The sequence below is a fragment of the Pinus tabuliformis genome, chromosome 4_2 (genome assembly GCF_031772625.1).
Source record: "Pinus tabuliformis cultivar Carrire ecotype Pingquan chromosome 4_2, CPIR1, whole genome shotgun sequence".
NCBI lineage: Eukaryota > Viridiplantae > Streptophyta > Pinopsida > Pinales > Pinaceae > Pinus > Pinus tabuliformis.
Window position 1 is genome coordinate 234,321,171 of NC_142304.1, and position 72,089 is coordinate 234,393,259.

Below are 72,089 nucleotides of genomic sequence, written 5' to 3' on the forward strand. Positions count from 1 at the left end.
TTTCTGATGGACTCCCTACCAATCTGCATTAGTGAAGCCTTGGAGCTTCACTCCCTTTGTCCTCCTATACCATACCCCATACTCAGTTGTTCCTCTGAGGTACCTCAATACATGCTTTGTTGCCTTCCAATAAAGCTTGGTAAGCTTCACCATGGCTTGACTCAACTGATTAGTTGCATAGTGTATGTTGGGCCTTGTGTTCACTAGATACATCAAGGATCCCATAAGATGTCTGTACATGGTAGCATCTACTGCCTCTCCTGAAGAAGCACTCTCCTTCCTCCAGTTTGTAGCTAGAGGTGTGTCCATAGGCTTGTAGTTCTCCATGTAAAACCTCAGAAGTATTCAGAGGCATACTTCCCCTGACTCACAAACGTCTCACCATCACCCTACCATACTTCTAGCCCAAGGAAGTAATGTATTAATCCCATGTCCTTCATCTCAAATTATCTTGCAAGGTCCTCCTTGCAAGACCGAATCAACTGTGCATCTCCTCTGAGTATCAAATCATCAACATACAATACCAAGATAAGAAACTTTCCATATACTACAATGTGATAGAGGTTGGCATCTGCTTCACTTTTGGTGAATCCCAATCCATTGAGATATGTATAAATTCGAGTGTACCATGCTCAGGGTGCTTGTTTGAGACCATACAGGGCTCTTCTGAGTCTACACACATCTCCAAGTCATATGTCTCAAATCCCTCTCGCTTCTCTATGTAAATTTCTTCCTCAACAACACCATCGAGAAAGGTGGTTTTCACATCCATCTGGTGGATCTTCCACCCCATCTATGTAGCTAAAGCTAGAATGGTTATGATCGAGGAATATCTTTCCACTGGTGCAAATGTTCCTAAGAGGAGTCTTTGGCCACAAATCTAGCCTTGTACTTCTCGATGCTCCCATCAACTACATGCTTCACTTTGTAGATCCATCGGGAACCAACTACTGACTTGTTCTCTAGCCTTGACACCACCTCTCATACATTGTTCTTCATGTTGGAGTCGTACTCTTCCACCATGGCATCAACCCACACTGGTTTAGAAACTGCTTCGTCAAATGAAGAAGGCCCTGACTCAATGAGTTCTGTAATGAGAGTCATATACCAAATGTACCAATCTGGTGACCTGTTCTAGGTTGTGCTAAGATGAAGGAGCTCCCACATGCTCCCATTCATCTTGTACCAATATGCCAGCTTCTTTGGTTCTCTTCCTACCCTCTACAAAAGATTATTGTTGAGTGGGTGCCTCCACTCGACCTCTTATCTACTCCTCTGCATGTGGTTGCTCCAAAACCTCCTAAAGCTTTGCATGAGGCTCCTCCTTAGGAACTATAAGCTCCTCCTATGGTGGGATACTCAACTCTCACTCTAGAGAGCATCTCATAGCCTTCTCCTCATCAAATTTGACATCTCTCCTCATTACTATCACCCTGGGTGACGAAAAATACACCCTATAGTTATGTGGTGTCTCTATGTATCCTACAAAGAGTCCCATCTCAGTTGCAGGCTCAAGTTTCTTCCTACTATCCTTGGAGATGTGACAATACACAGTAGCTCCAAAACTTTTGAAATGAGATATAGTTGGCTTCCTCCCATAGAAAGCTTTGGGTGTGATCATGCCAAGTATTCTATGAGGACTCTGGTTTTGCAAATAAACTTTTTTTTTTGCATGCTTATGCCCATAGGTGTAATGACAGACCTTGATCATGCAACATGGCTCTTGCTACTCCCACTATTCTTTTGTTCTTCCTTTCAACCACCCCATTTTTTTGTGGGTTATGGGGTGTTATCAATTCTCTTCTAATACCCTCTTTAGCACAAAAGTCCTTAAAGGTGCTAGATACATATTCTCCTCCATTATCACTTCTCGGGGCTTTCAATTTTTGACCAGTTTCCTTTTAAACCAATGCTTTGAATTCAACAAATTTTGAAAAACCTTCATCCTTCTTCCTCATGAAGAAGATCCAACATTTTCTTGAAAATTCATGAAAAAAAATAATATAATACTTGTATTTTGTTGTAGAGGTTGTAGAAAATGGTCCACATACATTAGAGTGGACTCACTCCAAGATTATTCCAGCTTTGTTATCTTGGCCCTGGAAGGTATATTTGACATATTTCCCAAATGTGCATCCCTTGCAGACATCATGTTGGTCAAGGTTGCATTTTGGGAGACCAGTGGTAATATGTTGCATGATTTTTAAGGCCCCATGGTGTAAGTGTCCCATGTGTTTATGCCAGAGTTCTCCAACATCCCAACTTTGCACTTCTCCTACCTTGCTATTTAGTGCAATGCAAGCTTCCACCTCAAGTTTGTATAGGTTATTCACACAAACTCCAATCTATTTCACTTGCTCGGTAGCTACATGTCTCAGAAAGGATTTCCCCTTACTGAAAACAACATCATAGCCATGATCCTCCAATACAACTATAGAGAGAAAGTTCCTCTTCATCCCAAGTACATACATGACATCTTTTAGATGAAGATGGGAGCTTGACTCCCTCTTAAAGGTTATGATAACAGTTTAGTATTGTACCACCCATCATCCTCTAGGCTACTAAAGAATTCTTTACATCATGTCATATGGAACGAGGAATTTGAATATAGATACCATGCCCTCCCCATTATAGTGGTGTCCATACATGCAATTAGGGTGAAGCCTAATTTGAATTTTGAGGCAAGTGCTTCACCTCTTTCTCCTCTTGAAGGCTTCTTCTGATACTTCTTCTGTGAACACTTTCTTGCTATGCCTAAATTCATGGTAGCGAAAACATTTTATGTTTCTCAAGTCCTTCTTCTTGCCATTGTTATAACTAGTCTCTAGTTTTCTTTGGGCCTTCTTTCCCTTGCCCTTATTTCCATTTCCAACCAAGGCTAAATTCTCTTCCCCCTCAGATTTGGATGTTATTCCATCTCTAGTATTCTGTTGAATTGCTTCCTACATCAAATTGGATGGAAGTCTCTCCCAATTCGGTAATTTTTCCCTTCCATTTATAGAGTGCCAATAGCTATGTCCGGATTTTAAAATCCCTAGGAAGGCTAGGATCACTAGTTCTCTAGAAGGAATATTTTGTCCAACTCCTCCAAGATCATCTCAACACTGAATGAACCTGAAGAGTAATGTGAAATGATTTCTCTTTTTTGCAATCATATGATTTTGATATTGTCCCTCAATGCCAATCCTATTGGTGTGTTAGGATTCAAAGTAACTTTTCCTTCCCCTAATATTATTTTTTAACTTGAGGAGGTGGACAATTTTGATGATGGCACATTATGTTCTTCTAAGCAATGTGAGTAGGTCGTTTACTTAGATGTTCTAGGTAAATAAATTAGTTCATATGTTGTTAGATACGATCCTAGAGGAAGGTCTATAAGGTATAAATAATTGTGGTTGGAGAAATATATCATTTTTCATCCATATTTTAGAGCGGAATATTCAGAGGAATCAACTTTATGTGTCATTTTTACTACTTCTCCCACCTTGAAATTTCCAAAGAAAAGCTTTAGGATCCATCTTGAGGCCTTAAATAACAAAATTTTTTGGTCTCAACCATACTATGGACCTTGATTCCATAATTCACATACCTGTTGATAGCGAAAAATTCCTAACAATAGTTTGTGACTCTATGGTATGAGGTCCCAACTGAACCTCACAAAATTTGGTATGAGAGGACCATTCAAATTTTGGTTCAGCTCCCATGCTTAGTTGTGTGTAAGTACTATGAGATGTGTGTAATCATTATAATGATGGGTGCACCTATGGGGCTAGTAGTTATAATGAATGCAAGAATGCAAGAATTCTAACATATTTAAAGGGGGAAATTGATGAGAAATTTTGAGGTGATGAGTAGAAAATTACATATATCCACATTTAAGGATTGTTTATTATAAACCTGGAAGGCATTTCACACTTAGCTTATCAAAACAAGACATATAATAGTCATTGAACAAACCAATAAGTACCCAATGTAGAAGGAAACCAAACTAAAACCAAGTACAAGGGATGATACTTCCCAAGGATCAAATGTGAAATTCTTCTTCTCCAACAAGTCCTTATTAAGTACCTTTTGAATCTGAAATCCATTGCCGACGGTTGTCAAATTCCTCAGCTATTAATTGAGGAGAATGTTAGGAGTACCTAGTCTATCCATTGGTTCTCATAGTTTATTCTTTACCTCTTCAAACGTGACAATTTCCTACTAAAGTATAAAGAATAGCTCATATGTCTTTTGTTTCTTATTATGGTGTTATGACTACTCTACCTATTCTCTCATTTGGACATTTTTAGCAACAAGTTGATGAACTAGTTGTTGCATTGAGTCCAATCAATCCTCACTTTTGCTTAGGCAAGCTAGTTGTAGTTTATCCATAACTAAACTTATGCAACTAGTCTAGATAACTTCCTTTTCTTTGTTTTTTCATAGCATGATAATCTCCTTCCTCATTCTCTTCCACCTCATAGAAGATTCTCTACAGACAACATGAAATAGTTGAATTGCCTAAATATCCAATACATCTTTTGGATCATATGCTAGTTGAGTCAGTTTAAGTTATTGTGTTGAGGTAAAATTCCCCTTCATTTTCAGTGTATTTTCCTATATGTTCTTATGTTATCTTTTTTGAGTATACATATTTCAAATTTTGTTTAATTTATAAGTTTAAAAACATAACAAGTCCATATCATCGTACAATAAAAAAACATGGGAAGTATACTTTTTACTTAATTTTTATAGGATACAATGTATTGCCTTTGGGTAACAAATATCACATTGGGAAAAATATCATTTCTATGTATAATTTTATACAGGGAAGAAACACTCTCCTTTGAAGGGTATTGGTCATTGCATTAATTAAAATACATAATTTTTCAATATACTTAAAACAAAATATGATCTCTCAAAAATGTTTCTTATATCTATAAGACATAGATTAAGTTCAAATAGAAAATGAAGTCATAAATGAAGGAAAATGGGTAGTAATTAGAAATGGAAACCTATTATTAGAGATAAAGACCATAATGATACTAATGATTTGTAATTTAGGAAATTATCAACCCATTTTTAGAAGTGTCATGGATTTACGTCGCATAAAATTTGTTTTCTAAGTTTTCTCTCTATGGAGCAAACATTTTATGTTTTGTGAAAACATGAAGTACATATTATGACCTAGTGATATAGGCTTATATGTCATTGGGAAAGGTAGATATAACCTAGAATGTCAACCTTTTTAAAATATAAGAGGACATGTTTCCTCTTGTTGATATAAAAACCAAAACCTAAAAATTGGGCTACGTAGGCCAATGACAGACTAAGAATTACAAACAAAGATTATGAAGGAATAATATAAAAAGAGATTGGTAAGGGGAATTTTTATTTTTTAGATATGCTCCAACATTATTATTTGAGGGGAGAGTCTTCAAAGGGCTTCCATGAGGATAAGATTTTCAAATATGATGATACACTTACATGCTTATCTAATTTATCTATAATTTTATTTCGAGTTCTTCTAACGTGGGTTGGGATGATCATCAAAATGGAAGGAAGGAAAAATTCTACTCATATGAGTATGATTTCATGTATCAAAATACAATATATTCTTCTAGTTTAGGTGCATTCTAGGATTATTTTGATCATGTTTATAACAAGTTGAGAATCTCCCACCCCATAAGTTTGTTCTAGCCTTCAGTCTAGGAAATCAGTAGTACATCTTGCAAGGCTTTCAATTTTACTACGTTATTACTATTATATCCCACAAAACATAAATAAATGGAGATATGGGATCCCAAATTATCCATGAATATATGCCCATATCCCACCTTGCTTGGGTTACCTTTTCAAGTGTCATAAAAAATTGAGCACTACAAAATTAAGGGAAGGAGGGATCCAAGAGGAGGGAATGGAAATTGTTGCAGAGAAGAGAAGGGGGAAATATTAATTCCTAGAATAGATAACTAACTATGAAGTAGCAAGACCTCCTTACATAAGGCATGCTAGTCTTTATCTATTGAGGTCTGAATGACAATTGATTCATTTACATCGTTTTGAACTATGATCCAACGAGAGGTGTGAAGGAGGGAGGGATTCTTGAATATGTGATAATTCCCCTCTTTCCAAATATCCACAAGAGGACACTTAGAAGGGTATTTAAAATGAGGTTCAAGTTAGGGTTGTTAAAAGGATGACCCATCTAATTGTTAACAATCGAAGGGAGACTAGATAGATCACAATTTTATCTCTTCATGCTAGCTTGCAGATTTCTCAATAGATGATTGCAATAGGGAGAAATCTTATAAAAGTGCTCCACATTTTAGCTTCATGAAGGCACAAATAATAGCAAGAGATGTCCCTATGATTTCATTTCTGAATGTCATTCCAAGTTAAGGTTTTCCATTTAACTAGGGACCATAGGAGGATGGAAATTTTCAGCCATAGATTTATCTAATAGATGCTATTCAAAATGGCATATTTTAGAAAATATTTGAATCAAAGTTCCAAGATATAGGCCTCATGGATGGAAGGGAATCCACCTCGTTGGTAACCCCATTCTAGTTATCTACTAAGTTGGATATCAGGATGACTATTTACTATAACTTCCACCAAAAGTTTAACCAAGCCTCTTAAACCGTGACTTTATTCCATCCTTTACAACCATGCATGCAAATGCAACAACTACAACTAGAAATTCTATCATTTGATGTTGATGAAAAGGTTTTCATTGAATTGTTCCAACAGTTCTAAGGTCAATGTTTAGAAAATTTATAATTGTAGACACAGTTGCACCTCTGTCATTTGTACTTTTTCTAATAAAAAAATAGCTCCCTTCTTTACACCCATCATTGTAAGTGCCATTCCATTCTTCCTGAATGTAGTGACATTGAATTAAGTAGTACTTGTGAATCCTTTTTTTGGGCTCAAATTATATCAGCAAACAGTGAATAAGATGGTTGTATTATTTGAAGAGGCCTTCATTACATAGAAAAACAATAATAAAAAACATAGCACCAAAAATGTCAAAAGTTTGGTCTCATAGAACATGACCCTAGACCTTTAGAGACAATGAAATGTAGTTATAACATGTAAAAAAATTGATCAATTCAATTCTAGTACTTGTAATTCAATTCCAGTACTTGTAATTTTTTAGATAACACTTGTTATAACATAGTTTCAGATAACACTTGTTGCAGAATATGTTTGGTTCAATGCAAAAAGTATGCAAAGAAACAAGATTGAAATTAGTGAGGTCCATGAAGTTGCTTTCCTTCCCATGACCTTCAAGCCCACTTGACTAAATTTGTGACCCAACCAACTAGGAACAACCTTTCTGACATCCTAGCCCTAGGGAACCTCCACAAATTCCCTAACCCTCTGTGTCGAAGCCCTAATTTCCACCCATAATGTTTTCAAACCATGTGCTCAAATCATCAAGTTCCTATCACCTCTCTTAGCCTCCTTAGAGAACCCTTAGTATCCAAACTCTTTCAACTTTATTCCTCTCCTCTCTCCCCAAAACTTCAACAAACCCAAATATCACAAAATGACCAGAGTTCCTTCTCGCCATCCTCTCCTTCCAAGACTTATTCCCTCTCATTCCTGAAAATATTTATTACCCATTAATGGTTCACCTACCCATTCTTTAAGTCCCATAACTGACAATGTCTCTCCCATCCCCACCCACCAAATTATAAGAATTAATGCATGATAACTAATCAAACAATTTAGTTATTTAATCAAAGTCAAAGAGTCATGAGAGGACCAAAAATAATTAATATTAAATTATTCATAAATTTATACTTGAAATAATAATCAAGCTTAATCAATATTAACACTAATCACAAGCTTAATCATTAATCAATCATCTAGCATAATATACCATAGAATACTAGCGTATCCATGTGAGTTATGGGTATGTAGATAACATACACATACCTTGTATGTATAGTATTAATACCAACAATAAATTACCAAGCAATCAATCTTTTAGTAGGTAGGATAATAACTAATCATAACATAAAATGGTTGGGGAGTGGATGTTACAAATGGCTCCATTATATTTTATCATATATATCTTATATATAATTAATATTTGGCTATTACTTAGTAAATGAACTATTGTTCATTTCATTTTTTAATTTGTTTTTCCCTCACTAACCAATGTATTAAAAGTGCTAAGGGAGGCTAGTGGTACATTGTCAATCCCCATAGATTTACCCCCTTTCTTGGTCTTCAAATGGAGCACAATAGTAACCGGAAGTTAAAATACCAACTAGTAACCATAAGGGAATTAATAAGATTTTGTATCGAGAGCTCTATGAACTCTTTTGCAAGAGAATTTACCAATTGAACTAATCCTTATTGCTACTAGCTCTTAACTAAACCTTTGACACTTTATTATTAAAAACATTGAAATAAAAAACATGTATAATTAGTGGTTGATATATTCCAATTTATCAAATAATTTAACAATCACAATATCAATTAGTTAATAAGGGAAAATTTATCAATGGCACGAGGACAAATATTATTGAAGTAGCTTATTTCTATGGTGTGCATGGAAATTGTTTTATACCTCAATGCATTTTGTTTTTCCATTTAGTCCAATAGGTTCCTTTCTTGAGAAACATATCAAGAACTAACATTTATTAATGACTTCTAAATATATAAATCTCCATAGTGGAATGATATTTGTTCATATTGGAATTGCAGTCCACTAGTACTACCTATTAGGATTAGTAAAGGCACTTCAACAGATTTAATATATCAATTAAAATTACATAAGTGACACCATATGAAGAGAAAAAATTAAATTGAGGTTGTTTATGATCATATTTGCATTGAAATTATACATTTATCTTTTGGTTAAGTCGGGTTATTTTAGAGAAACAAATCTACTTTCACTACAGAAAGGGGTCAAACAAGAAGTTTTTTTTTTGCAAGGAAATTCCAAATACATTATCACATTAGTTTATTGGTTGTCATTTATTAATATGATCATGCAATTGAGGAATGGAAATGGCATCCAAACAAGAGACCATGAAATTAACAAACCTTGGACTTGGTGTGAGATCTCTGCCTTATACCCTCATTTTCTTAGGAGTTTCTCCTATGATATGGTGAAACATGTATCCCAACATAGACTAAATTAAATTAACACCCAATTTTTCACTATTTTAGATATTATATCTTGTACCAAATGGAAGTAGTCCATAGTTATGGCCCTCCATATCAACATTTTCTTCAATAAATATCTTAGGCCTGAAGGTAAATCGACTCTTCCATATAGTTAGGTCTTTAAAAATGACCTGCATATTTACATGTATATTAGATCCTTTAGATATATTATGGAAACCAATCATCAATATTTTATGTTTTTCTATGCAAAATCATTAGAGAAGTGGGTGGACATGCAAAGGGCCTTTTTTGTGATATATTACATGAACTATAGATGATGAAAATCAATGTCACTCATTGCTTTATCTAGTTTGTCTTGTGCTAAAAATATCAACATACCATTCCATAGGTGAAGATATTATTAAGATCCCCTAGAGGAACCATTAATGAAGATGATCCCAAATAATAAGCACAACACCCTTTGTCAAAAGTATCTTCATCCCAACATGATCTCTCACACTACTAATAGTAATGGATATAAAAAAATGCAACCGGAAAAAATCTAATTCTTCTAAATGAGAACCAATTGTAACTCTAACACCCTTTATATATTTTGCATGATCAAAATTTGTTTTGTTTCAAACTCTTTTTCAATTCGTCTAAATGTATTTTCCTATATTTGTTCAATAATTTGTGCGTATTATCTTAATATTAAATATTCATTAAACTTTTCCATAATAGTAATGGATATAAAAAATGCAACTAGAAAAAATCTAATTCTTCTAAATGAAAACCAATTGTAACTCTAACACCCTTCCTATATTTTGCATGATCAAAAGTTGTTTTGTTTCAAACTCTTTTTCAAGTCATCTAAATGTATTTTCCTATAGTTGTTCAATAATTTGTGCGTATTATCTTAATATTAAATATGCATTAACCTTTTCTATAATAATAATGGATATAAAAAATGCAATTGAAAAAAATCTAATTCTTCTAAATGAAAACCAATTGTAACTCTAACCCCCATTATATATTTTGCATGATCAAATTTTTTTTGTTTCAAACTCTTTTTCAAATCATCTAAATGTTTTTTCCTGTAGTTCTTCAATAATTTTTGTGTAATTTAATTCTTCTAAATAAAAACCAATTGTAACTCTAACCCTTTATATAAATGAGAACCAATTCTAACTCTAACCCCCTTTATATATTTTGCACGATAAGTTTTCAAATCATCTAAATGTCTTTTCCTATAGTAAAACTATAATTTTTTCAATACATACAAGTTTCCCATACCCCTTTAGATTTCCTATGATTTCTACTCGTGCAATTGATTCAATAGAGGGGACCCCATAACCATAGGGTGGATTTCCTATTCTTGCTACTCGCTCAATTGATTCAACAGAGTCACTCAATTGATTCAACAGAGGGGAGCCCATAACCAAAGGGGAAAATGGAGAGCAACGTGGAGATTGCCAGAAGCCGCAGAAGCCGTAGTAACTGTTGTCCCTCCTCATCTTGACACTGTTAGTGAGACCACAGGATTTTCTCTCAGCATCCATGGTGTGCAGAGTTTGGAATGAAGTGCTCACACAAAAATACCAAAAGCTCAGGTTCGTGCACTCCTCCTTTCTCTCATTTTTCCTCTTCAAACACGTAGTCAAGAACTTAAATATTTCTAAATGTATGGATCAATTACAGGACCAAGATGTCCAATTGGCCTCCAAATCCCTTAAAAAACTAGTTAGGGAACCCTAACCAACCACAAGAATGTATTTCAAATCTAGGGTTTGTAGGGTTTGTGAATAAATGTACTTTGTTGGAGGTTGTTTCCACTTCCATACCCAATTTGCAGGATTTAGGTATTAAGGCCTTGGTGGTGTTGAAGTAGCAATAAGCGGATCAACTTGAATAAGGCCCCTGCATAGGTGGGTAACTAGAATTATATATGATATTATGCAAGCCGAGCAGAAAAACTCGCAGCAAAACCATGGCTTCCAGCCCCCTAGGTAAGAATATTCCCACCCAAGGCTCTGTATCAATATAGATCAAGATTGAGTTGGAGTATATAGGGTTGAGGTATATTTTGAGGGTAGTGGTTCTGTCGAGGTCTGGGCTCAAGAGTGTATAAGTTTTGTAGTTCCATCGAATTATAGATAAATTTTTGGAAATTCCAACTTCTTTGTGCCTACCCTGACCATAATCTGAGGCGATTGAGAAATCAATATCGTCTGGTGGTTGTTAAGGGTATGTCAAGCCTTATTATAAGGTACTAGTTGTAGTCATTACATTAGAGTTGCATGGACTATAAGCCTTAAAGACTTTTTTATTTAGTCTGTAGCTCTAGCTCTAGTCATATATATATATATATATATATAATGATTACATTACTAGGGTTTGTAAAATCGTAGCCCTATTTCTAGTGGGAAAATACTCAAATTTTCCTACTTGTTCTCCTTCTCAGACCTTGACTACACTATGTAGTCTTGTACGTAGCTCCTCAATACTTTTGAATCACACTCTAACGGTAACGAATTCCACTAGTATGCCACCAATGAAAAACACTCTGCTTATGTTGTAGTAATCTGCAAGTTGCAATGGTGTTTTGGAACACAAGTAGAATACACCATTCACTTCATAACATTGTTTTCCATTGATGATGGGGGCTGAGTTTGAGAGGATTATTGTTCTAGTAATGTTGATTTTCCTGTAGTGGAAAGATCCTTGTGGATTGGGATGAGTTGCACTAGCTGTCAAGTTCCATATGTACAACAATAGCCATTCAAATTTTGAGAACTTGATTATATAGGATAGGTACAAACTCCTAGATATTTTAAAATTCAACTTTTTTTAGTTGAGATTCTTTGGGGATGCCTCCTTCTTGAACCTAACCTAAACAATACAAGCTAGAACATGCTTCGAGAAACTTGAACTTGGGTAGATGAGATGGCAGGCCACAATCCAAACTACTCAAACCGAAAAACCATTAAGCATTCTTCAAAATTTATTTTTAATATCTATGCCCAATTTCCATGATGATCTTTTATCTATATTTTCTAGTAATCGTAAAACAATAAAAATTATACAGATATACATTCATTTATCTATCTATCTATAAAATATATACGATTATCTCACACATACAATGTTCTAAAACCAAAGTAAGCATGGCAAGAACCAAACTTGATGGTTCTGTCTTGGTTCATAGGCCAATCAATATCGGTTATTAAACCCCCCAGAATTGGTCTAGAAACCTGCTTCTTGCAATTGTTGTAGCGAAAAATGCCATTATTAAAATAATAGGACTTTTGAAATGGGCAGATGCAACAATGTAATAGTCTTGAGGTGGCTAATCCGCAGTGACCAGAACAAAGTAATTGTGTATAAATAAACATTCATGACTCATTCTTAACATCATGTGATCTTCTTTATCTCTCTAATACAAGTGATTACACCTTATGGCATCAAATCGAGTGTTTTCTCTCTTATTTATGGGTTGCATTTTCTATTTCATTCATAGAAAAAAAGCACTGCACACACTAGGAGTAGGGAAGTTAGCCCAGAACAAGCTACCAACATATTAACAAAATATAGCGATGGCTAGCAGGTTAACAAAAGAGTCAACCATATATGCAATATGGCTACCTAGAAAAATGAAAAAAAATAACATAGCAATACTCAAACGTTATATCATCATCTAAGTGATATATCAGTAGCACTCATAAAGTGTGATGTTCAAATGGAGTCGGAAATAAGCCTCTCCCTCGAACGTATCAGTGAAAAGGGTGGTGATCCCTCTTGCCATGAAAAAATCACCGGTGCCTCCCACCACAGATAAATCCCTGTATTCAACAGTGGTTGGATCAGTCCTAGCCAATGTGATTGTGCCCTTATAATCAGTACAGTTGATCACAATCATGAATGAAAACCAAGCACTATAAGTGTTCTTCATGTCATAGAAGTATAATCCCTGAGCTCTGCCCACAGGAGGGGAGTGAAGATTATTGTCGAGTGTTAGAGGATCGTCGAAGACTACCATATCTCTGAATTTGTGATCGTGGCTACTAAAGAGAGCGGTAAGGTTTCCCCCCCGAGGAGCAGCCACAATGGCAGATGTTGCGTTGTGCTCGTTGGAGCCATTGTAAAGGATGTCATGATAATACAAAACCAGATTCATGCAAGGCTTCAATTGAAGCCTAGTGTTCTTATTCCCCCTTCTATTATTGGCTGCATACACCTTTTCCAGAAAAACTGGAGCCCACAACAGAATTGATAGAAACCACAAGTTCAAGAGTTTAGCACTTTTCACGCAGCTTGCCATGCTCGGATTCTATAGATAGGGCACTGGTGAAATTTATGCTCAGATCATAGGCATAGATGCAACTTATAAAAGAGAAAGGAAGTATGTGACTCAAACTATGTGAGTTCCATCTCTCTTTCTGATCTATTTATAGACGATTCTAGGAGTGCTGCTAGTCTCAAATAAAAGAGTATAAAAATAATTTTTTTCCCTAAGTCACAAATAAAAGAATACATACATATTCCATTAACACTAAGATAGCAGCCTACATAAGATTTATGAAAGGGATTAAAAGCATTGAAACTTCAAAGTCATCTAATAATTTTGCATAGCCGGGTAAGGATATCTTCACAGAGGAAATTGAATTGATTTTGATATTTTCCTGAACTTGCGGTAGGTTGGGAAGTATCATAACAGGAATTTTGAAATGGGTAGATGCAACAATGTAATAGTCCTAAGGTGGCTGATCCACACTGACCAGAACAGAGTAATTGTCTATAAATAAACATTCATGACTCATTCTTAACATCATGTGATCTTCTTTATCTCTCTAATACAAGTGATTACACCTTATGGCACCATATCGAGTGTTTTCTCTCTTATTTATGGGTTGCATTTTCTTCTCTCCAACATACTTATGGACTCTCTCTAGGGCACTTATGGATCAGCTATAGGGTGCACTTGTTAGAGTTTTACTCTGCTGCCCTAGTGCTCTTTTCTGCCCTTGTTGATAACATAAATTAGGGCTTGTAAGGTGGTTCCATTTGATCCCTTCACTCTCTTATGAATCTCAGCACAGTACAAGAGCAGGTGTCAACCTCCCTTATTCATTTTTCTATCACTTAGGATTTTATTCTTGTTGTTTGCATTGATATTTTTTGTGATCGGACTTTGTATGCAGAGAAGTGCCTAACATGAGGAGATTTTCTTGCTATTTTTCACGGTTTTACTAGCTAGAGAAGGCACCATTGTTTTATGTGCCTATTTGGAAATCTTGTGCATAGAGGTGGTGCACCTAATTTTGTAGACCCTAGTCTTCCCTTTTCATTTCTATAAAATAAATGCGAGGGTATGGGTCAACAATAGAGATTTGACATTCAACAATTTAATGGTTTTTCTGTAGCATATTTTCATGTGCAGAATTAATGACCATTAGTGACAAGTTTTGATAAGCATATGTTGAGTTATATTATTTGTTTTCTACAGTATGTGTTTATAAATTCATTACAAATAGTTGTTTTGAGAGGTTGTTTAGTTTAGGTTGTACATGGAGGTAGATTTGATGCTTGATGTTGGTACAAAACTATAGCCTTACTAGAAGAAATAAGCTTCAAATCTAATACAATTGATCTTACTGGCTCTGGCATAGAATCTACTAATCTAAAGAAAATTGCAACCCTTGCTCAATATGTTAAGCCATTAACAAAGTTCTTTGAAAATCTTGGTGATGAAGAGAATGTGATAATCTCTTCCAGTGCGTACTTCTTCCTTGAAAGAAAAAAAACATTGCACATGTTGCATAGTTTTTTTTTTGTAATGATTCACAAGTATGTCTCTCTAACCACACATTCACTTTGTTGTTTTTTCCTTGAAAGAACAAACAGTTTCGCATATATTGCATGGTTTTTTGTGATGATTCACAAGTATCTCTCTAACTGCGCATTCACTTTGAAAATAAATTTTACATGGGGGGGACATGGTGGGTGGTAGTGGGCACATCCCCCATGCTTCCCATGGTCCCAAGACAAGGGAATTCAGTGGGATATGTTTCCCCATGTCCCCTTTTTACCGAAATCTGGGGAAACATTGAAGGGGACATTTCCCTTTTCCAAGGGTTTCCTGGCACCCCCTCTAAAAACATGGGACCCCTAGTTGTTGCACCATAATTTTTTCCAATGAACTTAGAAGAAGTACATTTAAAAAATTACAAAAAATTCAAAACCCTAAAACAAATGTAAATATCTATTTCATGCTTTTATTATTCATGTTTTTGACTTGTCATTGTTTCTCATATAATTGAATTTTTATTTTTAGCATTTTGTATAGGGGTCCCTATGTTTGGAACCCCAATGATATTACCCTTGGTTTTCCTAAAATTTGGGGGCTGTCTTTACATGTCCCCAGAACATTTTTCCCCTTTCCTGCATACTGCTTTCACAAAAACTTGGTGGAACATTATTGAAAAATAATGAAGATGGAATTAAAGAAAGAGAGTGTTTATGGTTTTATATTAGAGACATATTAAAAAGAATAGAGAACATGGATTCCTATAATGATTGATCATTTCCTATCACAGGTTGATTTTGGAAATATATTTTTTCTGCCTAGAGTAAGCCCTACTCAAATTGCACTTATGTTGTTTTATCTTCTCTTTTACAATATGTAAAGATTTTTGGTTTTGTTTGGTGAGATATTGTATTAAACATAACATTTTAGTATCCTTGTTAATCACTTGAGTTGGTTGAAGTCTGTGGCAGATTGATGTGATAACTGCCACAAGTACATAATTGTTTAAGTAGCAAACCTTGCAAAAATATAATGTTTACAACATATTTTATGGCAGGAATAATTTAAATGCATCAAATAGTATTTCTGAAATTACTGGAGATAATTTGTTGAAAAGAATCCAATCAGAAGACTTGGATAACTGCCTAAAAAAGACAGGTGTGTTTTCAGTCATCCGGTGGGATTTGTTGAGGTAGAGCATTTTCGAGTGAAGTTATATGATGAGTCCTTATCATAGGTCTAGCCTGTTAGATTCGGTCTGGTTATCCCTCCGTCAGAGATCAAAACTCTTTTTTGCATTTCATGTTTAAGTGTCTCATCAGTTTCGATCAGTTGCATTTCGTTAGAAGCATGCCATAAATCTGACGACGAGGTTTGTGTCACTCATCCCCCTCGTGCTCTGCACTGCTGGCTCAGGTCTATTCTTAAAAATCAAGTCTTGAACAGTCATTTGCAGTCCTGTTTCAGTCTCTAGGTCATAATAGTTTTTTCGGTCATTAGGTCTAGGGTTGAGTCGATGGGTCTTTGACAAAGTGTAATAAAGCCAGCAGGCCAGAGGGAGGTCCTTGTTAGATTTTTATCTCAGAGATTTTTATCATTATATGGATAGATTATGACTTCTCTTCAAAACTCTGTTTTGAAGATAAGTCAATATTTCATTTTTGTAATAAATTTTCAAAAATTTCAGTTCTTGAAATGTCCTGGCGCAGCCTTGGTCTCCTTTGCCAGATCATATCATAGCTATCCCTGCAAAAAATTGTCAAAGAAAATCATTATTTAAACCAAATTTAAGGAGGAAACAAAAAGGTCAAAATTCTATTAATCCTGAAAAGGTGTCAATTACAAAACATAACAAAGTGGGTTATGAAATAGGAAAAAATCAAATTGGTATCTATATAAGGTTTTTTCAATGAAGTTTCAAGTCATTGTGCATCCCAAAGGAGGAGAAAACCATTGCAAGTCGTGTTTGAGCGTTTTGGAGCGGATTGGTCCTCATTTCACCTGTGCGGCGCATATAACAGTCTACGCAGCACACATAACTTGCGTGGCGCACACAGACATTCAGGCCAGTGCAAATTATAACTAGCGCGACGCACTGGGTAAGGACCGCGGTGCTTACAGTTTGGAGCCCGTAACTTGTTCGAAACCTCATCAAATCGCCTCCTCTTCACATCAATTTGTCAGGTAGGCTCGCCTCCATTGCCTTGGCTTTGTTTTTAATGGTGAATGTGATGGGTTCATGGATGATTGCCGTGGAGACCAGATTTTGAAAGCCTCCCTTTGTCAATATAAAAGTGTTGTAGGGTTTGAAAACAGTTTTGTTACCAAGGTTGTGTTTTTTCCCCATTTCCCTTTGTTCCTCATTCCCAAATCCACTCATCATACTTCCTCATTAATTCCCTCCATTAATTCCCTCATTAATCCTACACTACAATCCCTGAAATCCTAATCCCCCACCTCTATAAAAAACTCCTTAATCCTATTTAATATCCCAAACCCTAAAACCCTAATCTCATATTTACATTTCCCCTCCTATCCCTAAATACATTTTATTTCAAAGTTCCCTCAATCCCTGATATTTTCCCTTTCCTAATATCCCTTGTACATTGTTTCCCCTTGGTCACAACATTGTTTGAATCAAAAGAACAGTCCATATCAGCACACAACAGTTTCACTTATCAGCATTCATTTGAGGCAGTTTGTATATCAGCAGTGTTGTCATCTGTTCACTCATCGGAATATGAAGCAGAAACCCAAAGTGATTCTCCCGTAGGTTAACAAGAACTTCGGAGGCCTCGTAAAAGTGGCAAACATGTCAGGGAGGAACCAATCAACCTTAGAGAATTGCATGCTTGTCCTCTTGCTATGCAGTGCTTTGAGCATCAGTCATGCTATGAGTTTTGTCAAAAGGTAGCTGAGGTCCAATTTCATTATGAATTGGCTCGTCTTTTTGTCTTGCATTTGCACAGAGACCAAGCTACCTTGGCTGGGGTCACCTTTACACTTACACCAAAAACTGTTTCGCTAGCAACAGGTATACCAAATATTGGTGAACTATGGCATAAAAAACAACAGATTGATAAGCAGCATTATGAGCCATATATCAAACCCGGTTGCTTGAGGCAGCTCAAAAGAGTGTTCCCTTTCAGGTACCTGAAAGATGAGTATGCTCCTCTCATGAGATTGATCATGAAATATTTCAGTTGCGAGGGACGATTCTCTCGTCTTTATGCTTATCACATCAGGTTACTTATGCATTTCACCAGGGTGCGGATGATGAACATTCCATATTTCATATGTCGGAATATAGAGAGGATGACAACGTTTATACAACATAGAACCCCTCAGCAGCAACTCAACAGTGTATATCATTTTTCCCTTATAAAGATTTTGGTGATTCATCAGCCTGGTTCGCAGGGCATCACTTGGGATGACTTTATCACACGTGATTTCTTCAGAGCTTCACGAGAAGTATCAGAGGTGAAACATGAGGGTGAACCTTCTCAGCAGTATGAGAATCATGAGACCAGACCTATTTTCATTACATATCAGAGAGGCTATCCGAAAGGTACCAGACCTTTGTTTACAGCAGCAAAGCGAGTGTTATCTCCACCTGGCGTGGAAGGGGCCTCGCTTCCAACATCAACACCACAGGCACAGGTACAGGACAAAGGCAAGAAGCCCATGCATGAGAAAGGGCTTTCAGGTGAGTCATCAGGTTTTGTTATCATTCCTGATGTTGAGACAGCTACGTATTTAGAGAAGTCTAGATATAGAATGATGATTGAGGAGCAAGAAACAGACATTCAAGCCTTGGAAATCCAGTTGGAGATGGCCAAATGGAACATCAAGTATCTAGAACAGAGAAATAAGCAGCTTGAATATCAGCATGCGATCATGGAGCTACAGAACATCCGTGAGAATCGCCAAGCTACCCGACATAGGAGGATTCAGTTCACTTCTCTAGAGCGACAGGTCAATGAGGATCGAGAGTCTAATCTCGAAAGGGTCAACATTTACTTGGAGAAGCAGCTGAGCAAGGCCAATAGAGATAATGAATTTTTGAGACATATGGCTATTCACTACAGGGCACGGAACCAAGTTTGCAAGGCTCGGATAAGAAATCTAAAGGCAAAATTGAAGAAGGCAATTCGCAAGCAAAAGAAACAAAGGGAGCTCGATCGTCTTCAGATTTTGGTCGAGGCATCTTTAGCTCATCATCATACTTGATAAGGGAACTCCAGCCCAAATTTCAAGAGATTTGGGGCATTTTTGGTCATTTTGAAATTTTTGCATTTAAAAAACAAGTTTTTTCCCTATATGCACCGCGCACCTTGCGCGACCCATAGGATTGGGAGCTCCAAATCACAAATGGCTTGCAGTTTTGGATTTTTCATGGAGAATCATGAATTTTGGTACTTGGACAAGAAATTTGGGTGAGTTATGGGTCCCCAAAAGGTCAAAAAACATGCAAAAAATGACCTCACTGCCCCTATTTTGACACACAGGAAGCAGTCTTGGGAGAATTCACTTTTGGAGGGGCAAATGGACACCAATTTTGAAAATTCCACTTGGGTTGGATAGTAGACAGGCAGTGCTTTATAATAAGCCAACCTGAGCTCAATTTGGACTCCTGAAAGTACCTCAAAAACAGCAGCAAAGTAGCACGGCACATATAGATTTTTTTCCCTATTTTTCATCTTTCAGTTCAGAAACTCGCCTAGTTTGACCAGTTTTGATTTGTGATGTAATTTTTTACTTTTTCTTGATGTAATTGTTTGAAACATGATGTAATTTGACACTTAGTTACTTGGTCTAGTAGATTCATTCACCAAAGAGTGAAAATTTAATGAACGAATCAGTTTCCTACCTTATAGAGGCAAGTTGTTTTGACTGCCTAGATTGCAGTGCTTTGTTTAGAATTGGTTGAAACAACTCCTAGAATGATGAGCTCAACCCCTAGAGGCAAGGGAAGAGGTTGTCTTACCTATATTATGTAATTTCCAAGTCATTTTCAGGGTTGGACTCTTGGGAAAAGATTGACACTCTATTGTAAATTCACTTCTGCATTTTTTGGCAAAGGAAAGACCAGGGTTTTGCAGCACTGTTTGGGATCCATGTGGTTTTATGTGTTGATGGTGTGCTTATTTCAGTAATTGTAAGTTGTTATGTGTATCATTTTCCTTATCTCATCTTCTCCAATTGAACAAATGAAGTGTTAAGGTAGAATCCATAGATTGTTATGCTCTGCCTTTAAGTTTGTTTGATTTTCCATGTGTTGGTACCATCCCATGACCTCCTTTTTCCTCCTAAAACATATCATTTGCCTATTCCTTTTCATCATATATCTCTTAGAATCCTTGAAAATTGATTAGTTAATAGTTATATAGTTATTAAAATGCATTGAAATTGATTTAGGAGTTTTATGTTAAAGAATTAGAAGTTTTTGGTAAAATGGTTACAGGAAGTTCCAACATCCTGTAATTAGCTCATTGTTTGACATGTGGCACAACAGCTGGGCTAGAGCGAAAGGTATGGATGAAAAGTAGAATGTCCAAGCATGGACGAATACCTATCCTACAGCAGAATCGACCCTCCTGCATGCGCGGTCAACACAGGTCAAAGCATGGCACACTGGCGACAAAGGCAGCAACAGCAGAGCATTCTAATTTGATTTAGTTTTTGTTCTTTTTGAAATCAGTTTAGGATGGAAACATTTTAAAAATATCGATGTAGTAAAAGCGGCAACAGCCATATCATGTATGTAAATTCGTTTTTGAAACGTGTTGTAAAAAGACATATGTAAATACAGTTCGGTGTAATGAACAATGGTTAATCGTTGTATCATTTTGAAACAGAGTTTTTGAACTTAATATTAAGAATCCAGTTACAGTCACGACCCTTGTCTTGTGCGTTGATTTGATAACCGGTTGGATACAGTCCAGTATACCTCTAGAACGCGGACGGGCCCTGCGTTAAACTGGTATACTGTCCTTTTCATTTTATTCGCACTTAGGGTATTATATGGTTTGCACAGTAGTTAAGATTGGTTTCCGATTTCAATAGTTAGGATTGGTTATTGACTTTAATCGAATGCATATGGTTGTGTTTGTGATAATGCTTGAATAGCCCATCGCTGAGATCGTGAATCGTGTCCTGTAAGGGATTCGATCCCTGTGTTGTCTTTTAAAGCAATGTCATGAACTTTGTTTTCATTTCAAAATCTGTTTATGATCTCTGTATATTTTTATCTTGCATAAATATTAGTGAATGCTGGGTGTTTGTTGAACAAGGGTTTTATGTATAATGTGTCTGTAAGGAGATTGAAATCTTGGTTTGCAGTGATACACAGTGTTTAATTTCAGTGTTTAATTTGGTAAATGAATTTAATGACAGTATTGTAATCAGGTATATTAGCAGAGTGACCTGAGTGTTTGGATGATAGGTAACATACCCCAATCTTCCGTAAAGAAGTTCTATGACCTACATCATAACCACTTAGATAATAATCCTTTATGTCTATATACTTTAGACGCATGCCTCTAAGCTTACGCATCCTGGTCGATAATAAATATGGTCTAGTCTAGTACCGTGGATAGAACACTACATTTTGGCGCCATTGCCGGGGAGGCATACTTAAAGGATTCAAACAAAAAGAAAAAAAAATTCAATACACAAAAATAAACAAAAACACAGTTAGAAATCATGTTCATTTATGCCTAGATTTAGAGACAGTCAAGGTAGATTTGTAAAAACCCCCCACCATCTAAAAACTAACCCATCATCATCAGGAGCAGACTCTCTAGGGAATACAACACCAGCTGAGAAAGTTATCCAAGCATTGGAAGAAAAACAAAAGTCAGGACAGAGACTTACTCTTATTGAAAGGCAAACTTTATTTACACATAAATCTCAGAAGAAGCACTTTCCTAGACCTTCCACAGAAGGAGAAAGTAGTACAGTGACCGAACAATCTTTCTTTAATCTCCTTTTTCAAACAAGTGAAACTGACACAGAGAGACCTATTAGAATGGCTGAGGAAGGATCTGGATCAGTACCACGCCAAGGAGATGAAGAGGAGTCAACTTTTAAGTTTCCTATACATGAACCACAGGAAGATGATGAGATCAAAATGAAAAACATACCCCCATCCGTGCTACCAAACTTCTATGGTATGGCTTCGGAGGATCCAGAATCATTCTTGTTCGAGTTTGACATTGTATGTCAAACATATGGCTATACAGATGATGCCCATAGGCTTAGATTATTCCCAACGACATTAAAGGCATCAGCCTTAAGATGGTTCATGAGGCTTGGTGAGCATGCTATAGTTGATTGGGATGGCATGAGGAGAATATTTCTTAGGAAATATCAGCCTTATTGCAGATCCAAAGATTCTAAAGATGATATCTTTAGAATGAGCCAGCAAGAGGATGAAACCTTAGAGGAATATTTAGAATGGTTTGTCTATAACTTACAAAAATCTAAACACCGAACTATGCCTCTTGATCTGATCCACACAATATTCTTGAAAGGTATCCGAGAGGAATACATGGATGACCTCAACTTGATGGGAAAAGGTGACATTTCTGCCTTACCCTTTGAAGAAATCGCTGAGTTGTGCGAAAAGTATTCAAGGAGTAAAGCTAAAATGGGAAAGAGAACCCTGTCATCCAAAGTCACAAAATCTGCCTCTGCAAGTGTCACAAAGGCTGAAATAGGGAATCTTTTAGAAGAGTTTAAAACAGATCTGTTAAGCACCCTAGGGAACCAAATTGACACTTTAAAAGCCAAGAAGAAACAAGAAGATGAAGATCACATAATGGCTATCTTCTGCCCAAAATGCCGGAAGAAACATGCATTAAAAGACTACCCTCTAGAAAACATCCAAGTTTGTGCTTTCTGTACTGAACATCATGATATGTTTAACTGTCCTAAAGTTAAGGTTTTGCAGAACTGTAATATGGCAGCCAATGCAGAGATGAAAAACGTGTATTACATGGGTGCAAAGAGACCAAGGCAGCCAAGGCCAGCACCTCAAGGTATGTTTCCAAGTCAAAATTTGCAATTTCCTATGAATGATCAAATGTATGTACAAAACTCATGGAATGTACCCATGCCATGGCAGCACCAAAACCAATCACAACACCAATGGAGACCGTCTCAACAATAATCCCAATCTTATCATACATACCCTCAATCATACCCACCATACTCACAACCATATCAGCAATACCAACAGCCGTATTCATCACATTCTCAACCATATCAGCAGTATCCTCAGCAAGTTTCTTATCAGCCCCAACCTCCTCAACAAGCAATGCTTGCTCCTCCACCAATAAATCCACCACAACTGCAATTTCCAGCTAACTCACAACCTCCCAGACCCACTCAAATTCCTGCTCAAACTGTCCCAAATCCAAATAATAGAGCAGAGAGGCCAACCTACAATGTAGAAGAGGGAACCTCATATTCCACACTGCCTTTGCAAAATATTAACTTGAGGTCTGGTAGGGTACTCCACAAAGGTTCTCCAATAACAGATAAGCAAGAAGAAAACACAGAAAATGAAAATGAAATGACAAATCAAAGAACACCAAACAATGATACCAAAGATAAACATATGCAACCACTGCATCCACCTTTTCCAGACCGATTGGTCCAAATAAAACCTCCACTGTCTATACCGCAGTTTGATGTCTTAGATGAACTCAAGAATGTCTACATAAAAATTCCACTGCTGCAAGCTATAAAATACATTCCTATCTATACCAAAGCCATCAAAGACATGTGCCTCAAGAAGCCTGCTAGAAAAAGGATTGATCCTCAAACCATTCATGTTTTAGGAAATTTAGCAGGCCTTATGACCAATACCATCTCCATGGAGAAGTATGTTGATCCTGGCATCCCCAGAGTGACCACCATCATTAACAACATACGGATTCCAAACACTTTGATAGATCTCGGGGCCGCAATCAATGTCATGACTCTTGAAACCATGAGAACACTCCAGCTCATAAATTTGCAACATACAACAATTGTTCTAGAACTAGCTGATAGGTCTAAAGTGATTCCTGAAGGGATTTTGGAGGACATCATTGTCTCACTGGACTCTTGGGAGTATCCAGTGGATTTCTTAGTCCTTCAACCCAAATCCAATTTAGGAGGACACCCTATCATCCTTGGTAGACCATGGTTAGCGACTGCTGATGCATTTATAGGATGTCGATCGAGCAACATGATCATTTCAAGGGGGACCGAAAGAAAACAACTCACCCTTTATCCATCGGCACAATCACCAGCAGTAACACACAATTTGTGGCTTGATGATAAATTTAATGATAAAGAAGAAGTACAATCTATTTTTAGCATTGACCAAATCTATGATTTCCAAGAACAAGACAATAATGATTTGGTAGAATTATTCCTTTCTCAACCTGATATGTCCGAAAATTTGAGAAATGAACAATATCATGCTGCAGATGTACTTTTGGCCCAAAACTTTCAGGAAACATGCACCATTCAATCTTTGCAAACCACGTTCCATGACATTTTTCCAGTTCAATCCATCACCAACACACAGAGTCAGATCATAGAGATTAGTCCAGGGAAAACTCTGAACATAGGCAATCACCTAGACTCATCTCAGCAAGAGAGATTGATTCAACTCTTGAGAAAATACCAAAAAGCCTTTGCTTGGGACTACACCGATATGCATGGGATTCACCCCAACACATGCACTCACCATATCTATACAGATAGAACCATTAAACCAGTGAGGCAACCACAGAGAAGAATGAACCCCATGCTCCAAGATATTGTCAGAGAGGAATTGCAAAAACTTTTGAGAGTTAATTTTATATATCCTATTTCTGACAGTCAGTGGGTATCCCCATTGGTTATAGTGCCCAAGAAAAATGGTAAGTGGTGCATTTGTGTTGATTACAGACAGCTGAACAAATCAACGCTCAAAGATTATTTCCCACTACCATTTATTGACGAAGTGTTAGACACCCTAGCTGGCAAATCATCATTTTCTTTTCTTGATGGTTTCAGTGGCTACAACCAGATCAGGATCGCCTCAGAAGACCAGGACAAAACCACATTCACCTGTCCTTGGGGCACTTATGCTTACAATGTTTTGCCATTTGGACTTTGCAACGCTCCAGCTACATTTCAGAGAGCTGTGCTAGCTATTTTCGCTGATTTAATTCATGATTGTGTTGAAGTTTACATGGATGATTTTTCAGTATATGGAAATTCATTTGAACATGCATTAGAAAACCTTGAGAGAGTTTTGAAAAGATGTATTGAAGCTAACCTGTCCCTCAGCAATGAAAAGTGCTTTATGATGTTAAACGAAGGGATAGTGTTAGGCCACTATATTTCTTTTCAAGGCATCAAGGTTGACCCAGCAAAGATCCAGATCATTGCTGATTTGCCAATCCCACAGAATCAGAGAGAGGTAAGAAGTTTCCTTGGGTATGCAAGCTACTACAGAAGATTCATTGAACATTTTAGTAAAATAGCTTTACCTTTGTTTAAACTTCTAACCAAAGATGTACTTTTCAACTGGAATGAGAACTGTCAACAAGCATTTGAACAACTCAAAAAGAAGCTATCAACCGCACCAGTCTTGAGAGGGCCTAATTGGAGCCTACCATTTCATATCTTCACGGATGCATCTGACACTGCAGTGGATGCATCCTTAGGCCAAAAAGAGGAATCTTGTACTTATGCCATTTATTTCATTAGCAAAAATCTAACACCCGCAGAGTTAAACTACACAGTTACAGAAAAGGAAACACTTGCCATCATTTATGCTGTGAATAAATTCCGACATTATATAACTGGTTATGAGGTCTTTGTACATACTGATCATTTTTCCATTCGACATTTAATGAATAAACCAATAACTAGTGGCAGAGTTACCAGATGGTTATTATTGTTACAGGAATTTAACATCACAGTGTTAGATAGACCAGGCAAAGAGAACCAGGTGGCAGATTTTCTTTCTAGACTACAAAATCCAGGTGAGGTTGTTCCAGTTGAAGATTCTTTTCTAGATGAAAACTTATTTTCAATTTCCATAGTAACTCCTTGGTATGCTGATTTGGCCAGTTATTTGTCTACAGGAAGGACACCTCCACACTTTACTGCAAAGGAAAGGAAGAGACTAGTCAAACAAAGTGCTAGATATTCATGGCTTAATGGCGATTTATTTTACACTGGTTATGATATGATCATTAGAAGATGTGTAAGAAATGATGAGGTAATTGATATTTTAAAATCTTGCCATGATGAACCGTGTGGTGGGCATTTTGCAGCTAAGCGGACAGCATTCAAAGTTCTTACTCTTGGATACTACTGGCCATCCATTTTCAAGGATGCCAAGAAGTATGTAAAGAGTTGTGACAGCTGCCAAAGAATGGGCAGGCCAACAGCTACCGATGAGATGCCCCTTCAGCCCCAAGTTCACTTAGAGCCATTTTACAAATGGGCTCTAGACTTCATAGGTCCCATTAACCCAACGTCCAATGGTAAAAAGTACATCTTAGTATGTACTGATTACATCACAAAGTGGGCTGAAGCAAAAGCACTGGTTAGAGCCACCGAACACACAGTAGTAAATTTCCTTTTTGAAGAGATTTTTGTGAGGTATGGAGTACCAAGGGAAATTGTGACTGATCAAGGTACTCAATTCACCTCAAAGCTAGTGAAGGACATCACAGACAAATACCAAATCAATCATAGGAAAAGTACCCCTTACCATCCACAGGCCAATGGGCAGGTTGAATCCACAAACAAAACTTTGGAGGGGATCATTACTAAAACTGTGGCAATGAACAGGAAGAATTGGGAAGAGAAGCTCAAAGATGCACTCTGGGCTTACAGAATTACGTGGAAAGATACTACCGGATTTACACCATATCAATTGGTGTACGGCAAAGAGGTAATGCTTCCTATTGAGTTTCAAATACATACTTTTAAACTGGCTGCAGATTTGCAAATTGACTTGGACCAAGCACAAAAATAAAGAATTCAGTAGTTGAACCAGTTGGATGAAATGAGGCAGCAAGCAGAGGAGACCACAATCCTCATGCAAAAACAAAGGAAGCAGTGGCATGATGCACATATTAAGAAGAAGCAGTTCAAGGAAGGTGACTGGGCTTTACTTTTTGACTCTAAATTCAGAGATCATAAAGCCAAGTTCACCACCCATTGGATGGGCCCATATGAAATTATTCAGGCTTACGACAATGGTTCAGTCAATCTCAAAACTATTGATGGGGAAGGTCACTCCTTTACTGTCAATGGTCATCGCCTGAAACTATACACCAAGCCCATCAGCAAGCAAGATTTTCTCCATACAGTATCTCAGCAAAGAGAGGTTGAGGTATTGCAGCCCTCAGCTGCAGTATCACTGCCTTAGTTCATTTCCTTTCAATTTCAGAGTCAAAAAGAAATAAAAAATAATAATATAAAACTAAAAAAAAAACTAAAATATATATATATATATATATATATATATATATATATATATATATAGATATATATATATAAATTAATATATATATATATATATATATATATATATATATATATAAATAATGGGTTAGATGTGAAAACCAGCCTCTGGCACACTCTAACCCCGAATTCCTACTTGAAAACCAATTCGTTGGTGGGTATGAATTCTCTTTCTTTTGTTCACTGTTTGATTTATCAACTGAATCATGACTTGAGGACAAGTCAAAATTTTAGTCGGGGAGAGAGGCATCAACATTTTGTTCTTTTATCTCTCCATTGTAAATTCTTAAAGATTTCTTATCCTATCTCTTTTGTAAATTTCCAAAACAGCTTGTTCTAGCATTCCAGACTTCAATAAATAAGCTGGTTTGTCATTGTTTTATCTCAGAGGGACCTGGTTATAAAAATTATGCAGGGGGACCTGTTCTATCCAGACGACTATGCTACCAACACCAGCAGTAATGGGACCTGTTTAAGACACCTAGAAGGGACCTGTTAAAGGGATTGTCACCTTAGATGGCTACTTCAACAAAGTTTCATCAAGTTTCTACAAGGATTTGGGCACCAAGACTCCATCAAATGCCCAAGTTCAATGAACCTGTATACATATAAGGAGCTACATGAACATCTTCAAATTTTTCTCAAGGGACCTGTTGCATTTAATCTTTCACAAGGGACCTGATGCATTCAATCCTTCTCAGGGGACCTATTACAACAAGCAAAAGAACAGTCAAAAAGGGACTAGTCCTACTCAGCATGTCAATACAACAACAACCAACAAAAGAGTAATATGTTTCTTATTCTTAACATTTAATTTCTTAGATTAATTTTTAATGTAAATTTGATGACTGTGACTGTTATGATCGATTTCAAGGACACCTACATTTTCCATCATCCCTTATCCCACTGATTCTTATCATTTTTTTTCATACTTCAACCTATTCATACCTCTGAACCCATTACCAACACATCAACCTTGTCATGCTAAATGCATCCTACAGCCATACCAACATCTTCCATTTGACTGAATGCCAACTGAAACAGGACACATGGTGGATTGTGTTTTTAAATAAAAGGGGAAAGAAACAAATGTAAAGCGGCCTATTCATTGTATTCCACATGGCCAAATCATGACTCCACCACCCGACGTAGCCAAATGATTCAAGGGACTCCCCGAAATCATACCCAGCATTGCATATACGCCTTCAGCGCTCTTATGGTGACATCTATACAAGCGGTACAGCACTCCTCTGTTCTAAAAAATGAATACGCTATGAAGTAAGTACAGCTGGTTATCCCACCATCATTTTTGGTTATCTTATGTTGGGATTTGATTTCTCGTGACTTCCACAGTAAGAATCAGAAGCAGTGAGCGCCGAAGGAAATATTATCATATGGTTTTGACAAGAACCGGAAGCAGTGAGCGCCGAAGAAAATATTACCATTTGGGTTCGACTTACATAGTGAGGATTGGAAGCAGTGAGCGCCATAGAAAGGGAAACATAACCACTCGGTTTCTACTCCCACCAAAGTCATAAGACAGTCGACTGACTGAGCATCATATTAAGGGAGCGACACACCAGGTAACAAATTGAAATTTCTTTGTTAAAATTGCAAGACATAAACAGAGAAGGGTTAGAGCACGACCCTCTGCCACTATGACTAATAGGGTCGAGCCGAGTGTGTTCGACAGTTCTCAATATTATGAAGATTGCATTGCAATTCTTAGAGAGATACAGTGGTTACCATTTTTAGAAAAATTTCATGGAAGTAATGAAGAGGTTACCAAACAATTTTCTTTCACCTTCAATGGAGAAAAAGCCCTGATAGGTAACTTCTCATTCAGGGTTTCAGAGGTTACTATAGCTCAGTCAATAGGGATTAGTCCAGAAGGGGAGAAGTACTTTAAAACAAAGAAATTTAAAGAGAAATCGTGGACACAGTTTATGTCTAGATCCAGAGTCTCATCAGTTAACTGGAAGAAAGGTGTTCCAAGAAGTTGGTTGATGCATCCCTGGGATGAGATGGTCTATATCCTTCAAAAATTCATAACCTGCGAAGGCCGTTACAGTATTGTTTATCTATACCATATTAAACTACTGCTCCACTTGAAGAAACAATGTGTTATCAGTCTACCATATTTTCTATTACAAAGCTTAACCAAGATATCCAAGACCATCCAGAAGCAGAAGGGAAATGAAGACAAGAGCCTATATCACTTTGGCTTAATTAAAATTCTTATTGAGCATGAATTGTAGAGAAGAGGGAAACCGTGGAAAGAGTTCCTAGCTGCTAATCAAATTAGAGATGAGGAAGACAAAGAAGAAGTGCAGGAGGACTCAGGGTTCATGAAGGATATTGATGAAGAAATCCCAGTATCCAAAGCTAGCAAGGCACCTCTACCTGTGGGCAGCATAAGGACTAGGAACATGAGAAAGGAAGATGCTAAGAGGGCAGAACAAGATAAAATTTTCACCACTTACTCACGAAGAACAAGGAGGACACCAAAAGCCCAGTTACAAGAAGACCAGCTTGAATCCAATGCACCTGCACAAATGGATGTTGAGAGCGGTGACCACTCACCACCAGGGCTAGGAGTTGATATAGAGGTAGAAAGCAATAATAGGCAGGAAAAATGTTCACCACCTCCCATTAAGAGACAGAAGAAATTGGAAAAACAAATTGAAGAACTAAAGGAAGAGCTCATGGAGGCTAATATGCTACAAAAATTTATCAAGAGAGAAAATGAAATGCTCCGAGCGCAGAGTAAAGAAACTCAAAAGAAGAATGAAAAGTTAAGGGAGAGAATCAGTGAACTGGAGGCTGAGCAAACGGAGATTTCTAACTGGGCCACTAAGTGGTACAATCAGAAGAAGACCCTCAAAGAAAAATACAAAAGATTAAAGCAGGAGCTCAAGGGTCAGAAAGATACCCAGGTGAAAAAGAATGTGGACACATTGCTAAAGGCAACAGAGATCCAGGCAGGGACAGAGTTCAAGGGAAGCACTTCGGGGTTAGCATGAGGACATGCTAATTCCTTAAGTCGGGGAGAGATGTTGGTACCATCCCATGACCTCCTTTTTCCTCCTAAAACATATCATTTGCCTATTCCTTTTCATCATATATCTCTTAGAATCCTTGAAAATTGATTAGTTAATAGTTCTATAGTTATTAAAATGCATTGAAATTGATTTAGGAGTTTTATGTTAAAGAATTAGAAGTTTTTGGTAAAATGGTTACAGGAAGTTCCAACATCCTGTAATTAGCTCATTGTTTGACATGTGGCACAACAGCTGGGCTAGAGCGAAAGGTATGGATGAAAAGTAGAATGTCCAAGCATGGACGAATACCTATCCTACAGCAGAATCGACCCTCCTACATGCGCGGTCAACACAGGTCAAAGCATGGCACACTGGCGACAAAGGCAGCAACAGCAGAGCATTCTAATTTGATTTAGTTTTTTTTCTTTTTGAAATCAGTTTAGGATGGAAACATTTTAAAAATCTCGATGTAGTAAAAGCGGCAACAACCATATCATGTATGTACATTCGTTTTTGAAATGTGTTGTAAAAAGACATATGTAAATACAGTTCGGTGTAATGAACAATGGTTAATCGTTGTATCATTTTCGAAATAGAGTTTTTGAACTTAATATTAAGAATCCAGTTACAGTCACGACCCTTGTCTTGTGCGTTGATTTGATAACCGGTTGAATACCATCCAGTATACCTCTGGAACGCGGACGGGCCCTGCGTTAAACTGGTATACTGTCCTTTTCGTTTTATTCGCACTTAGGGTATTATATGGTTTGCACAATAGTTAAGATTGGTTTCCGATTTCAATAGTTAGGATTGGTTATTGACTTTAATCGAATGCATATGGTTGTGTTTGTGATAATGCTTGAATAGCCCATCGCTGAGATCGTGAATCGTGTCCTGTAAGGGATTCGATCCCTGTGTTGTCTTTTAAAGCAATGTCATGAACTTTGTTTTCATTTCAAAATCTGTTTATGATCTCTGTATATTTTTATCTTGCATAAATATTAGTGAATGCTGGGTGTTTGCTGAACAAGGGTTTTATGTATAATGTCTCTGTAAGGAGATTGAAATCTTGGTTTGCAGTGATACACAGTGTTTAATTTCAGTGTTTAATTTGGTAAATGAATTTAATGACAGTATTATAATCAGGTATATTAGCAGAGAGACCTGAGTGTTTGGATGATCGGTAACATACCCCAATCTTCCGTAAAGAAGTTCTGTGACCTACATCATAACCACTTAGCTAATAATCCTTTATGTCTATATACTTTAGACGCATGCCTCTAAGCTTACGCATCCTGGTCGATAATAAATATGGTCTAGTCTAGTACCCTAGATAGAACACTACACCATGTTTTCATCTGTTTAAGGAGAATCCTTGAAAGATTCTTGCTCTCCTTAGCTTCTCATCAGTCAGATCTAGCCATTCATTATCTTTAAAAGCATCAAGACAATTGCCTACCTTGCCCCAAGTAGACCTCTGCAAAAACTGTGTCTCATCCCCACACCCAAAATTGCCTTTTCGTTTGATTCAACAAAAACCCTAAAAATCAACCTCAAACTCCTTGTACTTCATACCTAGCCTAAGATCAACTGCAAATTTAGTCATCTCGAGCCTCATCATTTACCTTTTGCCGATATTGACCAGGAGAGAGCCCTCTCCTATCCTCGTAGGGCTAGCTACGAGGCTGAGCGTGGTTTGATGTGGACCTAGAACCTTGTCTTTTCAGCCTGAGACAAATCTAGGCTCTAACATAGCCTTGTGAGAAAGGTGAAGGTGCAGAGTAACAATTTTTCTTCCATCAAGATATTGTAAAATGCTCTAAATTTTCCATGTTGTCAAAACTCCATGAATTAGGAAAAAAAAATTATAGCCATTAGATAGCAATAAGAAGGATTTCAACAATCCTGTGCATCTCAATTTTTGATAGCTAGTAGCAATGACACTCTTAAATAATCACCTGCATTATAGAAGAACTTGTTGCTACTATATGAACAAGTCAATGTATTGGATGCCACTAGGTGTTTGTCAATGTCAAAGTAGAGAGAGAGCTTTGATATGCCTTTTGAATGCTTGATGTGATTAAATGGAGAATGCTTGTTATTCCCTGTAGTTGCTTGGCTTCTTTATACTTCCTAGCTTGGTTTCTTGTTATTCCTAGATTTATTCCCTATTTTCATAAGTCTGATAAAGATTGGGGACATCTTGATACTAAAGAATTATTGCCTCTTGTTTTGCATGTGACTTTGAAAGAGCTTTCTTAGTTTCCTTTTCTCCTCTTCCCAAGTGCCCAGTCCCCATCCTAACTTTCCCATCTTACATACTTACTGTTTTATTGTGTTTAGGTTTATATTTGGGGTTCAATATTCAGACCCTTTCACTAGATATTAACGCTGTTAGATTCAACCCCTTCAAATGGCTAGCCATTTTCACACAAATGATTCAATCTCTCACCAACGGTCCGACAATAATTGATTGTGATTCGCAAAAAGATTTCAAACCTTTCTATAGGAAATTCCTGTAGCTAGTGTCTACCGGAATCACAGTTGTAGAACCAATTACCAGAGCTACACACATACAAATTTTTGTGTGTATATTCACACTCAAATGTCATTCATCACACATAAATTGCTCTAGCATGTAAATTGTTAGCATCCATCTGATCAGATCTTATTCCATTTGCATAGGCTGCTAGAGGTATTGGATTGAGGGGCCCAATTGAAGTTTCAATACATCAATGTTCACATGCTATGGATTTGAAGGAATGTGCAAGATTAAGTAATTACTAATGTTCAATTGACAGAGCATAGCAACTAGAAATGTGTAAACTTCCTTAGTTGTCCTTGATGTGTGAAAATAATTGAGGCCTGTGAATTATTTTGTTTCAAACATTGGACTCCTATGTAGATATTACTTGGCAAGGAACAAAATGCTTCCAGCAGACCCCGAACTTGGCCAGTTGCAAATGGGACAAGTAATTTATTTATTTCTTACACCTTAGAAGTTTGATTTTGAAATTGCATGATTATATTTTTCAATAAACGTATTATAGTTATAGACAGTTATTTTTCCAGATGCCACTTATAAAGATGATAAATTCACTCTTCCAGATGGAACACATATTTTCACCATACAAAAACTTACCTGGGTTATAGAGAAAAATTTTCTCCTGGCAACAATGTTTTTCTACCTATTTTATTTTCTAGGTTACCAAGTTTCACATAGGGGTTCGGATATAGATCCATCAGGTTTTTGAAAAGCTAGGTTTTGGATTTCTCATGAATAAGGTTCTATAGGCTAAGATATTTTGGAGATTCTACTCAGTTAAGGATAAGCTTTGGAGAAACATTCTAAGAAGCATGTAGTTTATATGACAATATCACACTGGAGAGGTTTTATTGCTACCTGATTCATGTCTTGTCTATTATTTGAGATTCCTTGAAATCTTGTGATGGAACTATCCAACCTTAGAAATTTGACTCTTGGAAGACCCTAAATTCTTCTAGGAATGTTTAGTGTGAAACACAATCTCCTTTGTCTGTCCCTTCATGTGGATCATGTTTTTGACATACCTTGAATTAATTTAAATGAAACTGAGTATCTATATCCATTGTTAATTGGTATCAGAGAAGAACAAGAAAAATCAACATCTGACAAGATCAAGAGAAAGAGAATAAAATCAATCAAGCAATCCATAACGTATAATGTATGAAGCCAAAAAGAAAGGGCTTTACATGGAATTATTGATGAAACGCAAATACATTAAAGAGTTTTACCTGGATTTGCTAGATTTGGAGAAAGTGCTAGGGAAATATCAAATTTAGGAGAAAGTAGCTAGATCTATTAAATAGGGAGAAAACACCCACCTGTTTGATCAAGGCCTTACTCCCAACCTCCCTAGAAGATTATTTCCTACTACAGTTGTTTAAAATTAACATTATACATTCAAAGGAGTAATCATTTGACAAGGAATTAGAATGTAACAACGTAAACTTTGAAACGAGAACTGATATTGTTACCCATTTCGTAGAGATAGCAAAAAATTGACCTGATTTTGAAAAGAGGCGATACAGAACACACATATTTTTTAGAGCATAGTTTTTGGCACTTTAAATAACTGATATGATTACCCATTTCGTAGGGGTAGTAAAAACGTGACCCGATTTTCAAAAGTGGTTAAGCATAATACACTTCTTTTTGTTGGGAGCATATTTTTGACATTTTAAATTTTCTTATGTATCAAATATAAATGTTTGTTTTTAAATACTAGTGATTTTCACACTGATTTTGAAACGTGTAGATGCAACGTGTTGATACAGCATACCTTTTCTTTTAGAGGGCTTATTTTTCACACTTTAAAATTTATTATGTCAAATTTTTTTTTTTTAATTATGATTACTTAACGAATTTTCAAGTTGTTTTTTTTTTTTTTTTAAATGTTGACTAGTTAAAAAAAAAAAAACAAATATAACAAAAGACAAACAAACAAAAAAATATTAAAAAAAAAATTATCTCATAAACCATAAAAGAATTTGGAGAAAAAAAAAAAAAAAAACAAAAAAAAAAACCAAAAAAACAAACAAAACAAAACAAAATTAAAAATATATATATATATATATATATATATATATATATAAAGTTAAGCAAGTAAAAATAGCAAAAAAAAAAAAAAAAACATTAACAAAAACTAGGAAAAATTTTTAAAAACAAACTAGATTAAACAAAAATAGAAAATTAACCAAAAAAAAAAACTAGTAAAATTAATATTAAACACATTTAAAAAAAAACTAAAAAAAAAAAGAAGAAAAATTTAAAAATATATGTCTTTTCAAAAAAGAAAAGAAAAGAAGTTAATTAATTAAAAAACATTTTAAGCTTATAAAAAAAAGTGTTTTTGATTTAAAAATAAAATATAAAAAACAAAAATAAAAATTATTAAACTTTCATGGCTTATTTAAAAACAAAAAAATTAAAAAAAAATTGAATTTAAATTTTTTTTAAACAATTTTTTTTTTTTGTTTTTTAAATTTTGTTTTTATTTAAAAAAAAAAAAACGAAATTCTTAACGCCCATGGTTGCACCACCACATGGCGGCGGGCGGGCCGTAACGGCCCACCCACTGCCCGATGGTGGTGCAGTCGTGGGCGGAGGGCTGCGTGCTGTTGGGCGATTCTCAGAATCACCCAACGGCCCTCCCGCCGCCTAGTGGTGGTGCGGTTGTGGGCAGAGGGTTGCGTGCAGCCCGTCCGCCCATGGTCGTGCCACCACCGGCCAGCGGGTGAGCCATGAGGCGATTCTCGGAATCGCCCAACGACCTCACCGCCACCCAGTGGGGGCGCGGCCGTGGGCGGAGCGCTGCACGCATCCCCTCTACCCACGGCCATGCCACCACCGGGCGGCGGTCAAGCCGTTGGGCGACGCGGCCGTGGGCGAAGGGCTGCACGCATCCCCTCCATCCACGGCAATGCCACCACTGGGCGGCAGTCGGGCTGTTGGGCAATTCTCGGAATCGCCCCATGGCCCGGAGAATCGCCCAATGGCCTGCTCACCGCCTAGTGGTGGCGCGGACTGGGCATTAAGAATTTCTTTTTTGTAAATAAAAACAAATTTAAAAAAATGAAAATTTTTTAATAATTTTTTTTTTAAATAAAATACAAAATTTTGTTAAAAAAAAATAAATTTTAAAATTTTTTAAATATTTGTTTTTAAATAAACAATGAAAATTTAATAAAACAAAAAATAATTTTTTTTTTTTAATCAAAAACACATTTTTTTACAAGTTTAAAATGTTTTTTAATTATTTTTTTGTTTTTAATATGAAAAGACATATATTTTTAAAATTTTCATATATATATAATAATTTATTTATTTTTTTTAATTTGAGTTTATTTTTGTTGTTTTAATTTTAATTTTTTTTTTTTTTCTATTTTTACTTACTTAACTTTATATATATATATATATATATATTTGCTTTTTTTTTTCAAATTCTTTTATGGTTTATGAGATAAATTAAATTTTTTAACATTTTTGTTTTTTTATCTTTTTTATATATATTTTTATATTTGTTTTTTTAAGTAATCAACATTTTAATCTTAATTTCACTAGTTTTTTATTTTTTTTGTTAATTTTCCATTTTTTTAAAATCTAGTTTGTTTTTAGTTTTCAATTTTTTTATAGTTTTTTGTTAATGTTTTTTTAATTTTTCTATTTTTACCTACTTAATTTTATAGTTTTTTAAATGTTTTTTTTTCCTTTTTCTTTTCCCAAATTTTTTTATGGTTTACATATTTGTTTTTTTTTTCCCCAGTTTTTTTAATTTTTTTTTACTATTTTTTTGTTTATAATTTGTAATTTTTTTTTAGTTTTTAATTCTTATCTTTTATAGGTTAATTCTGTTTCTCTTTTTTTTTTTACATTTTTATGATTGATTATTTTTTATTTTTTATTTTTTAATGTTTTGTTTTAAGTATATATTTTAATTTGTTTTGTTACTTTTTTTTTACCCTTTTTTTGTTTTGTGTTCTTTCTTTTTTCTTTTTCTTTTCTATTCTTTTTTTTTGAAATTTTAATGTTTTTCAAGGTCATGATAAAATATTTTACGCCATTATTTCGAAATTTCGAAATTTTACCCTTGAAAAAAATGTTATCCCAGCATCAACACTTTTCGTTTTGAGGGTGTTTTTTTGACAAAATTTACCATTTAAAAAAAAGTGTTATTCGAACATCAACACTTCGTTTTGAGGGTGTTTTTTGGACAATTTTTGCACAAAAAATTGGTTTTCATCGCCATTTTTAAAACATGTTGAAAATTTACCCTAGGAACTTGGAAGAAAAACAAAAAAACAAAAAAAGAAGAAGAAGAAGAAAAAAAAAGAAGGGTATTATTCCAGCATCAACACTTTTCGTTTTTAGCACTGTTTTTGATGTTTTTACGGGGTTTTTTGGCAGAGTTCCTGTTTTGAGTTTATAATTCCCATTTCAAAGTTTACATTATTATGTTGAGGCCTTTGGGGTACAATTCAAAGAATTTTTGTTATTTCCTATCCTTGAGAAGATTCCAGAGTTTTCAAAGAACTTTTGTTACTGCCTATCCTTGAGAAGATTCCAGAGTTTAGATTAGGCAGGTTTCTGTTTGCAGGTCTTACCAGTAATTCCTAAGTTCACTATTGTATCCTTGGGGGAGTGATTCAGAATTTTGTGGTGTCAAATAATAAAATTCAGACATTGCAACATAGATTGACAGTGTGTTTTTAAGAACAGATTAATTTTTGTTCAGGTGTCTGGAGTCTGTACAGGTTCAAGGTGTAGAAGAATTGTCATATGGAAACCCAAGTTTGAAATCTGCTTAGGTCAGAACCCTAGTCAAAACTCTGTTTTTGGACAGAGTAGGACAAACTAAGTGTGGAGTGTTGTGGAGTGGACTGAGTTATTGGGATGAAGTGAGTCAAAAAAATTAGTGAGTCAGTGCTGATGGTGTGCAACAATGAGGAGATGAATGAGGATGATTTTTTTTTAGAAAATTTTCCAAACTTTTACTCTTTTTGTGAAGAAGATAGAGTGGTGTGAAGTCTGATGGATGAATTGGTGCTACAGAGTTTGTCGGGGTGTGAATGAATGGACTTGGACTCCTTTTGGTAACTGACCTAGGAAAAGATGAACATGGAAAGCTACATGCAATTCCTAATCAAACCTACCACACTATTCTCTGAATTTTTGAAAGAATAAAAGGAGTTTTTGGTTCGGACTATTCACTGTAGTTGAGACCATAACCTTCTCTTTTCTTATATGATTAATCCGAAACAAACTAGTTAAAATGACATTGATAGGATCATTATAGGCCCTTCTCTCTTGAAAATTTTCACCTTCACCATGTTGGCTCTGGAATAATTACTCGTAGAAAAGAACAACTTGGAATAATTTCTCAAATAAGACTCTGTAAAGTGGCTAAAGAAACATGGAGATCAATAGATATGCATAATAATGAGTAGTTTCCTGTGAGTATCCTAAATGGAAAGTGGTGCCAAATAAAGTATTCTCTAGGTACTCACAATGTTGTGAGCTATTTAACACAATATATATCCTCAAATATCTCATGTTGGATGGAAAGAACATTAGGGTCTTGAAAGATTGACATTTTCTTGTGTGGTGTTTACACTTCTTGCAATTTTTGCAATGGTACTTGTGTTTTCCATCAAGTTGTGAAAATAAGAACAAAAGGATTATTTTTATGAAATCAACATACTACATTTCAGGTATCGATTTCATTCTTGAATCTTTTGCAATGTCTGAAAGATTTTTTGTTTGTTTGGGCCATTTTAAGGATGTTATAAAGCACACATATGCCTGTATGATATTTAGATGTCTCTTTAAACAATCATCATACTACCTTTCAGGTATCTTCTTTTGCATTTCCCAAAGACTTTCTTTATTTGATTGGGGAGCGATTATTTATTCACTAATATCTTATTGTTATTAGGCCAAGGCAACTCATGAAGTATTTTTTATCAAAAGAATCACCAACAATTTCACCTTGGGATTTTTCTTACGCTGCAAAACCTTAATCGGTTTCTTGTAGGATGTTTGAGCCCTCGATTATCCTTTTATATTGTGGAGATTTTATCTTATCTTTATACATGCCATTATACTGTGCTTCTTGGAAGAGTTAGACCTTGTCATCTACAGAAGTATCATCAACATCAACTGCTTCAACGGTTCAGGTTTTCTGATCTTTTTTTTCAAGAATTAGTCAAATTGTGATGTTTTTGCACATCATTTTTGGTTTAAAGTTTTATTTCCTCTATTATAAAAACTAGCTATACTCCTTTTGAATGTATGCTACCCAAAAAATTACACCACCAACTCTAGCTTCAAACCCTGTAGAAGTTGCATCCCCAGTTGTGTCTCAGCCCCTAGCTGTGTGAGTCAGAGAATGCCCATGTTCTATTTGTTCTTAGTATTGGAGATCATACTTGTTCAATTATATTAGAGATGTTTGTTGTTGAGTAATGAAGTGATAGTATTCTTGTACATATGAAGTTGATGCACATGTACAATTGTAAATGTCTTGTGATATTTTTGATAAACAGGGTTCCTACAATTTTCGTGTCATCTGTCGAGACTACAACAATGCAACAAGTGCACTCGGAAATAATTTCTTAGTTATAAGAAGTTCATATTTACATATTCATTAGTCTCAACTTTTCAAACCTTGTTTCTCCTTCCATATACATTCTCTTGTCATGTTGATAAAGCTTCTTATATTTTCATTGTAATTTTGTCTTGTCACAGAGAAAATGTTGATCCATATTGTGAGGCAGCATCAATATTAGTAGCTGGTAGTATCCTTGAATAGACAATCCAATAGATTCTTGATATGGATGGGGGTAGCTGGGACAAAGACACATGTGTTCGTGCACTTAGAGTATATTATGATAATCCTGAGCGTGTTGTTGAGTATTTATACTTTGTAAGATTAACTACTTTGAAGTTTGGAAGATACTTTGGGCTGTAGTTTTTAGTATATCACAAAATTTGTGGTGATGCTAGTTCTATCCATTTACACAAAAAAATTTTATATCTTGTAGCGAATTCCCGAGAGAGCAGAAATTGTTATTCCTGTTGCTCGCTCCCCGCCCTCAAATCTAGGTGCTACTAATTAGGGTACAAATACTATCATAGCAGGTGAATCTGATTTGGCTAAGGAAAAACTCCATTTTGTGGACCTAATGCTGCTCCATTAACTATGTTTCCATAGGTGATAATTTTTCAAGATATTTAGTTAATATATGTTTCATCATATTTTGAAATTAGGCACTAGCTCATTTTTGAGTTAAATTTTTCTTCCATTTGTAGGGTCTTCTTGATTTAGGTTGACATCCATAATATTGTTCATCTTTCTCCACTCTACTTTGTAGGAAAGGCACTTGACTTGGCTTTGCACTGCACCACCAAAAATATCTTTGATAATGTTGTCATGCACACCCTTTGATGCCTTACCTCCATGATTGTTCCATGATATATACAACTTAACACATACATCATTGCAAGCCCCAATCAAGTAATGGAGAAATTCATGAGCATTTTCCTACCCCCTGAAATGTGTCGCAAACATCTCTTAAGAGCTTTGTATATTTATAGGAGCATCATGCAAAATGTCACATTTTAGAGACCTTGAGATCCACTTTTCCACCAATAAGAAGGGGCAATGGAAGTTTAAATATTTGCATACAAAGAAGCGTTAAATTATGAGGAAATAATGACCAAATGATTCATGAAAGTGAGACACTAAATCACACTGCCGAGATAGCATGCATTATCGAGATTTTTGAATCCCATGGGAAAGCTCCAAAAAAATGGTTGCTGCGACGTCATTTCCAACGCCATTTATGGCTCTCTTGAAACCCTAATTTCTGCATCTGCCATGCTATGTCTTATGATTATTGGATAGTTTCCATGGCTATTGTTTGTAGAATTTCCTGCAAATTCTCTACAAATCTACCTCTGAGATCTATGTAGAAAATATGACTGTAGATTAACTCTATAATGCAGTATACCAAAGAAAATAACTATAATCTACTTCTACTATCAAACTAGCGGAAGTTTAAAGATCAAGTTGAATCAAAGCTGAACACACATAACCATAAGAAGAAGAACCAATACACATGAAACACAGAAGAATACTCAAGGGAAAGCCTCAACTAAGAACCCCACTATCTATATTATCATACAAGGTGGAAATATCTCAGAATTACACAAAGCTTTAGTTCTCACAGCTAGCGAACTCTCAATACAATCCTCCTAGATGCTCACAGGTAATCAAAGCTTCTCACAAGCCTTCTCCTCTGCCCTCCAAGCCCCTATTTCCTCGCGCGGTTCCTCTAGGATGATCTCCTTCACCTAGTAGAACACTGCTCTAACACACTGTCAGAACTATGCAATCCTCAAGGAACCTTCCTCCTTCTACATGCATGAGTTTCCTTTATAGGAGAAAACATGCAACTGATAGTACATTGTCCCTGTCTTTAATCTCAACTAGGTCTTTCTCAGAATAGACATGCATGAGTTAATGATGAGAGAATCTTCAGTTATCTGGAGTACACTAGTTGGATGCATGCATGCATTAACTAACTGAACTCACAATTAGTTCCTTAAACAGTTTGGAACTAATCTAACTGGACTTAAGTTAGTAAACTTTAAGCTAACTAATTACAACTCAAATACAACTCAACCTTATCTCCTTAATTAAGGGATAATCTCCTTAATTTAAGGGATAACTGTTGCATGACTTCACAAAGACTTCTAACTTGAATTTCTCCAACTAATTAATCCATAATGAATTAATTAATTATTTCCAAGCAGCTGGTGAGACTAAATTTAAATTTTAATTCAAGGACAAATTAAAATTGGAATTTCTGGACTCTATTTTTATCATTTCTTGTTTTTATTTTCAACACTCCCTCCCAACAAGAAAGGAATTCAACTCAATCCCAATCTTGAACCTTTGGAATGTTCTGCATGCAAAAATTCTCTCTAGTGTTGTTGCTCTAGCAACTCCAGAAAGAAAAAGGAAAAAAAAAATCCAACTTGAATTAGAATGATGCCTCTGTCATCAAAGTCTCTGATTACTATTACCTCTATTGACTAAAAACTCTGCTCTTCTATTGACTTAGACTTTCTGCATTGTTGTCAATCCTTCTTTGTGCTCTTTAGTATCTGACTGCTCTAGCCTCTGTCACTTTAATCTCTGACTACATCAATCCCACTGATTGCTCCCGCTACTATGTACTTTTGGCTCCCGTAGTAAGGTATGATCCATGAGATGAAACCTCTCAATGGACCCTGCCCAATTTCAGAACCTTCTTGGGGCTATCACTTCACATCGCCCCACCTCACACCTAGAGGTATGGCTGCATGTGCTCCCTCTACCCACTTAGCTCGGAATTTCCCCCTACTGGACGTCTCTGCATGAGTGGATGCCTCCACTTAGTCTCCTCTCAGCATCTCCAATTTTGGCTCCTCCACAATTGTCTGAGACTTCTTCTGGGGCTGCATGTTGAGAGGTAATTTACTCTCCCTCTCAACCACCAAGTCTCTAACACTTGCCTTGCTCCTCAAGGCTTTTCATGCATCTTGAACGTCAAGAGCATACAGGTTCTTAACTCGTGAACCGATCTATTTCACCTATCCCATGGTGATGTGTCTAAGGAAAACCTTTCCCTTATTAAAAGCAACATTGTAGCGTTTTCCCTCCAGGATCACGATCGATACCAAATTATTCTTCATTCCAGGCACATACTTCACATCTATCAAGGTGATAAGAGCTCCAAGCTCCCTCTGAAAAGCAACCGTCCCACTCTTGAAACACTATACCTTTCATCATCACCCATCTCTATGCACATCTTGAGGTCTTTCTTCTCCATGGTACTGAATAAACTTTTATCGTCGGTCATGTGGAATGAGGCTCCACTGTCAAGATACTAACCACAACCCATCATCGATGACACCATGCATGCGATGAGGGTAAAGTCCATCTCAAACGAAGAGGCTAATACCTCACCTTCAAATCCTTCTGAGGATCCCTTCTTGGACTTCTTCGATGGGCAATTAGTTGCATAATGACCCAGTTCATGACAATTAAAGCATCTCACTTTAGACTTGTCAACCTTCTTCCCTCCATGAGAAGAATTCGATTTGGAATGAGAATACTTCTCCTTCCCTTTCCTTGCCTTACTTGTTAATGCTAGATTTTCTTCATCATCCTTGGATGAAGAACCATCTCGTGTGCTCCTCCTGATGTCCTCCTGCATGAGATCTGACCATAGTCGTTCCCAATCTAGAAATTTCTCCCTTCCATTCATAGAGTCTTGGTAGCTATTCCAGCTCTTTGGAAAGCCAAGGAGAGTGAGGCTCACCATATCATCATCAGTAGTAGTTATTCCCACACTGCTAAGCTCATTTCTGTAAGTGGTGAGCTTGTTTAGATATGTGGAAATAGTATCGCAGTTCTCCATCTTGATTCTTTGAAGCTTATCCTTGAGCGCCAATTTCCTCTAGTCACTACTTTTCTAGTAGAGGTCCTTCAATGTCTTTAACATTGAATATGGAGTATCCTTCCCATGGAGACTCGAGACAATATGGTCTCAAACTCCCTCGAGGATGATCTGTCTCGCCCTCGCCACACACTTCTTCCACTCAGCCAACTCTTGTGCATTAGTTGAAGCTGGCTTTTGGATTTCTTGATCAATGAAGTCCTTGGAGTTGTTGTCTTCTAATACATCCTCCATGCGATCTTTCCATGCTATGTAATTGGAGCTACCTTCCAAGGCATACTTGAGTCTCAAGCCATAGAATGCCATTGACCAACCTGAAGTATGAGATGAATTTGATTTGCACCTGCAACCTCGAACTTCAAACTTTGAATTCTCTTCTCAGTATATTTTTCACAACTCTGATAACCTTTTCTCTGATACCATGTAGAATTTCCTACAAATTCTCTACAAATCTACCTCTGATATCTATGCAGAAAATATGACTGTAGATTAACTCGATAATGCAATATACCAAAGCAAAATACTATAATCTACTTCTACTATCAAACTTGTGAAAGCTTAAAGATCGAGCTGAATCAGAGTTGAACACACATAACCATAAGAAGAAGAATCAATACACATGAAACACAGAAGAATACTCAGGGGAAATCCTCAGCTAAAAACCCCACTATCTATATTATCAAACAAGGTGGAAATATCTCATAATTACACAAAGCTTTAGCTCTCACAGCTAGCCAGCGCTTAGTACAATCCTCTTGGATGCTCACAGGAAATCAAGCTTCTCACAAGCCTTATCCTCTTCCCTCCAAACTCCTATTTCCTTGCGCAATTCCTCTAGGATGATCTCCTTCACCCAGTGGAACACTGCTCTCACACACTACTCTAGCACACTATCAGAACTGCACAATCCTCAAAGAACCTTTCTCCTTCTACATGCATGAGTTTCCTTTATAGGAGAAAACATGCAATTGATAGTACATTGTCCCTGTCTTTAATCTCAACTGGGTTTTTCTCAGAATAGACATGCATGAGTTAATGATGAGAGTATCTTCAGTTATCTGAAGTACACTAGTTGGATGCATGCATGCATTAACTGACTAAACTCACAATTAGTTCTTTAAACAGTTTGGAACTAATCTAACTCGACTTAACTCAGAAAACCAAGCTAACTAATTACAACTCAAATACAACTCAACCTTATCTCCTTAATTAAGGGATAATATCCTTAATTTAAGGGATAATTGTTGCATGACTTCACAAAGACTTCTAAATTGAATTTCTCCAACTAATTAATACATAATGAATTAATTAATTATTTCCAAGCAGCTGGTGAGACTAAATTCGAATTTTAATTCACAATTTTAATTCAAGGACAAATTATAATTGGAATTTTTGGATTCTATTTTTATCATTTCTTATTTCTATTTTCAACATTGTTAAGCGAACAATAATGAGCATAGCAAAAAAAGCTTCTTCAACTTCTTCTCCTACTAAAATAGTTTGAATTTTGATTCATGACTAGGTCATCGTAGGTTCCTATATAGATAATTTGAACTACGAGAGTGAAGCCTTCATGTAGAATCCAGTCAACAAATAGAAAACCTATCAAAGTTTGATGCAATGTTATGTAATCTTATTAAAATTATCCTTCCAACCATCATTTCATCATATGAACCATTCTCCATCGCCACACATGCACTACTCTCCATCACCAACATACCCAGTAGTCATAATTTCATGAAATATTATGTCATTCAGGAATTTTATCACACATTTCATAGAATAGCTTCCTAACCTCGTCCAACAATATTTCCTTGCAATGACTGTCAAGTAGAGCACTGTATGTAATAGAATTTAGCTTATAACCTTTTCTTAACATCTCATAAATAGTCTCTTGGCATCCTTGAGATTACCTATTATGCATGATTCATTAATTAGGGGCTTCCATGTGAATGTATTAGGCTCATGACCTTTCTACAACATAACAATGTTCTAAAGGTTATGACGTTTGGAACATTACCCATCTACATTTATTTCTTGAAATATTTTGAATGTATCTTGCATACTTTCAATTACTTAACCAACAATCAATACTACAACAAGCATCAACTTATTCATATACTTGAGGGGACGATTGAGTCAATTTTTGTTGTTTCCTCTCTTAATGGATCCTTGGTGGGCTTTCTGGAGGCCATAATAATGCATACAACTATCAATATACCTCTCCTCTTTGCCAAAACTATGGACAAAAGTTCCCTTGATGGTCTTTGGTTTTGTTCTACCCTTCTATTCTTGCTTTGTGTTTGTGTGGGAATTAGGATATTGAAATAAAAGGACTTGTGCATAGTGAAGTGGCTCCACACTTATATGTAGGGGGGTGACCCTCCTCTACCTCTGATATTCTACCATGGGATCTTAATCTTATTGATTAAAACTATGAACTACACAGGAGCTCCTATATGGTGAATGTTCCATATGTGTATACCCACATGGGATTCTCATGCCCCTAACCCTCGAGATATCGATGCTGTCAACAAGTGGGCTACAAAAATGGGTCCTAGAACCATCCCATTTTTTTTCCAGTTTTCTTTTGGTGAGTATATTTACACCCCATTTACTCCCATTCCTCTAAATTTATAGATTTTGTTCTTTTGATTGAACAAATTCAATAATTCTAGATGAATGTAAGATTCCATGGCCTATTCCGATTTTGAGCATGTTTTCAATTACAAAACATAACAACATTACAAAACAAGAAATTGAGGGATTTGATGCCAAAGGAAGATCATAAGGACATTAAAGAAATTATAAATTACAAGAATGGATAGCTAGAGTTGGGTAAAATGTTACAGAAAGTGAAAGATTTCATCTATATTGATAATGTTTTAGGGGAAAAGGATCTCAACCGGCTTTGGCCAGAGAACATTAATAAAGAAATGGAGGCTAGTCTCCTTCTTATTGACCATGATCAAAATATCTGTAACCCATGCACAGTTAAAAGGAGGGAAGTCTATTATATGAAACACCTTCCTCGTACTGAAGCCATGACTCTTTTAAAGAAAGAAACGGACAAGGGGGGTGACAAAAAGAGACAAAGAGATTCTAGTCCATTGAATGAAAGCGAGTTGGATGAGATAGTAAACTTCTACGGTGGTATTCCAAAAATTTTAAAAGTGGTGGTGACATTCATAGTAGTGGCAGATAACCAAAAGAAAGATTTCCAATTAATGAAAGAATAAATATGAAATTGAAGGGTAAACAGTTGGAGAATACACATTGCTATGTTTTTTCTTATGACAATTTTCGTAAAGAATGAAAAGATCCATTTCTTGATATTTGCTTATTTTTCACAGGAAAGAATTGGGAAATCATGGACAATATTGTGGGAATGTCTAAACTGGATACTCTAGAAAAACATGCACTTGTAATGAAAGACGCAGATGGCCTTGTAAGTGTGCACGATGTCGTTTTGGGACTTGGTTGCCACAAGGCAAAGGAAAATAGGCTCAAATTCACCAATGCATATGAAATTAAGAAGTTCCTAAATCGCAAAGTAGACAAGGTAGGTACAAAATGTATGAATTTAAAAAAAATTACATTTTGTTTCGTATAATGTTTATAACTCTATATTTACTCAATTGTGTTTAATGCAGGACATTCAAAACATAAAGGGTATTTGGTTAAGTGGAAATAAGGATTAACTGTCTATACCTTCAGAAAAATAGACTTAATACCTAAGTCATTGAGAATTCTTCACCTTGGAAATTTAATACAAGTGGAAGGAACATGTAAATGGCCATTGGAAAAATTGATTTTTTTCCAAGGAGCAATTCCTTGTCTTCCAATTGATGTGAAGGAGGTAATAGGCTTGAAATATTTGAAAAATATTTGATCTATCAACACAAGGATCTGAAATTGTCTGAGGCAAGTCTCTGTCTTCTATTTTTCACCCTTTGAATCACGATAAAATGTGGTGTTTTCTTATTTCTAAATCAATTAATTATGGTTCACTTATACATAGCATAATTTGTAGATGCCATTCGATCTTAGACACGTGGAGTTTGATGGAAGGCTTTCCCATGCCTGTGAAATCTATTCGATGGATTTGGAATAATTTCTCAAATATGACTCTGTAAAGTGGTTGAAGAAACATGGTTATCAATAGATAAATACCAATGATAATTTTTATCCTTCACATATGAATAATAACGAGTAGTGTCATGTGAGTATCATGAATGGAAAGTGGTGCCAAATAGAGTATTCTCTAGGTACTCATAATGTTGTGAGCTATTTAACACAATATATATCCTCAAATATCTCAAGTTGAATGGAAAGAACAATATGGTCTTGAAAAATTGACATTTTCTTGTGTGTTATGGACACTTCTTGCAATTTTTGCAATCGTACTTGTTGTTTCCATCAAGTAGTGAAAAAAATAACAAAAGGATTATTCTTTATGAAATCAACATATTACATTTTGGGTATCCATTTCATTATTGAATATTTTGCAATGTCCCAAAGATGCTTTGTTTGTTTGGGCCATTTTAAGGCCGTTATAAAGTACACAGTCATCTGTATGATCTTTAGATGTCTCTTTAGACAATCATCATACTACCTTTCAGGTATCTTGTTTTGCATTTCCCAAAGACTTGCTTTATTTGATTGGGGAGTGATTATTTATTCACTAAGATCATATTGTTATTAGGCCAAGTCAAGTCATGAAAGTTTTTTTATCAAAAGAATCACCAACAATTTCACCTTAGGATTCGCCTTACGTTGCAAATCCTTAATCTGTTGCTTGTAGGATGTTTAAACCCTTGGTTATCCTTTTATTTTCTGTATATTTTATCTTACATTTATACATAGCATTATACTGTGCATTTTGGCATAGTAAGACCTTGTCAGCTACAGGGGAATCATCAACATCAACTGCTTCAACGGTTCAAGTTTTCTAACTTTTTTTTGAAGAATTAGTCAAATAGTGATGTTTTTGCACATGATTTTTGGTTTAATTTTGTATTTCCTCTATTCTAAAAACTAATGATACTTTTTCTTTCGAATTTAGCCTACCCAAAAGATTACACCACTAGTTCCAACTTCAAACCCTGTAGAAGTTGAATACCCAGTTGTGTCTCAGCCCCTCGCTATGTGAGTTAGAAAATTCCCATGTTCTATTTGTTCTTAATATTGGAGATCATACTTGTTCAAATATATTAGAGATGTTTATTGTTGAGTAATGAAGTGATAGTATTCTTGTGCATTTGAAGTCAATGCACATGTACAATTGTAAATGTCCTATGGTCTTTTTGATAAACGGGGCTCCTACAACTTCTGTGTCATCTCCTGAGACTACAGCAGTGTAGTAAGTACACTAGGAAATATTTAGTTATAAGAAGTTCATATTTACATATGCATTAGTCTCATCTTTTCGGACCTTGTTTCTCCTTCCATATACATTCTCTTTTCATGTTGATAAAGTTGCTTATATTTTCATTGTATTCTTGTCTTGTCACAGAGAAAATGTTGATCCATATGGTGAGGTGGTATCAGTATTAGGAGTTGGTAATAAGCTTGAACAAACAATTCAGTAGGTGATTGATATGGATTGGGGTAACTAGGACAGAGACACAGTTGTTCGTGCACTTAGAGCAGCTTATGATAATCCTGAGCGAGTTGAAGTTTGGAAGATACTCTGGGCTACAGTTTTTATTATATCACAAACTTTGTGCTGATGTTGGTTCTGTCCATTTACCCATAAATTTTTTATATCTTGTAGGGAATTCCCAAGACAGCAAAAATTGTTATTCCTGTTGCTCGCACCCCATATTCAAATCCAGGTGCTACTAATCAAGGTACAAACAATGTCATAGTAGGTGAATCTGATTTTTCTGAGGCAAAAGCTCCACCTGGTGGACCTAATGTTGCTCCCTTAAATCTGTTTCCATAGGTGAGACTTTTGCAACATATTTAGTTAATCCATGTTTCATTGTATTTTAAATTAGGCACTAGCTCATTGTTGAGTTGGATTCTTCTTCCATTTGTAGGTTCTTCTAATTTAGGTTGACATCCATACTATTGTTCATCTTTCTCCACTCTGCTTTGTAGGAAAGGCACTTGACTTGTCTTTGCAACACACCACCAAAAATATCTTTGACAATGTTATCATGCACACCCTTTAATGTCTTAACTCAATGACTGTTCCATGCTATATGAACATTAACACATACATCATTGCTGGACCTAATCAAGTAATGGAGAAATTCATGAGCATTTTTATACCCCCTGAAATGTGTCGAAATAGATCTCAAGAGCTCTCTATATTTATAGAAGCAACATGCAGAATGTCACATTTTAGAGACCTCGAGATCCACATTTCCACCAATAAGAAGGGGCAATGGCAATTTAAAGATTTGCATACAAAGAAGCGTTAATTTATGAGGAAAAAATTGACCAAACGATTCATGAAAGTGAGACACTAAATCACACTACTGAGATAGCATGCATTACCGATATTTTTGAATCCCATGGGAAACATCCAAAAAAATTGATTGTTGCCACATCATTTCCAACACCATTTATGTCTCTCTTGAAACCCTAATTTCTGCATCTACTATGTTATGTCTTATGATTATTGGATAGTTTTCATGGCTATTGTTAAGAAAAAAATAATGAACACAACAAAAAAAGTTTCTTTTGCTTCTTCTCCTACTAAAATAGTTTGAATTTTGATTCATCACTAAGTCATCATGGGTTCCTATATAGATAATTTGAACTACGAGAGTGAAGCCTTCAATTAGAATACAATCAACAAATAGAAAACATGTCAAGGTGTGACACAATGTTATGTAATCTTATTAAAATTATCCTTCCAACCATCATTTCATCATATGAACCATTCTCCATCGCCACACATGCACTACTCTCCATCGCCAACATACCCAGTAGTCATAATTTCATGAAATATTATCTCATTCACGAATTTCATCAAACATTTCATAGAATAGCTTCCTAACCTCATCCAACAAGATTTCCTTGCAATGATTGTCAACTAGAGCACTGTATGTAATGGAATTTAGCTTATAACCTTTTCTTAACATCTCATAAATAGTTTCTTGGCATCTTTGAGCCTACCTATTGTGCATGATCCATCAATTAGGGGCTTCCATGTAAAAGTGTTAGGATCATGACCTCTGTACAACGTAAAAATGTTCTAAATGTTATGAAATTTGGAACATTACCCATATACATTTATTTCTTGAAATATTTTGAATGTATCTTGCATACTTTCAATTACTTAACCAACAATAAATACTACAACAACCATCAACTTATTAATATACTTGAGAGGATGATTGAGTCCATTTTCTTTGTTTACTCTCCTCATGGATCCTTGGAAGCCATAATTATCCATAAAACTATCAATACACCTCTCCTATTTGCCAAAACTATGGACAAAAGTTCCCTTGATGGTCTTTGGTTTTGTTCTACCCTTCTATTCTTGCTTTGTGTCTATGTGGGCATTAGGATATTGAAATAAAAGGAGTTGTGCATAGTGAAGTGGCTCCACACATATATGTAGGGGGGTGACCCTCCTCTACCTCTGATATTCTACCATGGGAGCTTAATGTTATTGACTACAACTATGAACTACACAGGAGCTCCTATATGGTGAATGTTCCATATGTGTATACCCACATGGGATTCTCATGCCCCTAACCCTCGAGATATCGATGTGGTCATCAAGTGGGCTACAAAAAATGGTCCCAAAACCATCCCATTTTTTTTCCAGTTTGCTTTTGGTGAGTATATTTACACCCCATTTACTCCCATTCTTGTAATTTTATAGATTTTGTTCTTTTGATTGAACAAATTCGATAATGCTAGATGAATGTAAGATTCCATGGCCTATTCCGATTTTGAGCATGTTTTCAATTACAAAACATAACAACATTACAAAACAAGAGATTGAGGGATTTGACACCAAAGGAAGATCTTAAGGACATTAAAGAAATTAGAAATTACAAGGATGGACAGCTAGAGTTGGGTAAAATGTTACAGAAAGTGAAAGCTTTCATCTATATTGATAATGTTTTGGGGGAAAAGGAGCTCAACCAACTTTTTCCAGAGGACATTAATAAAGCAATGAAGGTCAGTCTCCTTCTTACTAACTGTGATAAAAATGATTGTAACCCATGCATAGTTAAAAGGAGGGAAGTCTATTATATGAAACACCTTCCCTGTACTGAAGCCATGACTCTTTTAAAGAAAGAAATGGATAAGAGGGATGACAAAAAGAGACAAAGAGATTCTAGTCCATTGAATGAAAGTGAGTTGGATGAGATAGTAAACTTATGCAGTGGTATTTTGAAAATTTTAAAAGTGGTGGCCGCATTCATAGTAGTGGCAGATAACCAGAAGAAATATTTTCAAATAATGAAAGAAGAAAATATGAAATTGAAGGGTAAACAGTTGGAGAATATACAACGTTATGTTTTTGCTTATGACAATTTTTGTGAAGAATGCAAAGATCCATTTCTTGATATTTTCTTATTTTTCAAAAGAAAGAATTGGGAAATCATGGAAGATATTGTGGGAATGTCTAAACTGGATACTCTAGAAAAAAGTGCACTTGTAAAGAAAGATGCAAATGGCCTTGTAAGTGTGCACGATGTCATTTTGGGACTTGGTCGCCACAAGGCGAAGGAAACTAGGCTCAAATTCACCAGTGCATATGAAATTAAGAAGTTCCTAAATCACAAAGTAGACAAGGTAGGTACCAAATGTATGAATTTAAAAAAAATACATTTTGTTTCATATAATGTCTATAACTCTATATTTACCCAATTGTGTTTAATGCGGGAAATTGAAAACATAGGATCTTTGATTGAGTGGAAATAAGGATTTATTGTCTATACCTTTAGAAAAAATAGGCTTAATGCCTAAGTCGTTGGGAATTCTTCACCTTGGAAATTTAATAGAAGTAGAAGGGACATGTAAACGACCATTGGAAAAAATGATTTTTTTCCAAGGAGTAATTCATTGTCTTCCGATTGATGTGAGGGAGGTCACAGGCTTGAAATATTTGAAAACTAATTGAGCTATCAACCCAAGGATCTAAAACTATCTGAGGCAAGTCTCTGTCTTCTATTTTCCACCCTTTGAATCACGACAAAATGTGGTGTTTTATTATTTCTAAATCACTTAATTATGGTTCACTTATACATAGCATAATTTGCAGATGCCATCTGATCTTAGAGATGTGGAGTTTGATGGAGGGCTTTCCCATGCCTGCGAAATCTGTTCGAAGGATTTGGAATAATTTCTCAAATACGACTCTGTAAAGTGGTTGAAGAAACATGGGAATCAATAGATAAATACCAATGATAATTTGTATACTTCACATATGCATAATAATGAGTAGTGTCCTCTAAGTATCCTAAATTGAAAGTGGTGCCAAATATAGTATTCTCTAGGCACTCATAATGTTGTGAGCTATTTAACACAATATATATCCTCAAATATCTCAATTTGAATGGAAAGAACATCAGGGTCTTGAAAGATTGACATTTTCTTGTGTGTTATGAACACTTCTTGCAATTTTTGCAATTGTACTTGTTGTTTCCATCAAGTAGTGAAAATAAGAACAAAAGGATTATTTTTATGCAATCAACATATTACATTTCAGGTATCCATTTCATTATTGAATATTTTGCAATGTCCCAAATATTCTTTGTTTTTTTGGGCCATTTTAAGGTTGTTATAAAGCACACAGTCATCTGTAGGATCTTTAGATGTCTCTTTAGACAATCATTATACTACCTTTTAGGTATCTTGTTTTGCATTTCCCAAAGACTTACCTTATTTGATTGGGGAGTGATTATGTATTCTCTACGATAATATTTTTATTAGGCCAAGTCAAGTCATCAAAGTTTTTTATCAAAAGAATCACCAACAATTTCACCTTAGGATTCTCCTTATGCTGCAAATCCTTAATTTGTTGCTTGTAGGATGTTTAAACCCTCGGTTATCCTTTTATTTTGTGTAGATTTTATCTTATCTTTATACATGACATTATATTGTGCTTCTTGGCAGAGTAAGACCTTGTGAGCTGTAGTAGCATCATCAACATCAACTGCTTCAACGGTTCAGGTTTTCTGAGTTGTTTTTGAAGAATTAGTCAAATAATGATGTTTTTGCACGTGATTTTTGGTTTAAATTTTTATTTCTTCTATTATAAAAACTACCAATAATTTTCTTTCGAATTTAGCCTACCCAAAAAATTACACCACTAGTTCTAGCTTCAAACCCTGTAGAAGTTGCATACCCAGTTGTGTCTTAGCCCCTAGCTGTGTGAGTCAGCAAATGCCCATGTTCTGTTTGTTCTTAATATTGAAGATCATAATTGTTCAATTATATTATAGAGTTTTATTTTTTAGTAATGAAGTGATAGTATTCTTGTGCTTTAGAAGTAAACACACATGTACAATTGTAAATGTTCTGTGGTCTTTTTGATAAACAGGGCTCCTACAACTTTTGTGTCATCTCCTGAGACTACAGCAATGCAGTAAGTACATTGGGAAATAATTTCTTAGTTATAAGAATTTCATATTTACATATTCATTAGTCTCAACTTTTCGGACCTCATTTCTCCTTCCATATACATGCTCTTGTCATCTTGATAAAGCTTCTTATATTTTCATTGTATTTTTGTCTTGTCACAGAGCAAATGTTCATCCATATGGTGAGGTGGTATCAATATTAGTAGCTGGTAGTAAGCTTGAATAAACAATTCAGTAGGTGCTTGATATGGATTGGGGTAGCTAGGACAAAGACATAGTTATTCGTGCACTTAGAGAATCTTATGATAATCATGGACGAATTGAAGTTTGGAAGATACTCTGGGTTCCAGTTTTTATTATATCACAGAATTTGTGGTGATGCTGGTTTTGTTTGTTTACCCAAAAATTATTTATATCTTATAGGGAATTCCCGAGATAGCAAAAATGATATTCCTGTTGCTTGCACCACATCTTCAAATCTAGGTGCTACTAATCAAGGTACAAACAATGTCATAGCAGGTGAATCTGATTTGGCTGAGGCAACAACTCCATCTGGTGGATCTATGTTTCTCACTTAAATTTGTTTCCACAAGTGAGAATTTTGCAAGATATTTAGTTAATTCATGCTTCATCATATTTTGAAATTAGGCACTAGCTCATTATTGAGTTGGATTCTTCTTCCATTTGTAGGGTCTTCCCAATTTAGGTTCACATCCATAATATTTCTCATCTTGCTCGACTTTGCTTTGTGGGAAAGGCACTTGACTTGGCTTTGCAACACACCACCAAAAATATCTTTGACAATGTTATCATGCACACCCTTTGATGCCTTACCTCCATGACTGTTCCATGATATGTATAACTTAACACATACATCATTGCAAGCCCCAATCAAGTAATGGAGAAATTCATGAGCATTTTCCTACCCCCTGAAATGTGTCACAAATAGCTCTCAAGAGCTCTATATATTTATAGGAGCATCATGCATAATGTCACATTTTAGAGACCTCCAGATCCACTTTTCCACCAATAAGAAGGGGTGGTTGCAGTTTAAATATTTGTATACGAAGAAGCATTAATTTATGAGGAGAAAATTGACCAAATGATTCATGGAAGTGAGACACTAAATCACACTGCTGAGATAGCATGCATTACCGAGATTTTTCAATCCCATGGGAAAGATCCAAAAAAATGGTTGTTCCCACATCATTTCCAACACCATTTATGGCTCTCTTGAAACCTTAATTTTTGTATATACCATGCTATGTATTATGATTATTGGATAGTTTCCATGGCTATTGTTAAGCAAAGAATAATTAGCATATCAAAAAAAGTTGCTTTTGCTTCTTCTCCTACTAAAATAGTTTAAATTTTGATTCATGACTAGGTCATGATAGGTTCCTCTATAGATAATTTAAACTACAAGAGTGAAGCCTTCATGTAGAATCCAATCAACAAATAGAAACCATGTCAAAGTTTGATGCAATGTTATGTAATATTATTAAAATTATCCTTCCAGCCATCATTTCATCATATGAACCATTCTCCATTGCCACACATGCACTACTCTCCATCGCCAACATACCCAGTAGTCATAATTTCATGAAATATTATCTCATTCACGAATTTCATCAAACATTTCATAGAATATCTTCCTAACCCCATCCAACAAGATTTCCTTGCAATGATTGTCAACTAGAACACTGTATGTAATGGAATTTAGCTTATAACCGTTTCTTAACATCTCATAAATAGTTTCTTGGCATCTTTGAGCCTACCTATTGTGCATGATCCATCAATTAGGGGCTTCCATGTGAATGTTTCAAGCTCATGACCTTTCTACAACATAACAATGTTCTAAACGTTATGACGTTTAGAACATTACCCATATACATTTATTTCTTGAAATATTTTGAATATATCTTGCATACTTTCAATTACTTAACCAACAATTAATACTACAACAACCATCAACTTATTCATATACTTGAAAGGATGACTGAGCCCATTTTTGTTCTTTCCTCTCTTCATGGATCATTGGTGGGCTTTCTGGAGGCCATAATTATGCATACAACTATTAATATACCTCTCCTCTTTGCCAAAACTATGGACAAAATTTCCCTTGATGGTCTTTGGTTTTGTTCTACCCTTGTATTCTTGCTTTGTGTCAGTTTTTGCATTATGATATTGAAATAAAAGGAGTTGTGCATAGTGAAATGGCTCCACACTTATATGTAAGGGGGTGACCCTCCTCTGCCTCTGATATTCTACCATGGGAGTTTAATGTTATTGTCTACAACTATGAACTACACAGGAGCTCCTATATGGTGAATGTTCCATATGTGTATATCCACGTGGGATTCTCATGCCCCTAACCCTTGAGATATCTATGTGGTCATCAAGTGTGCTACAAAAAATGGTCCCAGAACCATTCCATCTTTTTTCTAGTTTGCTTTTGGTGAGTATGTTTACACCCCATTTACTCCCATTCTTGTAATTTTATAGATTTTGTTCTTTTGATTGAACAAATTCGATAATGCTAGATGAATGTATGATTCCATGGCCTATTCAGATTTTGAGTCTGTTTCAATTACAAAACAAGAGATTTAGGGATTTGATGCCAACGGAAGATCTTAAGGACATTAAAGAAATTAGAAATTACAAGGATGGACAGTTAGAGCTGGGTAAAATGTTACAGAAAGTGAAAGCTTTCATCTATATTGATAATGTTTTGGGGGAAAAGGAGCTCAACCAAATTTTTCCAGAGGACATTAATAAAGCAATGAAGGTCAGTCTCCTTCTTACTGAACATGATCAAAATGATTGTAACCCATGCACAGTTAAAAGGAGGGAAGTCTATTATATGAAACACCTTCCCCGTACTGAAGCCATGACTCTTTTAAAGAAAGAAATGGACAAGAGGGATGACAAAAAGAGACAGAGAGATTCTAGTCCATTGAATGAAAGTGAGTTGGATGAGATAGTAAACTTCTGCAGTGGTATTCCAAAAATTTTAAAAGTGGTGGTGACATTCATAGTAGTGGCAGATAACCAGAAGAAAGATTTTCAAATAATGAAAGAAGAAAATATGAAATTGAAGGGTAGATAGTTGGAGAATATACAACGCTATGTTTTTGCTTATGACAATTTTCGTAAAGAATGCAAAGATCCATTTCTTGATATTTGCTTATTTTTCAGAGGAAAGAATTGGGAAATCATGGAAGATGTTGTGGGAATGTCTTAATTGGATACTCTAGAAAAACGTGCACTTGTGATGACAGACACAAATGGCTTTGTAAGTGTGCACGATGTAATTTTAGGACTTGGTTGCCACAAGGTGAAGGAAACTAGGCTCAAATTCACTATTGCATATGAAATTAAGAAGTTCCTAAACCACAAAGTAGACAAGGTAGGTACCAAATGTATTTAAAAAAAAATACATTTTGTTTCATATAATGCCTATAACTCTATATTTACTCAATTGTGTTTAATGCAAGACATTCAAAACATAAAGGGTCTTTGGTTGAGTGGAAATAAGGATCGATTGTCTATATCTTCAGAAAAAATAGACTTAATGTCTAAGTCGTTGAGAATTCTTCACCTTGGAAATTTAATACAAGTGGAAGGGACATGTAAACGACCATTGGAAAAAATTATTTTTTTCCAAGGAGCAGTTCCTTGTCTTTTGATTGATGTGAGGGAGGTCACTGGCTTGAAATATTTGAAAAATATTTGAGCTATCAACCGAAGGATCTGAAACTCTCTGAGGCAAGTCTCTGTCTTCTATTTTCCACCCTTTCAATCACGATAAAATGTGGTGTTTTATTATTTCTAAATCACTTAATTATGGTTCACTTATACATAGCATAATTTGCAGACGCCATCCGATCTTAGACATGTGGAGTTGGATGGAAGGCTTTACCATGCCTGTGAAATCTATTCGAGGGATTTGGAATTATTTCTCAAATACTACTTTGTAAAGTGGCTGAAGAAACATGGGAATCAATAGATAAATACCAATGATAATTTGTGTCCTTCACATATGCATAATAATGAGTAGTTCCCCATGAGTATCCTGAATGGAAAGTGGTGCCAAATAGAGTTTTCTCTAGGTACTCATAATGTTGTGAGCTATTTAACACAATATATATCCTCAAATATCTCAAGTTGAATGGAAATAACATTAGTGTCTTGAAAGATTGACATTTTCTTGTGTGTTATGGACACTTCTTGCAATTTTTTTGCAATCATACTTGTTGTTTCGATCAAGTAGTGAAAATAAGAACAAAAGGATTATTTTTATGCAATCAACATATTACATTTTAGGTATCCATTTCATTATTGAATCTTTTGCAATATCCCAAAGATGCTTTGTTTGTTTTGGCCATTTTAAGCTCATTATGAAGCACACAGTCATCTGTAGTACCTTTAGATGTCGTTTTAGACAATCATCATACTACCTTTTAGGTATCTTGTTTTGCATTTCCCAAAGACTTGCCTTATTTGATTAGGGAGTGATTATTTATTCACTAAGATCATATTGTTATTAGGCCAAGTCAAGTCATGAAGGTTTTTGTATCAAAAGAATCACCAACAATTTCTCCTTAGGATACGCCTTACACTGTAAATCCTCAATCTGTTGCTTGTAGGATGTTTAAACCCTCGGTTATTCTTTTATTTTGTGTAGATTTTGTTGGGTCCCCATAATACTAGTGATTACCCCATTACTATTGTAGTTATACCCCTTACTAATATTTTTGTGCCCCTATTGCCCCCATATTGTTATTACTGTGCCCCATAGAATCCCTCTATTGTTATTTTTGTGGCTTTATATTATTATTGTTAGGTCGGCTGGATTATATTGTGACTCCTTAGACTCCTATATATAGAAAGGAGGTTTTGCCATTTGAATCATCCAAGAATTGTTCATTTATGTAATGTAAAGGAGGTTTCCCCCTCGAAGAGACTGAATTCTAAGGCGTTGATCTATCTTTTCTATCTTTTCTTGAGCTGGTTTCATAACATTTGGTATCAGAGCTTTGGATTCTAGGGTTTCGCTGCTCCAAACAGGTCATCGTGGAATTTTCACTATAAATTTTTTTCTGCGATGTTTTAGAAGCTTAAAAAAAAACCCATTTGAGAAGAAATCACGCTGAACCTCGGGTCCGAATTTTAGAGCTTTTTGCGCCATATTTTCAGAGATATGATCTGAGGAAGTTGGTCTTTTTGCAGACTCCTGAATTACATTCCAAACAGGTGACCTGGGGAAAATCGTCATAACTTTCTTTCTGAGCATCGGATTGAAATTTCAAAAGAAGTCATAGAAAGAGGACGAACTGTAATTTTCTTGTATATATTTTTTAGAATCAAAGGTTGAAATAGTGACACGTGGCACTTCATACAAGTTCGCTCTACTGAACTAGTCTACAATCAGGTCACTGCGGGAGATTTTGCAAACCTATTTCTTGGAGAATCCAATTTGGATCAGACTAGTGGCATTGGAAAGAGGACACAGAAGGCTACTACAGGTCACAATTTCAGAACTGGATGATTCGAAATTACAGAGATACATCAGATTCAATTTCAGGCTTCTACAAAGTGAAAAAAGGTGTGTAGTTTTTTTTTAAATTATTGCGTAAGCTTGGTTTGAAGGAATTCAAAGGGCATAGTAAAGCATTATTATCAGTAATGTATCCCTCGAGGAAAGAAAATGCAAACACCTAGTAAGCAACCTGAAATCTCTAACATGACTTATGAAGAAGAGGAAGAAATGCAACATTATATAGCAAAATTACGAGACCAAGTGCAACAAGTGTCACTTGCACAAAAAGGAACAGAATCTAAGATGGATGGTTTAAAGAAATATGTAGAAGCTAAGATGGATGGTTTAAAGAAAGGCGTAGAAGCTAAGATGGACGATTTGAAGACAGACATGGAAGAATTGAAGAAGTTGCTACAAGAAAGGGTCACTAATGGTGAAAGGGTAGTAAAGGAAACTCATGATGAGAACAAAAGAAATGTTAATCATGATTCCATAGACTCTAATGTTGGATCGAAGACCCACCATATTCCAAAAATCGATATGAGGAAGTTTGATGGCAAGGATCCCGCAACATGGATATTACAGATGGAGCAATTCTTCGATCTCAATAATGTGCAAAACACACAAAAGGTACGTATGGCAACTTTATATTTGGAACCAAATCAGTTTGTATGGTATCAATGGATTTGCTCTCGTAAACAATTTATCACTTGGGCAATTTTTACGGAAGAATTGATAGCACATTATGAGGATACAAAAATCAACACTTTTTTTAGCCAATTGATAAGTCTCAAACAAAAGGGTTCAATAATGGAGCACATTAAGGAGTTCCAAAAATTGAACATAAGGGTAAAAGATATTCCAGAGGAGCATAGGATTGATGTGTTCATAGGGTCTTTAAAGGATAATATCCAACATGATGTTCGCCTTTGGGAACCTGATTCATTAGAGAAGGCATTCAAGTTAGCAAGAAAAATGGAAAGCAAAATTATGGCAACCAGGAAGCATACCACTCACAACTATAAAGACGGAAGTGTTGTTGCCCCTAGTCTTCCACAACCTATAAGGTTGACACCACAACAATTGGAAGAAAAAAGAGCAAAAGGGCTTTGTTACAGTTGTGATAGAAAATACACTAAAGGTCATAAGTGTGCTGAGAAGAAATTATTCTACATAGATTGTGAAGAGGAAGAAGAAAAGGAGCAAGAAAGGTCAAAAGAAGAGGATATACTCCAGGAACAAAGCCTAGATGAAGAACAAATAAATCCGACCATATCTTGTAATGCATTGGCGGGAATTACCACTCCTCAAACCATCAAGATAGAAGGACAAATCAAGAAGAAAAAGGTAATAGTGTTGATTGATTCAGGAAGCACCCACAATTTTATTCATTGTAAGGTAGCAAAAGAATTGAATTGCTTCCTATATCCAGCACCAGAGTGTCAAGTGATGATTGCAAATGGAGGAAAAATAAATTGCTCTGGAAAGTGCCATAATATCAAGCTATCCATGGGAGAATATGTATTGACTAGCCCAATGCTTTCCATTCCAATGGGAGGTGCTGATGTTGTACTAGGAGTCCAATGGCTACAATCCTTGGGTACAATAGCTTTTAATTTTCAAGAACTTTTCATCAAATTTTCTACAGAAGGAAAGGAAGTTGAATTAAGGGGTATTGCAGGGAAACCAGGAAAGATAATTAGCTCTAATGGTATGACAAAGCTTCTAAAAAAGGAGCAAAGAGGTGTAATTGCACAATTATGTTCACTAGATGTTTCCACATTGGAATCATCTATTTCTCCAGATCTCCAAAAAGTCCTGGACAATCATTCCAAGGTATTTGAGACTCCCAAAGGTCTCCCACCTATGCGTGATCATGATCATGCTATTCATCTGATTCCAGGAAGTGTTCCTCCAAACATCAGGCTGTACAGATATCCCTATGTCCAAAAGAGTGAAATTGAACGTATGGTTGCAGAAATGCTAGAGGCTGGTATAATTCAACCGAGTCAAAGTTCTTTCTCTGCTCTAGTAGTATTGGTGCACAAGAAGGATGGATCATGGTGCATGTGTCCGGATTATAGGGAGCTCAACAAGCTCACTATTAAAGATAAGTTCCCCATTCCTGTCATTGATGAATTACTGGATGAATTGCATGGATCAATTTACTTCACCAAGTTGGATCTTCGTTCAGGATATCATCAAATCAGAATGAAGATTGAAGACATTCCAAAAACAACATTTAGAACTCATGAGGGTCATTATGAATTTTTGGTCATGCCTTTTGGCCTTACCAATGCACCTTCAACATTTCAAGGTTTGATGAATTCAATTTTCAAACCATTCCTTAGAAAATTTGTGTTAGTATTTTTTGATGATATACTAATCTACAGCAAGTCTTGGAAGGATCATGTTGAACATGTTGACAGGGTGCTACAACTATTGGAGGAGAAACAATTATATGCAAAAAGATCCAAATGTTTCTTTGGAGTCCAGGAGGTGGAATATTTGGGTCATATTGTATCTCATGAAGGAGTTAAGGTAGACCCTAGCAAAATTAAAGCCATTAAGGAATGGAAAATCCCCACATCCATAAAGCATCTGCGAGGATTTCTTGGGTTGACAGGGTATTATCGCAAGTTTGTTAAGAATTATGGGAGAATAGCAGCACCTCTAACAACATTATTGAAGAAAGATGCATTTTCATGGACTCCAGAAGCAACAAAGGCCTTTGAACATCTTAAAGAGGCAATGTGCCAAGCACCGGTCTTAGCTACACCGGACTTCACAAAAACCTTTATTGTGGAATGTGATGCTTCAGGAAATGGAATTGGTGCTGTTCTAATGCAAGATGAAAGACCCATTGCTTTTGAAAGTCGTCCAATCAAGGGAAAGTTTTTAAGCAAAGCTATTTATGAGAAGGAAATGTTGGCAATACTCCATGCACTTAAGAAATGGCGACCCTACCTAATGGGAAGACACTTCAAGGTAAAAACAGATCATGATAGCCTTAAATACTTTTTAGAACAAAGATTATCCTCTGAAGAGCAACAAAAGTGGGTCACAAAGATGTTGGGTTATGACTTTGAAATCATCTACAAAAAAGGGAAGCAAAATGTGGTGGCAGATGCACTCTCAAGAAAGGATGAGGATGTGGAAGCATTGTTGTGCGCCATTTCTATTATCCAACCAGATTGGATAAATGAAGCAAGGGAGGAATGGAAGAATGACGAAGAAGTGTGGGCACTTATTCGAAAGTTACAACAAGATTCCAGTACGTCTGATACATTTAGCTGGCAAAATGATTCGTTATGGTACAAAGATCGCTTATACCTCTGTAAGAATTCCCAGCTAAAACAAAAGATTCTTATGGAATTGCACACTTCTCCCTTAGGAGGGCACTCAGGATTTTTAAAAACTTACCACAGGGTTAAGAAGGAATTTTTTTGGGATGGCCTTAAATCAGATATTCAAAAGTTTGTGGCTGAATGTTTGGTTTGCCAACAAAATAAAGTTGAAACAATTAAGACAACGGGTCTATTACAACCTTTATCCATTCCAAGCCAACGTTGGGAGGAGGTTTCAATGGATTTTATCACAGGTTTACCCAAGTCTGAGGGAAAGAGTGTCATCATGGTGGTAGTTGACAGACTTACCAAGTATGCACACTTTTGTGCATTATCACATCCATTTAAAGCCAGTACAGTTTCTACTGCATTTATGGAAACAATTCAAAAGCTACATGGAAACCCAAAGATTATTGTAAGTGACAGAGATCCCATTTTCACTGGAAATTTTTGGACAGAATTATTTTCTTGTCTTGGTACTCAGTTAGCTCATAGCTCATCTTATCATCCTCAATCTGATGGGCAAACTGAGATAGTAAACAAATGTTTGGAAGGATATCTTCGTTGCTTTGTATCTGATAAACAGACACAATGGGTCAAATGGTTGCCTCTGGCTGAATGGTGGTATAACACTTCCTTCCATACAGCAACAAAATGACCCCATTTATGGCACTTTATGGGTATCAACCACCATCCATCACATCATATTTAAGAGAAAATTCTAAGGTTCAGGCAGTGGAACATCACATCGAACATCAACAACAAGTCCTCCAACTCTTAAAGGATAACCTCGTGTTGGCACAGAATAGAATGAAACAACAGGCAGATCAACATCGCAGTGAAAGAAGTTTTGATGTAGGTGATTGGGTATTTCTACGCTACAACCATATAAGCAAAAGTCCCTCAAGCAAGCTAAGAAGGATAATAAATTATCACCAAAGTATTATGGTCCGTACAAGGTGTTGCAAAAGATTGGTACTATGGCATACAAATTGGAGCTTCCTGCAGCTTCTCGATTGCACCCAGTTTTCCATGTTTCATGTTTAAAGAAGGTTATAGGCGACAAGCTCCCAGTTCAAACAATATTGCCAGAACTTGACAAGGAAGGAAAAATTATATTGGAACCGGAAGCAGTCACAGAAACAAGAACTCGACAGCTACGAAATCGATCAATTTCAAAGTATCTTATCAAGTGGAAGAACTTATCCGCTTAAGATTCCACATGAGAGGATGAGAATTTTATGCAGAAGTATCCAGAACTACTCAAGCATTGAGGACAACACTTTTTTGAAGGAGAGGGGCATGTTGGGTCCCATAATACTAGTGATTACCCCATTATTATTGTAGTTATACCCCTTATTAATATTGTTGTGCCCCTATTGCCCCCATATTGTTATTACTGTGCCCCATAGAATCCCTCTATTGTTATTTTTGTGGCTTTATATTATTATTGTTAGGTCGGCTGGATTATATTGTGACTCCTTAGACTCCTATATATAGAAAGGAGGTTTTGTCATTTGAATCATCCAAGAATTGTTCATTTATGTAATGTAAAGGAGGTTGCCCCCTCGAAGAGGCTGAATTCTAAGGCGTTGATCTATCTTTTCTATCTTTTCTTGAGCTGGTTTCATAAAAAAATTTATCTTATCTTTATACATGATATTATACTTTGCTTCTTAGCAGAGTAAGACCTTGTCAGCTGCAAGAGCATCATCAACATCAACTGCTTTAACAGTTCAGGTTTTATGATTTGTTTTTGAAGAATTAGTTAAATATTGATGTTTTTGCACATGATTTTTGGTTTAAATTTTTATTTCCTCTATTATAAAAACTAACGATACTTCTTCTTTCAAATTTAGCCTACCCAAAAAATTACACCACTAGTTCCAGCTTCAAACCCTGTAGAAGTTGCATACCCAATTGTGTCTCAGCCCCTAACTATGTGAGTCAGAAAATGCCCATGTTCTATTTGTTCTTAATATTGAAGATCATACTTGTTCAATTATATTAGAGATGTTTATTGTTGAGTAACGAAGTGATAGTATTCATGTGCATTTGAAGTCAATGCACATGTACAGTTGTAAATGTCTTGTGGCCTTTTTGATAAACATGGCTCCTACAATTTCTGTGTCATCTCTTGAGACTACAACAGTGCAGTGAGTACACTGGGAAATAATTTCTTAGTTATAAGATTTCATATTTACATATTCATTAGTCTCAGCTTTTCGGACCTTGTTTATCCTTCCATATACATTCTCTTATCATGTTGATACAACTACTTGTATTTTTGTCTTGTCACAGAGAAAATGTTGATCCATATGGTGAGGCGGTATCAATATTAGTAGCTGGTAGTAAGCTTGAACAATCAATTCAGCAGGTTCTTGATATGGATTGGGGTAGATAGGATAGAGACACAATTGTTCATGCACTTAGAGCATCTTATCATAATCTTGAGTAAGTTGAAGTTTGGAAGATACTCTGAGCTACAGTTTTTATTATATCACAAACTTTGTTGTGATGTTGGTTTTGTACATTTACCCAAAAAAAATTATATCTTTTAGGGAATTCTCGAGACAACAAAAATTGCTATTCCTTTTTCTCACACCCCATCTTCAAATCCAGGTGCTACTGATCAAGGTACAAATAATGTCATAGCAGGTGAATCTAATTTGGCTGAGGCAACAACTCCATCTGGTGGACCTAATGCTGCTCCATTAAATCTGTTTCCACAAGTGAGAATTTTGCAAGATATTTAGTTAATTCATGTTTCATCGTATTTTGAAATTAGGCACTAGCTCATTGTTGAGTTGAATTCTTCTTCCATTTGTAGGGTCTTCCCAATTTAGGTTGACATCCATAATATTGTTCATCTTGCTCCACTCTACTTTGTAGGAAAGGCACTTGACTTGGCTTTGCAACACACCACCAAAAATATCTTTGACAATGTTATCATGCACACCCTTTGATGCCTTACCTCCATGATTGTTCCATGCTATATACAACTTAACAAATACATCATTGCAAGCCTCAATCAAGTAATGGAGAAATTCATGAGCATTTTCCTACCCCCTGAAATGTGTCGCAAATAGCTCTCAAGAGCTATGTATATTTATAGGAGCATCATGAAGAATGTCACATTTTAGAGACCTTGAGATCCACTTTTCCACCAATAAGAAGGGGCAGTGGCAGTTTAAATATTTGCATACAAAGAAGGATTAATTTATGAGGAAAAAAATTACCGAACTATTCATGAAAGTGAGACACTAAATCACACCGCTGAGATAGCATGCATTACCGAGAGTTTTGAATCCCATGGGAAAGCTCCAAAAAAATGGTTGTTGCCACGTCATTTCGAACACCATTTATGGCTCTCTTGAAACCCTAATTTCTGCATCTACCATGCTATGTATTATTATTATTGGATAGTGTCCATGGCTATTGTTAAGCGAAGAATAATGAGCATAGAAAAAAAAAGTTTCTTTTGCTTCTTCTCATACTAAAATAGTTTGAATTTTGATTCATGACTAGGTCATCATAGGTTCCTATATAGATAATTTGAACTATGAGAGTGAAGCCTTCATGTAGAAGCAAATCAACTTAACTTGAATCTATTGTAGATGTCTATAACTTGACACAGAAACTATGATAAATGACTACTTTAGAGACTTTTTCTTTTTCTACTTCCTTGTCTTCCTGTATGTGAAGATTTTTGGTCAAAAAATTGAAACCCTTTTACATATCAATATGTTTCCCTATGTCTCAAGGTATCTAGGTTATTACTAGGAAACCCTTGAAATCTAATCATGCTAATAAGATTTGACTTTTTATAAAAGGAGGACATGGGGGTGGGATTTGATCCACTTATGTGTGCATGGGTCACGAGACCATTGATATAACCTCTTTGGGTGTAACCACACGTATGGTCACATCCTGAAGGTTTCCCCCTCGCTTCGAGGGTGAATGGCCATCATGAGAATCTAACGTTGCCCAGTGCTGAAAAACTCCTCGATTTTCACCATTGGATCTAACTCTTTTGGGATGTTATGCAAATAGTTAAATATTATTCCTTTCGAGTTATTGGTGTGAATTTGATATTGCTATCATGATGAAAGAAATTTTTCTTATGTTTTTCATAATGACATGGTTAAGGTAACTTACTCTACTAGGCTATATTCTCTATGATGTGCACCTTGTAACTACAAAACCTGTTACACACATATAATACTTAAAAGTATAAATTGAATAGTTTTTGTAAAGTGAAGTGTTTTAGTGAAAAATGGTGGTTGGAAATCCATGCTTATATATGTTTTCCTTTGGTTAGACTACCTTTTGTTAATTTATTTCGTCAATGGAGACTTACTGAACTTCACTCATAGCATGCTCATTGTGACAGAGTTTATTCAATTGTTGAAGAGATTGAAAGGGAGGAAGCAACATTACTTGAGGATCTTTATTCTGCAGATCAAAAGTTTGCAGAATATTACAATGTAATCGTGTGCAAATATGTAGTTTTTGCATTCAATATGTAGAATTTTCTAAAGTTGACTTTATTACTTTATATAATTTGTTTTAAAAATATTTTCTGACGGTGCACAATGTAATTTTTCTTATTTTTTTTCAAGTTTTCAGTCATTCAAGAATTTTGATAATTGTATTTCACATCTCTGTGATTTTATGTTGTTATTTCAAACATGTCTTATGGTGCAATGTAATTTTTTTTTTTTGTAGATTTAAAATTTGAAATCTTATTTGTACTTCTATTTTACATCCATATGTTTGTTGGTTTGTGCACTATTTTCTGTTTACATCTCTGATGTCTGTGGGTTTTTGCTTTTCTTCCAGGTTTTGGAGAAAATACTTCGAGTGTTACTTAAGTTAGTTAAATATTTCAAGCCACAACACCAACATCAATATGTATTCCATCTTTACTTTTTGTCTGTTATTTTATTTTATTTTTTTCCATAGAGAAAGACCCGTAATTTCATTCATGTTGAAATGATTGAATTTACATTCTACATATACACTTCATGAGTGTATTCATATAAAACCTTGACTATAACAACATTTAAAGGACCACACCTGACCTGGGAGAAATATCAATTGAGTCACAAAATAGGGGTAGCCAATCTGGGAGATAGACTCCAAAACCTCTACATGAAGCTCAAAGCATTAAACCACTCGAGATAGCCCACTGGGCTATAGTGATTGTTATTTGGTTATGTATTATCGCACTGGAAATGGTTTTAATAGAATATGATTTAGAAATCAAATTTATATACCATATATTGCTTCTATAAATCTAGTCGTTTTGCTTATGGTCCCGCTCGTTAGCTACATTAATAGGTGCCAACTCCCAATAGTTTTGTCCCATGGATAGAAGAAATTGTTGAATGTTAGATATTTAGTTTTTCAAGACTTGAAACATGTCACAATAGAAAAATAGTTAGAGGGATAATGTACAATGTGTATGTATTGAATTGACTACAAAGAATGTGATGATCAAACCATGATATTATCTATGCAATAGATAATCCTACATCACTGGGGAAAGTTATTGATGCCTTATTGTTATAGACATTTTTGGGCACTGCAACCCCAATCATAAATGTCCATAAAACAAGGGCTCTTAAGTCCCTAAAAGTGTTGTTCCAACCTCTAAAAGAGCAAGGTCAACTGATTACATCTTCTCCCAGAAGTTCTCCATGAAAAACTACTCAGAACTGGACCATCTCACCTGCTCCATGGTCAAAGTGCGCTGCATCCCACCTAAATACACACAGTAGGTGTGATGCATCTTGAAAAGCCCTTCTATGGGGTGCAATGGGCAAGAGTGGACAAATGGCAGGGTCAATCTGCAAGGTGGAGGATCATGGAATCTTCTAGAAACTTCTCCTGTGACACTTGCCTCTCTGCATTCGCCCAGGGATGAGTAAGAGATCATCAATCTCCAAGTGGAATCAAGAACTATCAGAGAGAGGACACTAATCAACTCCCAAAAGCTGACTCACCCCACTTGGAAATATCTATATATGGATCCCTCATCCTAGAGATCCAGAGGCTGGAATTTTGTATCTTGTAAGGAAGTGCTACTGGTTTCTTGGTGCAATATCATAGTGTTGGGTGATCTAAGCTTTTCCTGAGGTGAAGAAGGGCTTTCTTGCTGAGAGGATGATGCTGGGTCAAAACAATTGGTTGTAATCCTCTTTTCTCTTTCGATTATCAATAAAGCTATTCAAGTTTTCCTCCACATTCTTGTATAATTGATGTTATGTGCATTTGTGTGGTTAGTATATATCTGGTCCTATAATTTTTTATGATAATAGATATATGTTCTTGGATAGTATTATGCTGCTTTGATTCTACAAGTGCTCTGTGAAGCTGGGTAGACGAAGAAGCGAGTAGCAAAGATCTATCAGAAGGGAGAGGAATCGAGCAAGGAACCAAGCGCAAGACAGAGTTTGGTCTCCTTATTCCCCTCTTATCTATTTCTCATAAAGGAAAACGAAAGTAGTTTTAGTTTGTTTGTTTCTAAGGTAGCTACCAGCCTTAATGGGACTAGCAGCTCTGCATAGACACTAGTTTTCCCGATAACAAAATGGCGACTCCGCTGGGGACCGAATAGATTGTTTGTTTATCTGCATTTGTTTACTTTATAAACTTACGGACGGAGCCTGAAGTTAAGCCAGCTAGCCTTCGAACTGCATTTGCTATGAAAGTGCAAAGTAGATCAATGTTGCTTCAGTCTATCTCCAGGTTTTTTTTATGAACTGCAAAATTGATTTACAAGCTCTCTAATTGCCCTTATGGTGGCTCTAGTAACCTCTTTAGATCTACCCCTGTGATTGATTTACTGATTACCACTTGCTCGGCCTAAGTCCATGAACTGAGCTGCAAACTGTGACCCAGAACCCAGTTAAAGTCTCGTCCCTGGTCCAGCACACTGTCTCTTCTGTGAATTCCAGATGCATCACACTTCCCGAGTGTAGTAGGTGCGCTGCATCTCCAGTTCACTGTGTTACAGGTGCGCTGACCAGACAAGGCCTTTCATGCTCCTAGATTTGGTTTCTGTGTTCACTCATTTCAGCTCTATTCAAGAGTTTTGCTGCCTATAGTCAGTACACCTCTATTGAAACCCCCTTCCTTGCCATTATTCCTCCTCTATTGTGCAAAGGAATGTAAATGTTTTTATTTATTTTGAGCCATTTTCAGTTCTCTTTTACAAAGAAGTAGCGTAATCATACTGTCGTTTCTTGATTTGAAAGTTTCGCAAGTGTCGTTTTCAGTCATAGAAGAGAATCTGATTGTTCTTGATAGTCGATTACACAGTTACTCTTGTATTTGATTTGAATTAGTAGTTTTTCAAGTGTTGAAAGCAATTTTTCATTTCAAAATCGCAAAGTGTCGTCATTGTCCTCATTTTGTCTTGAAAAGAAACTTGTTAGTAACGTCGCTTTGAAAAATAATTAAGATTTGCGCTTAGCTTTCTTTTTAACATTCACACATTAAGAAGGCTGAAAACAAATACATGCACGTGCATTTGCATTTAGACTGTTTGTTGGTTTGATTTAGGACAGTGCATATAGTGTGTGCTCTCTGCTCTATGTTGAAAGAATGCCATCTCTCTTTCCTTAGTAGCTAGGATTTTCATTGCAAAAAGAAGATTAAACGCATGTTTATCATCTTAGCTTGCATTTTAGGAATTGTACATCTACATCATGCGGTGAACCTAAAAGGCAAATTTCTTAAGCAAGATCAACTGTAAAATAAATTTAATGAATCTAAAAACGATTTGGAACCTAACACACAACATCTAGAAGTCTAGGCTAGAGACGTATTCCGGCGTCGTTAAGCCTGGTAACTGTTGTTCTCATTGTTGGTTGGGTGATTCCTCCACCTTGAGACGATAAGTGCCAGTACGGACTTGTGCTCCCACGTACCATCGAGTATATATTGGGAGACCATAATAGGCTTTATCCTTTATCCATAGGAAGCTATGTCTGCCGCCCTATCAATCGCAATGCACTGAACACAGCATTCGGGAAGATTGACTGCTGTACCGTAAAAAGCAATCTGCAGTTTGCGATTGGTTTGGTAATCCCTCTGTCTAGATTTCTAGAGCAGTCCCTTTCGTTCCTTTTCAGACTCCTTAAAGGAAAAGGTCCATCTGAGCACTTGTCACTTCAGGCTCATAAAAAATCGAAGGCGACTAGAGTCATCTTTTGTTTTTTCTCGACTCTTAAAAATTGAAAAACAAGTTGTGTCAAAGCGTCTAAAATTTATATTAAAGGGAATAAATATCACCTTTCCTACGTTGGTCTTAGGTTGATAAGAATGGAGTCCACCAACCAAGGAGTTCCCCTTTGGGGAAATCCTAGTCCTTTCTCCTCTTGGGGAGATGTTGGTGCACCCCATATGGCCACATTGTCGCTTCCGGGATTGACAATTGGTTTGCCCGTATGGCTCTTCTCAACTTCTGTCGTTCAGAACCCCGTGATTCCTGAACAATCAAGTCAGCAACTAAACGATACCAAAGTTACCCCCCAACCCTCTACTTCGTCCAATTCTTCCTCTCCTCCTTCCTCTTTGCTTGATGAAGCTGGTAAGGCCAAAAATCAAGTAACCGAGAAGAAGAAGGAGAAGAAGAAGAAAGAGAAGAAAAGGAAGGAGCCAAAGGCGAAAAGGGGCAACCAAACATCGTCTAGCGAAAATCCACACACTGCACTGACCAGGCCTAAATCGCCATGTGTCATTTGCAAAGGAGACCACTATCATCAAGATTGTCCTTGCATCCCTCGGAACTTAAGGGACTGGTCTCCCCGTTTGCACAATCCGATGTCGTCAACCTCTGATGATCATGTTGAAGGTACACCGTCAACTAGTGAAAGTGAAGCCCCTGGACAAAAAGGAAGATGTAAATTTCCTTGTAAATTGTGTGAAGGCGATCACGCCATCCACCGTTGTCCCTTCTTAGACGAGGCTAAAAGAGTTTTGGACGACCGTCCAGTTTCACCGTTACAGCTTCCTCCTAGATATAAGAAGCTCTTGCCGAGTCCGTCACTAGTTGAAAATCTGGCTGACATGCCCTTGTGGTCGGCCGAAGTGTCTATCATT

At 36.0% G+C, this 72,089-nt stretch overlaps 1 protein-coding gene across 1 annotated transcript; it reads right to left on the reverse strand.

The window, feature by feature from the left end:
* Positions 1–12,817: 12,817 nt before the first annotated feature.
* On the reverse strand, positions 12,818–35,865 carry LOC149168922 (disease resistance response protein 206-like). Its single transcript, XM_089425017.1, has 3 exons — positions 35,566–35,865; positions 22,695–22,740; positions 12,818–13,335 (listed from the first exon to the last, which is right to left on the reverse strand). Exons 1-3 carry the CDS (start codon positions 35,863–35,865, stop codon positions 12,818–12,820), a joined length of 864 nt encoding a protein of 287 aa, XP_089281143.1.
* Positions 35,866–72,089: the final 36,224 nt, after the last annotated feature.

Coding starts and splice junctions, on each gene's coding strand:
- LOC149168922 (XM_089425017.1), bottom strand. CDS start 35,865: ATGGCCGTGGGTAGAGGGGATGCGTGCAGCGCTCCGCCCACGGCCGCG. Junction 22,741..35,565: donor GGCCCGCCCGCCGCCATGTG/GTGGTGCAACCA, acceptor GGCAGAAGATAG/CCATTATGTGATCTTCATCT. Junction 13,336..22,694: donor TTCTTCTTGGCTTTTAAAGT/GTCAATTTGGTT, acceptor AGGTGTATGCAG/CCAATAATAGAAGGGGGAAT.